The following is a 72,089-nucleotide window of genomic DNA, read 5'->3' as shown; positions in this document are numbered from 1 at the left end:
AAATTTTTGGAGTAAGAATTGAAATTCTCTTAAGATTTTTCTAACTTTGTTCTAAAACTATCATTATAAGAAGATAATGTAGATTAATATGAGTTAACACAATGAAATTTTATCCTGTCGCCCACTTTACATTGGTCTAGAACTCTATAAAAGTCACTGCCACTAGATACATTTTGCCCGTTCACAGATGGAATTTGATATCACCTAATAAGAGTCTTCCATAATACACACTTCATCAGCTCCACTGAATCGATGGAATGGTTTTAGTCCCTCCAGAACACACTTCATCGGCTCCACTGAATGATGTAACTTTTGACTCAAAGAATTTCTAAAAGAAAATCCAATTTTCTCAAAAAAGAAAAAAAAAAGATTTACTGCTTAGAACGAGCACCCCACTAACCCCAAATTAATATTTAACTAAACATTTCAATTCAATTCAATCAACGAGCACCCCACTAACCCCCAAATTAATATCCACAGCTTTGGCAAACTGTGTAGGAAGGTGTCTTAAGATTATTCTAAGTTTCAGCACATGATAATTTATTACAACATAATACAGAGATTAAAAATTAAATCAAAAGCAAATATCATCAAATATACGCAGAAGCAAATTAAGTTAATATTATACTCAATCTATCAATCAACAATATTTAAAAAGAAATGAAGAAAAGGCCTCAAAAATTTTGGTAAGAAACCATCATCAAATAGGTGAAAATCTATCAAGAGTAGCAAATATTTTGATACATTATTTGATTTTTTTTTTCTTATATATGCATATATATACATATATAAATTAAATTAAAAATTAAACAAAAAATGTAGAGATGAGATTAAGAATAGTTATGATAAAAGGTGAGAAGTAACTGGTTGGAATATCATAATAGAAAATTAATCATTGGGAATCCGAGTGATTTTTTTATTAATCCAACATTCATTCTTTGATCTACTTGGACCCTGGCAAAATAGTGTGAATAAGTTGGGAGAGAAGCTCCAGGCATGGTAATCGCTGGCATTGTCGTTACCTCTTTTGGTATTGTTTGCACTTTTTGCACTTTTCTCTTGATGCATAATTATTGTTAGTGCAACCTATTGATCCATTTGCCATACAAATCCAACCCAGAAAATGCAGCCAGGAAGCCCAAGTACACGCATTACGCACACCAACCAGTCCATCCCAACCAAAACACAATATAAAAAATATAAACATAAACCACTCAAGCTAATTGATAGCGAGTTTCTAAACTCAACAACAAATATCATAAACGTACACTACACATTCAAACAACTCACAAAAGACAAATGTAAATAGAGTTTAATTGAATTGATTTTATCACCTTGTTACAACAACATATCTGCCTAAAACCAAGAAGAGCATGCTCACAAGTCTGTTTGTCCTTAGAGATACTAGTTTCAAAACTACCAATAGTGAAATCAATGATGATAACAACACAACCAACCAAAAAGCTCCAAAAATGTTTTTTTAGTTTTATTTGTAAACAAAAAAATATTGTATCGCACCTTGGCTTTTGAAATCGACCGGCCAACACCTTCACTTGCTCCCGGACATTGACAGAACAAGTTTGGAGCAGCCCTTTTGAAGATCTCCCATGGTCATTGCAGTATGAAGAACTCATTTTGATCTTGTGAATGAGAACCTCGGTCCGTCTTGTCTGTCAACGGTAGAAATAGTTTCGTCGGAACTAGTAGCGGTCGTACGAGGGACTAGATCGGTTACTGGAGCTAGCAAAGATTAGTCACCGGAGAGAGAAGAAAATGAGAGAGGCAGCCGACTAAAGAGAAAGAAGTTGAAATAATTAGGGCTGAATACACAAACTTAGAATATGGAATTTGAAAATTAAATTTACAAAAAAGTGGCAAATAAAATACCATAAAAAACATTAACTTTGAACAAATGCCATATAAGGGTGGTAATGTTTAAAATGCCATATTTATGAAACTTTTGTATGGAATCCCATATTTGGTGTAATTTTCACATTTTTATATTTATTTAGGTACAATATGTGAAGGCCCAACCTAAGCCCACTAATTATTGCATTGTTGAAACTTGAAACTTTTTTTATATATTTATTTTCAAGTCTTATGGTATTTTTTGCAAGTGTTGCTCAAACTTTGTTGTATTTGTGATAGTTTAATTATTTAATGGTAGTCCAAACCGCATAACCCACACTGCACCGCACTATTTTTTGCGGTGCGATTTTTGCAGTTTTTTAGTTTCGCGGTGCGAGTGCGGTTTGAGAAATTGAAAAAACCGCATGTGCGGGTTTGTTTGAAAAAAATAGTCAAAAAAACCGCACCACCCACACTGCAAACACTCCTAGTTAATTTTCCTTATTCTTGTTGAGATGAAGATGATTATGATTTCTACTTCACAACTATTGCATTTAATTTTTCTGTCATTGTTTTAAAAAGAAAACAGATGAGCTTAAAAAGTAGAGAGAGAAAGAGGTTATGAGGAGATGAAATAGAGATGAGATCATATTTATAGAAATTTTTTTACATGAGTTAATTTGGGATGTTAATTAGAAAAATTTGAAAGATCAGAAATTGAAAAGACAAAAATTATTTAACGTTGGGAATTAATTGGATATATACGTTTAAATAATTATACAAAAATAGATTAAAGAAGTCGTATAAATTGACATACATAGTCAGTATACGTTAATATATTCATTAATGTCATTAATGACATATGTTATTTAAAATACATAATAAATCACAAAAATTAAGAAAAATTAGGAAAAAAAAAGATTAGAAAAGAATCTCAATTAGGCTGCCACATGGAAGGTTTGAAACATTTCTTTTTATATAAATATATATATATATTGATATTGATATTTATTATTATAGATGAATTATGGAAATTTAAGTTGATAATTGTTGGTACTTTTCTTCAAAAATCAATGTCTAAAAATCATGATTTAAACATTGATTATAACTATATTATTATATTGATTTAATTTTTAGGAAAACATAAGTATCTTATTTTAATTTAAATTTAAAATAACCTAAAAGTAACAAATAAAAATGTGTAGATTAATTACTAATAGTTACAAATTTAATTATGAATTTAGTTTTTTTTTTTTTTTTTGTGAGGATTATAAATTTAAACTTAATATGTGATAATTGGAATAGTTATTTTTTAAGACATTAATAGTCGTTTAAGAATTTTCTTTGTTTAATAATACTTAAAAGTACATGAGTGTTGTGAAAATTTCAAAAAAAAAAAAAAGTACATGAGTGTTTAAGAATAAAATTATTATTATATTTGTAGATGAACAATAAAAATTTATGTTGTAAAAAATCATTATTAGTCCATGAGTGTTTTAAAAGAACTTTATTATTATTATTATTATTATTATTATTATTATTATTATTAGGGTGCCATGTGAAATTCTTTGGGCATTCCTTTATATTGATATATTGATATTGATTATAATTATTATTATTATTATGGATAAAACTGTTGGAGTTGTTCCTAAAAAAATAAACAAAAAACTGATAATTTAATTACTTAATGAAGACATAATTCTAACACTAATATATCAATACTATTTCTAGAGAAACATAGATATACATCTTTTATTCTGAAATTAAAGTTAAAAAAAAAAAATTGGTGGAATTCTTTTTTCTCAAAAAATAAAAAGTCAAAGATATTATGGAGAAGTGCAACATCAACAAATAAAAGATGTTATCAAATGCAATAATAGCCAATAAGTTTTTAAAGATTATGACACAAATGGTTGTTTTATAAAATTTGATAAACAACTAAACATAATTTACATTTTCATATCTCCTTAAATTAATAACTTTATCAAATTATATGTCCAAAAATCTAACAACAGTTTACAACAGTTTTAAGAGACTTATTAATAGCAAACTAATTTTTCACTCTTTCACCCAAAATTTTCAAAGGTCTCTGCATATATGGTATAGTATTTTCTGCAGTATTTCCAAGGCCAAACATTGGAAAGGAATAGCATAACTAAATTAATCAAACACTTGGCATACATGAATAATTATAAATTAGTACTCACATTATATCTTTGTTGAGGCACCTCAACATTGTCTCTTGAAGATGCAGAAGAAGATCCCAATACAAAGTTACATAAACTTTTATATCTGTATTTAATATACCCAAAAAAATGTATTAAATTTAAAGAATAGAATAGAATAAAATCCAACTTATGATAATACAATTGCTTATAATTATCTATATATATATATATATATATGTTGAGTGTTATAATGTAGCATATTTTGAAAATCCAAAGAAAATAATTTTCTCAGAATAAAAAAAAAATACATTTTTTAAACAAATGATCGTTATATATAAATTAGGATTAGGATATATATATATATATATATATAAAAAAAATAAAAAGAAAAAAAAATCAACTTATACAAAAGTCAAATATTACAATTGCTTATAATTATATATATACATATATATATTGAGTGTTGTAATGTAGCATATTTTAAAGATCCAAAGAAAATAATAACATTTTTTTAAACAAATGATCTTTATGTATAAATTAAGATTAGGATATATATATAAAATAATAAAAGCAAAATTTAATGAAATGCAAATAGTTTAATAGTTTTCTAAAAGTGCATAGCAAACTAACCATTTCACCCTTTATAAAATGCTTCTTTCTCTAAGATTTGTATTTTATATTCACAACAAAAATAGAAAAAGAGAAAAAGAAAGGGTATTCATATATATATATATATATATATATATATATATATATACAGTAGAACCTCTATTTAAGAATACTCTATTCAAGAATAACCTCTAATATGTTATTAAAAAATCAAGTCCCGATTTGGGCCAATTATAAATAAGAATAACCTCTAAAATGTAATTAGTTATACATTTTCTAAGTCCCGTATTAACAAAGTATACCTCTATATAAGAATAATTACATCTTAATAAAATATATACATGTATTTTGTAAATTTATTTATGTGAAATTAATAATTTTATTTTAAATTATAATACATGTATGAAATTATATTTACTCTAAAATATTTCTATTATGATATAGTATTAATTATTATTTATTGTTATTTCTGTTACATTGATATTTTTTTGTTTTTTAATTTTTTTTTTCTAGTGTAACTCTATTTAGTTATAACCTCCTAATTAGAATATAATTTACTTGGTCCCAAGTGTATTCTTGGATAGAGGTTCTACTGTATATATATTGAGTGTAATATATTAACACTTTTGAAATTAGAAACATAATACATCCACACATTACCTAAGCTAACTAATTCAACTTAAAATTCCTTGAGAAATTAATAATTTTTCTTGTCCTTACATAATAATAATATATCTGAAAAAAAAAATTAAACAAACAAAATCAGCCCCAAATTATCTAGGCTGATGATGGGTCAAAGAGGAGGGGATTAATTTCTATGACTATAATTATACATAATAGAAAGACGAAAAGAGAGAAGAAAAAACAAAGCATACCGCAAACATCAGCCCAAATATTGTGAGTCTTCTGAGAAGAGTAATGCCCTCTTCCTTCACCAATCATACTTTAATACCAAATCATCCTCAAAGCCGAAACTGAAGAAGAAGAAAGCGATTCTTAGATCTCTCAACTCATATCAAACTTCTCAAATTTCCTCTCAACTCAGATCAAACTTCACCTCTCTCTCTCTCTCTCTCTCTCTCTCTCTCTCTCTCTCTCTCTCTCTCTCTCTCTCTCTCTCTCTCTCTCTCTCTCTCTCTCTCTCTCTCTCTTTCTGTTCTCTCTTCTGAAACTCTAAGAAAAGAATGAAATTCTCTCTCTGTTTTCCTTCGTTGAGGAAAAGAATGAAACCTTAAAAAAATGAAGAAAATGAAATTGTAATAATAAATGCCCATTAAAAACAATCAATATATAGAAATTTAAAAATGTATATAATGACATTGTAATGGGTCCATTAATGAATGTATATATGGAAAGTGAAAAATATAAATAAAGAAATTAAGATTATATCAAAAAAATTAGAAGTAGAGAAATTAGGAGATAATGAGAATTAGGGTGCCATGTGGAATCCTTTGGGCATTCCTTTATATATATATATACATTGATTATACATTCAAACATGAATCAAACCTTAATTATATAAAAAATAATAATTAAATAAAATAAGAAATAATAACAATAGATTTTTGAACAAAAAGACCATAAATAGCATATAACTGTGATCTCACTCCTAATTATACATAGCCAGCCATGCAAAACCCAACAAACGAAATGTGGCCAAGATTGAGTTTTCTCATCAAACACGTTTCCTTCTACTTTTAATTAATTTCATTCTTTCTTTCTCTTTCCTTCCTTCCAAACACTCAAAAAGGAAAATATCAGTAAAGCTTCTCTCTCAAACACAAACGCAATCATGATCACCGGCAAGGACTTCTACCAAGTGTTATCAGCACTAGTACCCCTTTACGCAGCCATGACATTAGCCTACGCCTCAGTCCTATGGTGGAAGATCTTCACGCCGGAGCAGTGCGCCGGTGTAAACCGTTTCGTGGCCCTCATAGCCATACCATTTCTCTCATTCCAGCTCATTGCCTTCAACAACCCATACGACATGAACTTCAAGCTTATCTTAGCTGACACTCTCCAAAAGATTGTCGTTTTACTTGCTCTGTTTTGCTGGAAAATGATAAGTAAACACGGAAGCCTTGAGTGGACCATAACACTCAACTCTTCCCAACACTCTTGTCATGGGAATCCCACTTCTCAAAGCAATGTACGGTGAGTTTTCCTCAAGCTTAATGGTTCAGATCGTCGTTTTCCAAGGAGTTATATGGAACACTCTGCTTTTGATTATGTTCGAGTACAGAGCAGCTAAGGTTTTCATAAATAATAATTTCCCAGCCAATGCTGGCTCCATTGCTTCTCTTAAGACTGAGCCTGATGTTATGTCGTTTGCTGGAGGTTGTGACTCTTTACACGCCGAGGCTGAAATTGACACTTCTGGGAAGCTTCATGTCATGGTGAGGAGATCATCTTACTCTTCTAATTCCTCTATTTTGTCGTTTAGAAAAATCCATATGGGTTCATCTGCTAAGTCTGGTACTCCACGTGCCTCGAACTTAACAGGAGTTGAGATTTATTCAACGACATCATCTGTGGATCAATATAGTGTTAGTGTTACTACTCCCAGAAACTCATCAGTAAGCTTTGGCCAATCAGAGCTTGGTAAAGAAATTACTAGAACAGGATGTCGTGGTGGTGATGCCAATGCCATTCAACTTCACATGTCTTTTTGGAACTCGTCAAGTGCTGCATCAAGTTATAACAACAGATCATTCTTGGCAGCAACAGATCTCCCTGGAAACAATTTTGGTACTTCTATGGATGTAATCAGTAAAAATGGAGCATCTCCTTTGAATGGTAATTGTTTGTAGATTATGCTTGCTTTTAATTATTAAACTTCTTATCTTTTACACAGAAAATTATATAGGTATAGAATATTTGCGATTTTCTTCTATATTATTATGCAATAAGGCTAATGAACATGTTTATTATATTTTTGTTATGATCAAGGGAGAAATAATTTTCAAAGGGACCTAAAAAAAATAAGGGATCAACACATGCAGTTTTTGAAAAAATTAAAGATAATATTTAAATAACACAATATAATTTTATTTATTCATTCCAAAATTAAGTATTTTTTCACTGTGTTGCTCTTTTGTATGAATTTGGCTTTTTCTGTACGAGTTTGGTTGCTTTCTTTTTTTTTTTCTTTTTACTTTTTTGACACATTTACAAAAAGAGATGATGCTTTTGAATAGATTATGGGTCAAAGGATGGTATTGGATTTAGTGAGAATATTGAAGAAGAAGAGGAAGAAAACAAGAAGTTAGAGATGCCTCCAGCAAGTGTCATGACAAAGCTCATACTTACCATGGTTTGGAGGAAACTCATAAGAAACCCAAACACCTATTCTAGTGTTATTGGCCTTGTGTGGTCTCTAATAGCATTCAGGTATTATTATTATTAGCACAACTTTCACAGAAAATAATCTAATTCACTTTTTTAATACATCTCAATTCGGTCATTTTGTAGGGTTCACATCACTATGCCAATAATGATTGAAGGGATCGTAACCATATTATCAAACACAGGCCTGGGAATGTCAATGTTCAGTCTAGGTATACTATTCTCTAAATATAATTACTATGTTGCTTAAAGCACAAAAAATAGTATATTTTGATGCAAAAAGATTGGATATCCAAACAGGTCTATTCATGGCTTTACAGCCGAAGATAATAGCTTGTGGCAAATCTCTGGCTGCACTTTCACTGGCTATACGGTTTCTTGTTGGGCCAGCAGTGATGGCTGCAACCTCTGCTGCTATTGGCATTAAAGGGGTTCTCCTTCAAGTTGCAATCGTTCAGGTATTTTAATATTACCATCTACAACTTAAAGCTAAACCCTTTTCAATTTGATCCAATCATACAATGTCAGGCCAAAAACTTAATGATATACTCACAATTTAGGTGGTCATTGTTTGTATTATATTTATAGTTGAAGTGGCTATTCCTGCTGGTATCAACTAATGCTAATACTCTTATTGTAGGCTGCTCTTCCCCAAGCCATAGTTTCCTTTGTGTTTGCCAAGGAATATAATGTACATCCTCAAATACTGAGCACTTCGTAAGTTATATGCACTGATTTTTTTTCTTTTTCTTTTTCTTTTCATAAGCTCTGATTCATTAAAAAATAACTCGTATATAACACTATCAATCTGATATTGGAAAATTTTCTCAGGGTTACTATTGGGATGGTGATTGCCTTGCCTGTAACAATAATCTACTATGTGCTTCTAGGGCTTTGACTTTATATTGGAATAGAAGAAAACAAAATAGACCAGGGTAAAAGTATTTTCTTTAATATTTTTATCTATACACAAAATAGTGTATATAACTTTACATGAGTCTCTATATAAGGAACAAAATAAATAATAATACAATGAGATTATGCTTATAACTACTTCCTAAAATAGTGATATGGCACCTATAAGAATATTTCCATAATAAATACACTATTTTCCTAAACTCCCTGATCTAAAAATGTCATTTATAGTAAGCTTGCTATTCAGGAATTCAAACTGTTACTTGGATAGTCATTTTGTGATGATATATGCTACTTGCTCCCTTGTAGGAACTGAAGACATGCACATTAGTTCATTTTTTATTTTTCCTTTGATTAAATGTTTATCAACTTCAACATATTTAGTACAGTCATGTACAACTGGATTATGAGCAACTACAAATGTCATATTGTTATCACAATAAAGTTCATATACAGTTGTATACTGTGAGCCATAGCTCTGAATTCAGCTTCAACACTACTTCTAGCCACCAAATTTTGCTTCTTGTTGCGCCATGTAACTAAGTTACCACCTACAAACATCTAGTAACCTGAGGTAGGTTCCCAGCCAAATCAGCACCAGTATAGGTTTCAATCTTCAAATTTCCTTGAACTTTAAACAAGAGACCTTTCCCAAGTGAACTTTTTAGGTAGCTTAGGATTCTATATCTAGACCTGGTGAATGCATAAACTTAATCACCATACTCACTAAAAACGCAATATCAGGGTGTGTATGAGAGGGTTAAATAAGTCTTCCAACTAATCTTTGATATCGCTCCTGATCTTTACCATGGACCAAATCTGTAGGTTTTAGCTTGACATTGGATTCAGTAGGAGTTTCAACAAGTTTACAACCCAACATACATGTTTCACTCAACAAATCTAGCACATTCGTTGACTCGCAAAAATACCTGCTTTGGATCTTGCAAATTCCACCCCAAGAAAATATTTAAGAACTCCTAGGTTTTAATTTCGAATTCTTCACCAAGCTTAACTTTCATCTATTCAAATTCACAAACATCATCACCAGTTAGCACAATATTATCTACATACACGATTAGAATAACTACCTTTCCATCCTTCGAATGTTTGCAGAACATAGTGTCATCAGTATGACTTTGAATGTATCCTTGAAGTTTCAACACCGTACCAAACCTTTCAAACCATGCTTTAGGGGACTGCTTAAGGCCACACAAGGAATTCGGTAGTTTGCAAATGTTCCCAAATCCAAAGTGTTTTTCAAACCTCAATGGAGGACTCATGTACACTTCTTCTTCAAGATCTCCATTGAAGAATGTATTCTCCCCATCTAGTTGGTATAAAGGCCAATTAGAATTGACTGCTAAAGACAACAATAGCCGAATAGAGTTGATTTTTGCTATAGGAAGAAATGTTTCTTTATAGTCTATCCCATATGTTTGAGTGAAACCTCTTGCCACAAGCCTAGCTTTGTATCTTTCAATACTTCCATTAGTTTTGCTTTTTATTGTAAACACTCATTTACAACCAATTATTTTTATCCCTTTCAGTAATTTAACAATCTCCCAAGTTTCATTTTTCCTTAAAGCATTCATTTCCTCAAACAATGCTTGGTTCCAACTTGGTTCACCCAGTGCTTCCTGTATGTTGTTAAGCCCGAAAAGTTCTGAAATATTAGTAGTAAATGCTTTAAATGTTTTAGATAGATGGTTGTATGACATGTGTTTGGCGATAGGATACCTTGTACAAGCATGGGTTCCTTTTCTAAGAGCAATAGGAAGATCATTTGAGTCATATACAACTGGGATTGATTCAGCAATGGCTTTAGTGTGAACAACTCTAGGATTTAAATTAGATTGAGAAGAAGGCAAATTGTGCGATGCTTTGGGGCAAGATCGCAATTTCCAACTTAGCAATCTCCGCTTTGAAAAACCGTACCAGAGACACTCTTTTCAGAGGGGAAGAACGTCTTTTTTAGGCACTCGCGCCGAACAAGCAAGTCAGTATACCACTCTTTGACCGCGACCCTTGCCTGAAATCACTCGAGAAGTATAGTCCGTCAGTAGTGCTAATAGGAGATGAATTCGTAGTAGGAATAGAAAGAGAATTACCCGGAGCAATTGTTGAACCATCATTTAGGGCTTACGATTGGTCCTGTGCAAGGATCATTTGGTGATCTTTATTTTTCTCAAAGGTATTTTTTCTTGAATAAACCACAGGCTCAAGGTTATTACAATTTATAATCAATCGTAGTATTTTTCTTTCTAACAAACCAGGCTCAAATTCAAAATCAGCAGGCTGGGGCTGAGTTTTCTCTATCGAAACATCAAGAATAGTGTCTTGTAAAGGCTCACTAATTTCCCAAAAATTTGGTTCTACTATATTCTCCCCCTAAATTATTTTTTTTGCAGAAATATGGGGTATTCTCCAAGAAGGTAACATCCATAGTAGTTTAAACATATTTAGTGACAGGATTAAAATATTTATAACCTTGTTTATGAGGAGGATAACCCCCCCAAAAAAATACATTTCTCAAACATAGGATCTAACTTGGACATAGATCTTTTTGGTAGGTGAATATAAGCAGTACAACCAAATATTTTAAACATTAAGTCTTGATTTAGAATTTTTCCTTGTTTTTTTTAAACATGCCAATGGAGTAAGATATTGTAACACTTTAGTAGGCATCCTATTAATCTAATAAGATGCAGTAAGAACAACATCCCCCTATAAATATTTTGGAATATTCATATAAAACATCATAGCATGAGCATCTTCAAGTAAGTGTTTATTTTTCTGTTCAGCTACCCCATTTTGTTCGAGAGTATCGAGACAAGTTGATTGATGCACAATTCTTTTTTCCTTCAAGAAATTTCTCAAAGTATGATTAAAATACACTCTGCCATTATTATTTCTCAAAATACTTATTTTTGTTCGAAATTGATTTTCTACCATTTTGCAAAAATCTATATAAAAAAAAAAAGTTGTACAACATCAAATTTTTCCTTCATTAAATAAACCCAACAAAGACGAGTGTGATCGTATATTAAAGTAGCAAACCACTTCTTTCCAGAATTAGTGGTAACTCGTGAAGGCCTCCAAACATCACTATGAAAATGATAAAAAAGTTTTGAGGTCTGAGAAGAAGTTTAAAAATAATTGGTCGATAAACAACTCTTACATTGGAAAGATAAGGGTTTCAATTGCTTAAATAACGTTGGAAATAAATATTTTAGATAAGAAAAAATCGAATGACCTAGTTTGTAATGTCAAACCATTATTTAATCATAAATTAAAAGAGAATCGATACTATTAAGCCCTTGAGCAATTTTATTACTAGAAAATTCACCTTCAAAATAATAAAGACCATTAATCATCCTAGCACTACCAATCGTCTTTCCTGAACTCTGGTCTTGAAAAAGACAATGAGATTCATAAAAAATCACACAACAATTAAAATCTCTAGATAATTTGCTGACAGATAAGAGATTACAGGTGTTGGAAATTATTTTACCAGGATCTTAGATCTACTCACAAGTATGTTTATTAACATCCTAAATATGAACTTTCTAAAACGATAAATTAAACACAAATAAAGTTTAAGAAACCTTACATTGGGTGCAGCGGAATATAATGACTCCTTCCGTTCAGATCTCTAACCCTTGATTCCTTTCTGTAGCAGAGTATTATCAAGATCTGAACCTGGATCTTCTTCTCTGAATCCTTGATGCTGAATCTCCTTTGCTGATGATCTTTCTTCACGATCTTCCTCACTATGATTGAGGTATTGCTTGATGTGTGTGGGCACTACTCTAATCACTAAGAGAATTTCGAAATTTAAAGGAAGAAGGTAGAGAGAGAGTGGCGGCTAGAGAAGAGAGAGTGAAGGCTCAGGTTTTTCTGATTCAGAAAGTGTAATTTTCTTGAAGCCTTCACTATCTATTTATAGCATTCCACTAGGGTTAGATTTGAATTATATGGTATTAAAATAATGAAAAAATCATTTAAAAAAGATAACATAGGTGGCCGGCCCTGGCTAGGTGGACTGGGCCTTGATTTTTGCAATTTTGCAATTTTACCACCTTTTGTATCTGATTTTCTCAAAAATGCCAATTTCCTAATTCAATCATTTAAATGCCAATTCTAACTATTTAATAACTATAAATAATTATTAAATAATATTGTCATTTATCATATTTATTAATTGAACCATACAAAGTATCATAATTAACAAATATGCCCCTGTTAACTCTTTCTTTACAATTTCGACCTTACTTAGTGAAAATTTCACAAATAGACATAGTCTAATTCGTGAATTATAATTGATTAATCAAAACCAATTACATGAGTCTTACAAGCAATATTATCTCAACTAGTGGGGGGACCATGGGTCTATATAACCGAGCTTCCAATAAGTAGATCAAGAATTTAGTACTAAAATTCACTAACTTATTAATTCTTCGTTGAATCCACGCATAGAACTTAGAATTGCTCTCTCAGTATATAGAATGCTCTATATGTTCCACCATATAGACACATCATTAGTTATCCATTGTTATAATCCTAATTTGATCAATGATCCTCTATATGAATGATCTACACAGTAAAGGGATTAAATTACCGTAACACCCTACTATGTATTTTATCCTTAAAACACTTGACCCCGTATAAATGATATTTCAGCTTATGTGAAATGAGATCTCCACCATTTATTTTCGTTTGGTCAAGCTCGAAGGAAATCATCCTTTGCTTACTATTTGCCAGATAGAAGCTATAGATTCCATGTTTATGCTAGCGCTCCCACTCAATTGCACTACTGTGTTCCCAAAATGTACGTATCACCCTGACCTAAAAGTAGGCTTAACTAACAAATCAAAGAACACAAATAGCCTTTCAAGATTGAGCCTAATCATAACAGGATTAAGATCATTTGATCTAGGATCAACTTGGCGATATTGACTTGAATAGATTTTACGGTAAGTTTAATTAAATCTAAGTCAAAGTTCAATATCGGTCCCTTCCAATGCATACTCCATGCATCCAACCTGAGCTTTACTTTAACCAATGTTCTGGAAAGAACATAGTATTTCTCCAAATACAAGTAAACTCTTGTTGTAGATTATCATATCAGTAAAACCCTGTGTCTGATAAATCTAGGAAACTTTATTCACATAGTCATGTTTACTTTCCAATGTGATGACAGCACAATAAACATGATCAAGTATGTGAAAAGGGTTTAAGATGAATTTATAAATCAATTAGACAAGCAATTGATAAAGTGAGCCAAAACATACACAAATGAATGAAAAATACTTCTGTTTCTTTATTGATGTTGAATAAAATAGATTACATTGAAATGGAGTTTTATTTAGGGCATAAAACCTAACAAACTCCCACTTGCACTAATATAAAACTAATTAGTACATATCAATTAATCCTAAATTCTGACGGTGCTTTTCAAAGGCTATCACGGCCAAGACTTTGGTAAATGGATCAGCTAGGTTGTCCTCTGTGTCAACTTTCTCAACTAGTACGTCCCCTCTTGCCACGTATTCTCTGATAATGTGATACTTCCTTTCAATGTGTTTGCTTCTCTTGTGGCTTCGAGGTTCTTTACTGTTTGCTATTGCTCCATTGTTATCACAGAGTAGTACCAGAGGCTTTTCCATTCCAGGAACAACTCCTATGCTGGTGAAGAACTTTCTTAGCCAGACAAGTTCTTTAGCAGCTTCTGCTGCTGCTATGTATTCAGCTTCCATAGTTGAGTCCGATATTGCGGTTTGTTTAGCACTTCTCCAAACCACTGCTCCACCCCCAAGAGTAAACACCATCCCAGATGTTGATTTCCTGTCTTCAAGACTTGCCTGGAAATCTGAATCAGTGTAGCCTATGGGATTTAAAGCACCACCCTTGTAGACTAACACAAGATTCCTTGTACTCTTTAAGTATTTCAGAATATACTTAACTGCATTCCAATGTTCTTGTCCTGGATTAGACTGATACCTGCTCACGATTCCAACAGCATAACAGATGTCAGGTCTAGTGCATAACATTGCATACATTAGACTTCCAACTGCAGAGGCATAGGGAATTTTCGCCATGTCCTCTATCTGCGAGGATCAGTCGGAGACTGTTCCTTAGATAGACGAATACCATATCTAGAAGGCATGTTTTCCCCATTGGTGTTGCTCATGGAGAATCTCTCTAAGACTTTGTCTATGTAGGTCGTTTGAGAGAGAGCAAGAGATCTGTTCTTCCAGTTTCTTATAATCTGAATACCAAGAACATAGGCTGCTTCACCCAAATCTTTCATATCGAATTGAGTGTTGAGCCATTCCTTAATGTGAGTCATTTTCTTGACATTGTTTCCAATGATCAAAATGTCATCAACATAAAGGACCAGGAATACTACTATTTGGTCTTCTTTGAGTTGGTAAACACAAGGTTCATCTTCATTCTGAAGAAAGCCGTAGGTTTTGATGATTTCATCAAACCTCTTGTTCCATGAGCGAGAAGCTTGCTTAAGTCCATAGATAGACCTGTTTAACTTGCAAACTTTCTTTTCTTGCCCAGGAAGAACATAACCTTCTGGTTGCTCCATATAGATGGTTTCTTCAAGTACCCCATTAAGGAAGGCAGTCTTGACATCCATTTGCCAGATTTCATAATCGAAAGCAGCAGCTATGGAGAGAAGAATTCGGATGGATTTGAGCATGGAAACAGGACTAAAAGTTTCCTCATAGTCCACGCCTTCTCTTTGGGTATAACCCTTGGCTACAAGTCTAGCTTTGAAAGTTTCGACTTCGCCTCCAGCTCCTCTTTTCTTCTTGTAAACCCACTTGCATCCTATCGGATGATAGTCTTCAGGTGCGTCTACATATTGCCAGACTTTGTTCTTTTTCATGGAATCCATTTCTGAATCCATTCCGGCTGACCATCGTTTCCGTTGCGGACTAGCCATTGCCTGTTTATAGGTTAATGGATCGTCATCAATACCGTCACCTACGACCATATTGATTTCACCATCCAAGCCATAACGAGCAGGTTTTGTTGAAACCCTCCCACTACGACGAGGTACGGTTGTCTTCTGAACAGAAACTTTAGTAGTAGATTTCTCAGTTTGTTCAACTGAGGGAGTGGGATCGTCTTCTTCACGAGTGGAAGAGGACGGAACATTGGAAGGACTTATATCTGATAGCAATTCTTCTAAAACAACTTTACTTTTCGGTTTGTAGTCTTTAATATAGTTCTCTTCAAGGAAAGTAGCATTTGTAGAAACAAACACTTTATTATCCTTGTGACTATAAAATAGTCCACCCCTAGTCTCTTTAGAATTTCCGACAAACATGCATACTTCGGTACGTGATTCAAGTTTGCCTTCTTTCTTTCTTAAGACATGAGCAGGGCACCCCCAAATTCTGTAATGGCGTAAACTAGGTGTTCGACCATTCCAAAGTTCGACAGGTGTCTTAGGGACTGCTTTAGATGGAACAACATTTAGAATGTCATTTGCCATCTGTATAGCATATCCCCAGAAGGACGTAGACAGAGTTGAATAACTCAGCATAGACCTAACCATTTCCAAAAGAGTGTGATTTCTTCTTTCTGCAACTCCATTTTGTTGTGGAGTAGCTGGGGCAGTGTATTGGGATTCAATTCCAAGTTCAATTAAATGATCTTTGAACTGCATATCCATATATTCTCCACCCCTATCAGTTCGCAAGATCTTTAATGATTTACCTAATTGGTTTTGGGCCAAAGCATGAAATTCTTGAAACTTTTGAAACGTTTCATATTTCTTTTGCATTAGGTAAAGAAAACTATATCTAGAGAAATCGTCAATGAAAGTGACAAAATACTCATAACCACCTCGGGCTTTGACATTCAAAGGTCCGCAGACATCGGAATGCACTAACCCTAGAGGGATTTTGGCACGCTCTCCCTTTGCAGAGAAAGAACATTTAGTCATTTTTCCTTCTAGGCAGGACTCGCATACTGGCAGTTCACCTAGGACGACATTTTTCAATGGACCGTTTTTGGTGAGCCTATTGAGTCTATCAAAGCCTATATGACCTAAACGTAAATGCCATAGATAAGTTTGATCATCATTATCAATCTCTTTTCTTTTTAGGTTTCTAGGTCTAGCTACACTGAAAAGTTCACTATTTAGTGAGATTTGAGTACTCGGTCTTAAAACATAAAGCCCTTGTTCCATTATAGCAACACATATTTGAAATCCATTACGAGAAATTGAACAATTTGTACTCGAAAAATTCAATATATAAGATTGTGTTTGCAAACATGAGACACTAATCAAGTTTCTACTAAAGTTTGGAATAAATAAAACATTTTCTAAAATTAAAAATCTTTGTTGAAACTTGATGCGGGCTTTTCCTCTAGCTTTGACCGATACTAGTTCGCCATTGCCAACTTTAAGCTGTAACTCTCCTGGAAGTAGATTTTCCCAAGTTTCAAGCAACTGCAGTGAGGAACATACATGGTTAGTAGACCCAGAATCAACAATCCAGATGGATTTGTCGTTCTCTAAAACACATGATTCAAAGACAAAAGCATTACATTCGTTTGAATTGTTTAGAAGCCTGGGACATCGTTCTTCAAGATGACCCTTTCCATTACAATTCGAACATAGAAGATTATGTCTGATAATTGTACTTGAAGAAGCAGTTTTGCTAGATCCTTCATACCTAGTCCTTTTCCTTCGATTATTGATTGCAAACCCAGGGGGACCCATTGCAATCAAGTTCCGTTCATGGGCTCGTAATTCTGTTTCGAGCTTGTCCATGTCGGAGGAGTTAGAATTGTTGATCATATAAGAGATAACAAATTCATTATACTCCGGAGGAAGACTATTAAGGATAAGTTGGACCCATTGTTCTCTTGATAAATCAATTCCTAGTAGATTTGCCTTTTGGAACTTCAGATTCATCATCAACAGGTGCGAGTTAATGCAACTACCAGGATGCATTTTCACACTATAGAGTTCTTTTGCTAAGATAGTAACTAAGAGAGGATCGGGGGGTGGGTTATTCATAATGACACTACAACACATCAATAAAACAGAAGTAAGGTTTTGGCTCATAAATTCATACACAATTTAGAAAATAACAAGTAATGACATATGTTATAGAAATACTAAATTTAACATAGTTTATTTTCCAAGGTATTTCAACAAACTGATACAGTGTCCCGTTTAGGCGAGAGTCAAAGCATCATCCATTGAATAGAGTTGTCAGCTCATCTAAAATGATAACATTCTAGCAACCTTTTATTCGATCAAGATTGGAATTCAGCGTTGTCCCGTTTAGGCGAGAGTCAAGGCAATTCTATCTTATGAGCTTCCACCATTGTTTCATAACTTGCAAGTCAAGTATGGTCGCCACCATTAGGGTGATCTATACCATACAAAACACTTACAAACTACTTATCATGCGAGGTTAAACGGTGCGAAATTGCTAATGAACGTTCCTCCATTAGGGAGGATTACTCACTAAAACAAATGCGGTGTAAAACCCACAATGGAGATCGAATGTCTCTTGATTAAAAGCTCATTATTTAGAAAATAATATATGTATTTTGTATAATCATATAAATTCGATATTATAATAATGAAAAATTACAAACTAAAGTTGGTTTAAATAAAATCAACTTTAATTAATTTTCAATTATTATTTAAATTTGAAAAATAAATTCAAATAAATATCGAATAAGTTCCATAATATAATAATGAAAAATTAAAAATCAAAATTGATTTAAATAAAAAATCAACTTTAATTAATTTTCAATTATTAATTAAATTCAAAAAAAATTTGAATTTTAAATGGAACAAATTTGAAAATATCTTGTTTAAGTTGTTTTAGAAAGAATCTAAAAAATCAACTTAAATATCTTTCAAATTAAATTTAATTAAATTTAAAATTAAGTTGTAACCACTTAATTTAGTAGATATTTTAAGTTAATATTCAAAAAGATATTAACCTAAAAATATCTAAGATATTCCATTTTAAGTTAATATTTGAAAAATATCAACTTAAAAAATATCTTAAGAATCTTAATAACCAATTCCTAAAATTCCTCAACTTAATTTTGAAATTTTGAATTCAAAAGATATTTAGATTTAAGTTGGTTAGTTATGGATAACTAAATATCAACTTAAATAAGAATATTTAATAATAAGTTCCAGAAAGAATCTAGATGGTTATAATTCTATATTTAATTAAATACAAGAAAATACATATAGTTTAGCTTAGAATATTAAATTCTTTAAACTATGATTTTTCTAAATTAATTTCAAAAAAAAAATGAAATTAATTATGTTGCTAATTCAATTTTTAATTAGGTTAAACTAGTGTAATTAACCTAGTACAGTCATTCAAATCAGGCAAATGAGCCTTCACAATTGGGGTAGTTTGTGTGAGGAGGTGCTGGGTTCAGTATGTCGTACCCACTTCTATGGCTCCCAACTCTCACACAAGGCCCAAAAGAGAGGAATTTAACCTTAATAAGAACAACTGTTATTAATTGAATAGGCCCAAAAACTAAATGGGCCTAAATAAATCCTATCAAGAACTATGATAAATTATTTTAGCAACATTAACCTATATGCATCTATAATAAAATTAAACACATAGGCTCACACAGGCACACTTTGGATGGGTCCTATCATGTTGCTAGGTCATACACAGATGAAAGAAGATTGTAAATTATACCTGTTACAAATTATTATCTTGACCAAGGGAGCCATCAGATCATTAGATCTGGCAAAAGGTAACCATGGCTATTTGCAATCAAGTAATAATAGGTTTTGAAAACTTACACATAAGTTAAAACACATACTCCTGCAACAGGGTTAGCTGGATAGTTGGAAGTAGGATTTATTTAATTTTAAATAAATAATTTCGAATAAATAAATAATTAAATTAAAAAAAAATTAATATTCGAAAAATAAAAAAAAAATTTAATTAATTTCGGAATTTAAAATTAAATTTCGAAAATAAATTTTTTTTTTTTAAAAAAAATTAAACCTACTTTTTATCTTATATCTATTTAAAATTACATGATTATAAATATCTATTTTAAATTTAAATAAGGTCAAAATATCTTAAAAAGATTTTAAAAAAAATCTTAAAAGATAAGATATTTTTAAATATCTTAAAAGATAAGATATTTTAAAATATCTTAAAAGATTTTATAAATATCTTAAAAGATATTTTTAAAATATCTTAAATATCTTAAAAGATATTATAAATATCTTAAAAAATCTGACCTTAAATTTAAAAAAAATATAATCAAATTTAAAAATAAGATAGATTTTTAAGCAAAAAGATAAATACTAATTCTATTCGAATTCAAATTACACTAATATCTTTAATTAATTAAAAAAAAATTAAATTAATTCAAAATGATAATTAGAATTGAATTAGGAATAGTAATAGTATATATGCAAAACCATACAAAAATTTGGAAGTTAATTCCATGAAAAGGTATGAAAAATTGAAGAAAAAGGAAAAAAACCGAAACTGTACGGACAGTTCTGCGATCGCAGAAAAATTTCAGCACAGCCCCGATTTTGTCAAATCTTTAAAAAATCATAACTAATTCAAATAAAATCCAAATTGAGTTCTGTAAAAGGCTAACTTGCTTAATTTTTTCCATACTATCCAATAAAAATAATTCCAGAATCGAAATCACAATTATTTTTCACGAAAATTTCACAAACATCAATCATTCATCAAATAACACTCAATACAACATGATACCATCCAAAGAACATACAAACAATCGTTTTAAAGTCCAAATTTCATGTAAGTAAATCAATTACCATGGCTCTGAGGCCAGTTGTTGGAAATTATTTTACCAGGATCTTAGATCTACTCACAAGTATGTTTATTAACATCCTAAATATGAACTTTCTAAAACGATAAATTAAACACATATAAAGTTTAAGAAACCTTACATTGGGTGCAGCGGAATATAATGACTCCTTCCGTTCAGATCTCTAACCCTTGATTCCTTTCTGTAGCAGAGTATTATCAAGATCTGAACCTGGATCTTCTTCTCTGAATCCTTGATGCTGAATCTCCTTTGCTGATGATCTTTCTTCACGATCTTCCTCACTATGATTGAGGTATTGCTTGATGTGTGTGGGCACTACTCTAATCACTAAGAGAATTTCGAAATTCAAAGGAAGAAGGTAGAGAGAGAGTGGCGGCTAGAGAAGAGAGAGTGAAGGCTCAGGTTTTTCTGATTCAGAAAGTGTAATTTTCCTGAAGCCTTCACTATCTATTTATAGCATTCCACTAGGGTTAGATTTGAATTATATGGCATTAAAATAATGAAAAAATCATTTAAAAAAGATAACATAGGTGGCCGGCCCTGGCTAGGTGGACTGGGCCTTGATTTTTGCAATTTTGCAATTTTACCACCTTTTGTATCTGATTTTCTCAAAAATGCCAATTTCCTAATTCAATCATTTAAATGCCAATTCTAACTATTTAATAACTATAAATAATTATTAAATAATATTGTCATTTATCATATTTATTAATTGAACCATACAAAGTATCATAATTAACAAATATGCCCCTGTTAACTCTTTCTTTACAATTTCGACCTTACTTAGTGAAAATTTCACAAATAGACATAGTCTAATTCGTGAATTATAATTGATTAATCAAAACCAATTACATGAGTCTTACAAGCAATATTATCTCAACTAGTGGGGGGACCATGGGTCTATATAACCGAGCTTCCAATAAGTAGATCAAGAATTTAGTACTAAAATTCACTAACTTATTAATTCTTCGTTGAATCCACGCATAGAACTTAGAATTGCTCTCTCAGTATATAGAATGCTCTATATGTTCCACCATATAGACACATCATTAGTTATCCATTGTTATAATCCTAATTTGATCAATGATCCTCTATATGAATGATCTACATAGTAAAGGGATTAAATTACCGTAACACCCTACTATGTATTTTATCCTTAAAACACTTGACCCCGTATAATTGATATTTCAGCTTATGTGAAATGAGATCTCCACCATTTATTTTCGTTTGGTCAAGCTCGAAGGAAATCACCCTTTGCTTACTATTTGCCAGATAGAAGCTATAGATTCCATGTTTATGCTAGCGCTCCCACTCAATTGCACTACTGTGTTCCCAAAATGTACGTATCACCCTGACCTAAAAGTAGGCTTAACTAACAAATCAAAGAACACGAATAGCCTTTCAAGATTGAGCCTAATCATAACAGGATTAAGATCATTTGATCTAGGATCAACTTGGCGATATTGACTTGAATAGATTTTACGGTAAGTTTAATTAAATCTAAGTCAAAGTTCAATATCGGTCCCTTCCAATGCATACTCCATGCATCCAACCTGAGCTTTACTTTAACCAATGTTCTGGAAAGAACATAGTATTTCTCCAAATACAAGTAAACTCTTGTTGTAGATTATCATATCAGTAAAACCCTGTGTCTGATAAATCTAGGAAACTTTATTCACATAGTCATGTTTACTTTCCAATGTGATGACAGCACAATAAACATGATCAAGTATGTGAAAAGGGTTTAAGATGAATTTATAAATCAATTAGACAAGCAATTGATAAAGTGAGCCAAAACATACACAAATGAATGAAAAATACTTCTGTTTCTTTATTGATGTTGAATAAAATAGATTACATTGAAATGGAGTTTTATTTAGGGCATAAAACCTAACAACAGGTACGTTTAGGAACATAGAGAACATATTTAAAATCTATTATCTCATAAAGTTTAATTAAACCTTTGCCAGTAATAGATGAGAAATTACCATCAGCTATTCTAACTTTTTTGTCTCCTGAACAAGGTATATAAGAGTCAAAAAGGCTATAAGAATATGTCATATAGTCTGAAACTTTGAAATCTATTATCCACGGAGTATCTGATATTTGAAAACAATTTAAAGCATTTATCTCACTACATGTATGTGCAATAGAGTAATTAGGAATACGAGATGAGTTCAAATTAGCTTCAACAGTGCACGATTGATCTGCTCCTCATCTTGTTTTATCTCACCACGTTTGAAATTCAACTCAAATATATGGGATTGGCTCTCTAAATCAAAGTACATTTGAGTTACTTTTTCTCAAAGTTCATTTGTTGTAAAATAACACATATAGTAAGAACTAATCTCCTCCTCCAAGGAATTCACAAGCCACACTATCACTATTTGTTGGAAATTATTTTACCAGGATCTTAGATCTACTCACAAGTATGTTTATTAACATCCTAAATAAGAACTTTCTAAAACGATAAATTAAACACATATAAAGTTAAGAAAACCTTACATTGATGCAGCGTAATTAATGTCTCCTTCCACTCAGATCTCTAACCCTTGAATCCTTTCTGTAGCAGAGTATAATCAAGATCTGAGCCCGAATGTCCTTCTTCTTCAAGTTTGATCCTTCACAGTCTTTCAATCTATGATTGAGTTACTGCTTGCTGTGTGTGGGCACTTACTCTTTCACTAGGGTCACGAAATTGATTAAGAAGAAAAGAGAGAGGGTTTCGGCCAAGGTGTAGAAAGTGGGGAAGACTCAGTTTTCTGAAGAGAGAAATTTCTGTCAGAAAGATGATCTGAAAAAACTTATTCAAAGATGTGTATTTGACTGAGCCATCACTTTCTATTTATAGGCAACTACTAGGTTTAGGTTTAGAATTATTTGGCATTAAAATAATGAAAATATTAATTTGAAAAATCAACTTAAGTGGCCGGCCATGGTGTTGTAATGGGCCTCACTTAATTTTGCAATTTTATCAAATTTTATCTCTATTTTCTCAAAAACGCCAATTTTCCAATTCTAACCTTTTAAATGCCAAAACTAATTATTTAATAACTAAAATAGATTATTAAATAATATTGACATTTAATTTAATTATTAATTAGACATATAAAGTCCATTAATAAATAAATAAACCTAGAAAACTCTTTTCTTTACAATTTCACCCATGCTTAGTGAAAATTCATAAAATTAGACATAGTCTAACTTTAGAATTATAATTGATCAATCACGAATCAATTAATGAGTCTTACAAGCAGAATATTCTCAACTAGAATGGGGACCATGGATCTATATGCTGAGCTTCCAATAAGTGAACTAAATTTACCAAGTAAATTCCTACTTATTAATTCTTCGTTGAATCCACTCTTAGAACTTAGAATTGCACTCTCAGACTTATATAGAGCATATTGTATGTTCCACGATATCAATATACTATCTCATTTAACCATTGTTATAATCTTATTGTGATTTAAAGATCCTCTATATAGATGATTTACATCGAGATGGGATTTCTTTACCGTTCTCACCCCCCAATGTATTTTGTCCCTTAAAACACTTAGCTACCTGTAAATGGTGTTTAGTGATCTAATGATTAGTCAGTTAAACAAGAGCTCATCCATTTACTTCTATTTGCTAAGCTCGAAGGGAATCATCACTTGACTTCTATACACCAGTAGAAGCTATAGATTCCATATTTATGTTCAGCACTCCCACTCAATCATACTATCATGTTCCCAAAATATACGTATCACCCTGACCCAAAAGTAGGCTTAACTAATAAATCAAAGAACATGAATAGCACTCCTGAGTTGAGCCCAAGCATATAAGGATTTAGATTCTTTTAATCTTAAGATCAACTACTGATATTGACTTGGAAAGATATGTATAACGGTAAGTTTGTAATATCTTAACTTAGTTGCAATATCGGTCCAGTCCAATGTATACTCCATACATTCGAAACTAGTATACTTTACTAATGTCCTGGAAAGAACATAACACTTACTCCAAGTGTAAGTACACATCATCGCTGATTATCACATTAGTGTAAATCCAATAACACTGATGAGACAGGGACCAAAACTTTTGATTCATATGATCACAATCACATTCCACTGTGTTGACGATACTGTAATTGTGAATAAACATATGATCTGGATTTAACTGATTTTGTGTGTATGAATGTAATAAACATATTAAACATATTAAACCATTAGCATGTAAAATTCATGCAAACATCAATCACTTCAAATTTCCTATATTGATAACTAATCAGATTGTAAAGAGTTTTATTTAGGGCATAAAACCCAACACTATTGAATTCTCAACATCCCAGGTCTCGTAGGTCAGATCCTCCCCTGTTGGTTTCTTCTTCTCACTTGTCAAGTATCCCATTTTCCACGACCACACATGTACATTTGTATAGTTATGACCATATGAGGAAGTAATCACCATTCAACCGAATGGTTGTGATTTGGACAAAGTGAGAATCAAAAGGAATGGTTTTTGCAAGAATAATGATTGAAAAAGTGGTAGATGTGACTATAACAATAGTGGATTTGGATAGAATGTTTGTTGATTCATTTGAAGTGTCACACATGGTGAAGAAGGAGAAGAAAATGATTAGGTTCATGATTAAGAGGCAACTGGCTCTGATACCAAGTAGATTAGGGTAAAAATATTTTCTCTAATATTTTAATCTATACACAAAATAATGTATTTATAAATTTACATCAATCTCTATATAACAATGAGATTATGCTTATAACTACTTTTCAAGAATAGTGATATAACGACTATATAAGAATATTTTTTCCATAATAAAAACAATATTTTCCGAAAAAAAAAACAAAAGTATATAATAGTATGCATAAAACAGTAAAATTCTTTCATCTTACACCTTTTAGCTATGCAGATATTCAACATTTTTTTCAGGGCAATACAAAACATAATTTCAACTAGCACACTGAAACAAATTGTCTTAAAATATTGTTGTTCTTTTTTTACTTTTTATAATTATATTAATTTTGTGATTTGGTAAAATGTTGAGTGCCCATATGAAAAAAAAAAACTCACCCTACTTCTTCATACAAAAAGAAGATAAATAAAAATATTAGTATGTTTTACAACTAGAAGTCTCCACTTCATCCAAGCTCCAAGGACCCTTACTAGTGGGAAAAGTAGAAAGTTACCTGAAGAGGAAAAACAAAACAAATCAATATCTTCTCTAGTAAAAATTAGCATTGGACAAACTTTATCCCATTTCATATTATTTTCAACGTCATTAGATACATACAAGAGCTCAAGGAAACTCACTATCAAGTCAAGCCCTGATGAGTAAGTGTTTGTTGCAAATATGAATAAAATTAATTGACTATATTAAACTAGAAAATGGCCGAGAGTAAACTGCAGAAAACAATAACGAGTAAATGACAATACTACAGAGAATAACAGTAACTAAAGACCTGAGTAGCATTATATGATTAAACACTTACCAATGTTCGGCACCTTTAGGCATAAAGAAAGTCATCGTATATAGATATACGTGTGTGAAGGCTAGCGTTATTGCTAAACTATTTCCAAACAAAGACAATGGTTTGGAATGTCACTGCTGCCATGATGAGAATGGAGACTCCTTGCACTGGCCAAGACACTCTTGGAATGTCACTGCTTAAGATTTTTCTATTTGATGGTATCCATCATCTCATACTTCATGTACTAATTCTACATTCACGTTTTTATGAAAAATAAATAATAATAACTAGCTTCCCACCCAATTCTACAATACTTGGGGACCAGAAAGCTATAACAGTTGTTATTTAGGAACTCAGTGGAGGAGCAAAACCACATATCTAACTATTCGACGTACCCCTTTTGGATATTCCATATTCACCGTTAAATCTCACTTTATCCAACTTTTTAGCAGCCCTGAACAATGAAACAAAACCATTCTAGAAAACCCAATTCCATTTCCTGTCCTATAGATAGAATATCTCAAACACTATCTTATAACCAAACAATAAATAGTAACATCACTTAAATTGTTCTCAAGAGAATTGACAGATTTAAATCCTGATGATCAAGAAGAATAGAAGAACTTACCAGAAAGATATTACAGCAAGTAAAATCATCGTGTAGACAAGCTGTAATAGTTGCAGTACATTTTTGTACTTCCGATTGAACCTCTGAAAGTTGAGAATATTAGTGCACAAGCACTCCAGATACCCCGGAGACAAGAGGTTTGGAATCTGTCAATCTATTGAATGATTTCCTTGGACTACAGTAGATGGACATCTGGTTGAGTATTCTCAGCTCCAGCTTCAGTGCTTCATGGCTGAAATGAAACTTTGTAGTAGTAACACAGATAATCATAACGATCACATCGTAACCGTCTGGTATTTCTGGCTTGTTGTATGGTATAATGAAATGTTAGAAGAAGTAGTACTTTAACATCAATGCAAAAGAATAGAAGGATTTATTTAATTTCACTTTGCGCTTATTCTCTTGCTTGCTAGTACAGAAGCTACATCTATGCAAGCCTCCCAAACCTGCCAGCCAATAAACATTTTCGAAACTTGCCCTGTGTTTTTAACAAAAACAATAACAGCATACATAACATCAGCTAGCCAATATAACTCTGTTCTAAATCGTAGCCAGTGAAACCAATGAACTATGCACTCGTAGACAAGGAACAGGGTATCAAAAGAACATATTTTTATTATAAGGGATTCAAGCTAATACAGATGTTATATTAGGTTTGATCTAAGAACCCGTGAACATGAAGTAGGCCAAGAAAGCATTACTTGAAAACAAATTTGCAACATTATGATGTTTGAAAAACTCATCTATTTCAATAATTTAGACAGATAATTCATTAGGAGCAACCAAAATTCCATCAGTGTCTGCATACAGCCATTCCCCATCGCGGATCCTCGTCCCAGCAATGGTTATCGGAACATGTTTCTCTCCAGTCCTTTTCTTGTTAGCTTTCATTGGATGAGACGCTAGTGCTCTGACCCCAATATCACATCCGTTGATTTCATCAACGTCTCTTATACAGCCATTTACTACAATCCCCGCCCATCCATTGTTCTGAGCTTGAACTACAGGATTGCCACCCAATATTGCACACCGCAAGCTTCCACCACCATCAACAACAAGGACTCTGCCATTGCCTTTTTCCTCAAGCAACTCACGAATATAAACATTGTCTTCGAACACCTTAATGGTCACAATTTGTCCAGAAAAGACCTGTCGCCGGCCATAAATCTGAAAAATTGGCTGCAGCGCACGGAGGTCGCCACTCGCAATTAGTTGCGAGTTTGCATCACAAACTTCAGCAGTTGTAACCAAGGCCATCTATCTATTTTCATGATAAAATCATAGGACAAACGTTAGATGTATTAATTACACTACAAGCCAATTTTAAATCACCTATCACAGTAATTGTTATATAACATATTGATTAGAGATATTTAATGATCGAAAAGAAAATTCACACAACTAATTATGTCTTCATCTGGTGAAAAAGGCTGTGTCATGTTTCAATCAAAAGGATCACCATGTTTTCTATCTATAACAAAATCATGTAGGGATTAGACAGATCTCACACCTAAAGATCACAATTTACACACATGCTAGTACAGGAATCTGGGCCCATAAATGAAAAATAGAATTCCACAAAATCAGCATAACTCCAAGAAGAGAAAATACATTTGCCTTGTGTTATCTTCCTACCTAAAAGATGAAATTTGAAAAATAAAAAAGGAAAGAAAAATATATCTCCTATATATCATGGCAGCTATAAAGGAAAAACCACTTTCACAACTTTGGTAGTATGAGTGTATAGATCCGAAGACTTTTCACTAACACTTAGCAGAGATTAGGCATATCATAACTAAAACAGTTTTTCCTAGGGAAAAAAAAAAACTAAAACAGTAAAAGAATTAAAGGGTATTCCTATAATTATACAAATTAGTGGGGAAAAAAATCTAAAACTTTTTCAAAAATAACAAGAAGATATCTAAGCCAAAGAAAAAGAAAGGTAATTGGGTTCGTTTGATGCCTCGAAACTTTTAAGAGAAGTAGAAATAGATGAACTTCACAGAATGAAAAACAAAGAGTGAGATATTTTCACTTTCAGTTTTCTCGGGAAACAAACATAAACATGCAGTTAATGAAAATCAAGAAAGAAAAACAAAAAACTAAAGGGTGAGAAGTGATGATCCGACAGCTTAAAGTATTTCACCTGCGATCAACCTCGGCCACCGTTGAGCTCCACGATTCAAGAATATGCACAGCCTTAGGACGAAATCTCGTTGAGCTGTTTGTGAAACCTGCGATAATTAAATACTCGATCGAGAATGAGAGGATCTGTGAGTGTTTGCGTTACTAGCTAGCTGTAAAGCGCGTGTAATACCATTTCCATCACCCTCTAAGATTCTAATTTCTTTTACTTTTTCTTTTAATGAAAAAAATAAAAACCATGATTTTCTTTTTTCTTTTAATTATGCTTTTCACATGGTTAACAACTTTTCTTTTTAATTATGCATTATAATAAGAAAAGGAAACAAAGCTTCTATGTGAATAATCTTAATGCTAGAGAAAGGGATATAATCCTCAAGATCAACCGTGAATGATGTTGGATGGGTTTTGCCGTGTTTAAACTACATAAAAAAAAAAAAATTACTTTTGGTAGTTCGAACATAAATTTTTTGTGATTTTTAGACACATTAAAAAATTATTTGTGATTAAAATATAATATTTAGATATAATTTATCATTAATATAATTTTAATTACAATAATTATTGTAGATAAAAATATATTTAATCGCAATAAATTGTTATTTTTGTGATTAATACTTTTAGTCATGGATTTTTTAATCATAATATAAATAATTATTTATAATTAGTTATAATTTTTTTAATTTTACTTACAAGTTTTGTTGTAACTAAAAATAATTTTTTTCATAATTATGAGTAATTTAGTGGTTGTTTGAATAAAATTTCTAATTCTTTGTTCAAATAAAAAGAAAACAAAGCTTCTATGTCTATGGGTATTGGATAGATATATAGAAAGATTTAACCTTGAAAAGATAAAGATGGGATGGGACTATGCAAAAAAATGTGCAAACAATTGTTTTATTTATTTATTTTATTTTTTTTATGAACGAGTCTATTTCAATCAAATATTTAAAATTTTTGTTACTCTGAAAAATTGGTTCTTGAGTGCTTTACCATTTTTTTTTTAATTAAAGTGTCGAGTGTTTTACATTATTATTAGCAACTTTGTTAACATTAAGCATTATGCTAAATCCAAGTCATGATGATGAAATTATGATTTTGGGGCGTCTGTATTACACAAGGGTTGGAATGAGAGTAGGGTTGAGAAAAGTTAAATCAAATTATTGAGATGGGCAACTTTTGTTTTATTGATTTGTGGAGATCTTCATCAGAGGATGATGGCTTTTAATATGGCATCAAATGTGTGGCGGCAAGTGTCATCACTCATTTCACACGACACAATGCTCTTGTCACTAACTGATGTCAGAGAGCAACACAGGCAGCCTCCTACTCTATTGACTTTTCTCAATTTGATCTATACTTTCAGAGTGTTGAGAAAATTAAAGTGCTTCTAATACTATCTTCAGCTGAGTAAAACGACATAACAGAAAGTTCATTCTCCAAATTTAGCATAACCAAGACTCAATTCTTCATTGTGTAGAAACTTTAGTACTACATAAAAAAACACACATCCCATGTATGTTTTGGAATGTTACTCAAAACTTTAAAACATTGGTTGACATGTTTTTTTCTTTTTTGGGAAAATAGAAAACAAACAGACACTAAAGCAAATAACTAGAGGGTTTCAATTCAAGGCCTACTTATTTAAATCTGAGTAGATGTTTCATTGTTCAAACTTTATTGGATAGAAAGACAATTGCGCCACTAAATGACTACTAAGGCTATTAAGTCAACTTGTGAATGGTTTTCATATCAGCAACTTCCTTAAGTGTGCCTTTCTCAACATGGTCCCACCACTTGAACAAGAAATTATCCACAACCAGTCTGAACCAAGGGGATAGCTTCAAGCCTCCTTCCCCAGCATCTGCTTTCCTCAACAACTCTTTCAACTCGTCCCGGTTTACATACTTGATATCAGCTACTTCATCTGGGTTTGGATTGACACTAACATCCCGGACGATGAAGAGCAGGTAATCAACTGCCAAACAATGGAATAATAACCAAGAAGTTAGCATGACAAGTCAAAAAAACAGCGCTCCCTTAATCACTCTCTTAAACTTAACAAATTTCAACCTGGTGCCAAAAGCTCACAAATATCTGGATGCTATTTATTTATTTATTTATTTTGCATATGATGTATAATAAAGTAAGAATTATTACGTTCATGCTCGCCCCATTTGCCATCAGAAGGAGCTTTGTACAGCATCCTGCCTAGTGGGGTAAATTGATCAACTGGCACATCTTCAGCAGGAATACCCAGCTCATCTAAAAGCTTTCTCTGTGCTGCATTCCTTGCTCCTGGTAATTAAAAAATATAATGAGATTTTGAAGAGGTAAGCTTTCATTGGATAATCAAATATATATTCTGCAGAAATATATTACCAAGGGACTCCTCATCGATAAGCTCAGATTCACGGTAGAGCGGGTGGCTACAACAGGTGTTTGTCCACACAAGAGGGAATGTTACCTTTGTTGCAGAACGTTGCTGTACAGATGAACAGATAGAATATCATCTCTTGACACTTATGTTATCGAATAGATGTGCATAACAGAAACAAACTGGGCTTCAATATAACTAGAAACACACAACGAGTTTTAGTGAAAGAGAAGAAACATAGAAAACAAGAAAAGATGTAGACTTGGTCATGATGTATATGTTGATTAAAAGGACAAACAGAGACTAATGTGCTTAAGCAAATTATGGCCGATAAAAAAGAAAAACAACCCTGCATACAGAAAAATAGAACTATGACACACTTATTCAATTTATGCCCTCCTCATAGGATATAAAGGCTGCATAGGTAATATAGGCCGGATCTTGACTCTGTTCTTCAATTGACACTTATATTTGCTGTATAAGCACCTAGGAGGGTAGTTCGAAAAGTCAGGTCTGTAGTTTGCTTTGCTCCCGCAAGATCTAACGTTTGGATACTTAAATAGAAAAGCCTACAGTTTGATGATCCTCAAATATTGCAATCAATACCTGAAGAAGCAACTCATATTTTGAGTTGAACAAGAACACACTGAAAGCCCTGTGTAGCAAATTATCCTTTTCAATCTTTTCCATCAAGTGACCTACAAGATACAAAAGCTTTAGCAAACCACGGAGGTCTAGCTGATCCAACAGAATCAACATGATCTATTAATAAAATATATGGTGTCAGAGAGAGAGGGGGGAAAAATGTAGAATGCCCAAAACATGAATAAACAGTTGATTTCCATAACATAAAGGTATCCAAAATCAAAAGAGTGTATAAGATTTACTGATTTAGGAAGGATAGAAAGACTTGGAGTATGCAAAGTGCCATAAAACCGTGAAATAATACCCAAAAGGAAGTGTTGTGCAGATCAAATTTTACTTACAGTTATATTTTGTATCATGACCAACAACTCGGTCATTCTCATCCACTAGAATGCATCTGCAGAAAGTTCACACAAAGAAACCTAATCAACTCCAGACAAGCGAAAAATCTAGATAAACAGCCCAAACGATAAATATGTAGATCTAAAACCCAAATTTGCATTTGGATTTTCAATGTTTTCCAATTATAGAACCAAATATTTGGCTCAAAAAATATCTCAACTCATTTGATAATAGTTAATAATCTATTTAAGTCTCACCTCAGCCGCTGAACATTCATTTCTTACAAAAAAAACAAACAACAAAGAAATGAAATCCGAGGTTTAATTTTATCAACCTTTGAACTAGCAAACAGAGCAAGAGAAGGGAAAACAAAGCCAATAATTCACTTTGTTGTGTTCAAAAACAAATCAAGCATAATACATATCCGTCGATATAAGATTTGAAGTCAATATCTTCATGCTTTCCAACAACACCAATAGTTCAGTTCATTTGGTTGAAATGAAAAGGTATTGAAGGGGCGCTGTTAATAGAACCAAAGACAAAATTAAGCAAACAAAACATGAAATAAATCATGCTAATTACGCAAGATTTAGGAAGAAAAAAAAGTTATGCTCCTTCAACAATACACACATATAATATATATATACATATATATTTCGTTTCCTTAAAGAATCAAAAAGAGGGAGAACATCAACAAACAAAGTATAATGGTTGAAATATAACAATAAAGAACAAAATACAAACCAACCCATGAAATAAGCAACCCAAAAAATCAAGAAAAACAAAATCAACATTTGAATATATATATATTTCCTATTCAAAATCTAAGCAACCAAACAAAGCATATCAGAAGAGTAACAAAGAAGAAATGGAAGAAGGGTTATCAGATAAACAGAAACGCACTCATCATCAAACATAAGGCGTCTCTGGACAGCGTCCATTCCAGCGTCGGCAGAGTCTCCCATGGTGGAAGAAAGAGAGACCCTAGCGGTGAGAGGAGACAAGGGCTTAAGAAGGGAGGGGATTCGGAGAAAAGGGCTACGAGCAAAGGTAGAGGAAGAGGTAAAGGGAAGAGTTCTGGGGGCAATGTAGAGCTTGGCAGTGGTATTTAGAAGGAGGGTCATTGTCGCATGTGATCTCCGCCATTGTTGAATCGAGTAATATTATAATTATATATTAATATTTTAATGTAACTATTAAATATGTGCCTAATATTATTTAATTAAGTGGTCCTAATCGGATCCTCTTTTAATGAAAATCCTAATTTTTTTTTTAGTTTGAACAAATGAAATCCTAATTATTTAAGAGACAATTAATATACCCATTGAGATATTTTTATTTAATTTTTTTTTAAGAAAAGCATGTATTAAATTAAATAAAATCAGTTGTTACATGAGCATTAATAAATCTAGAACAAACATCAGTCTACGAATGAACTCCTAACGAACTAGTAACAGATTTTGCTAGTGCATGGACCACACCATTCGTAACACGCGAAATGGCACAACAAGAACCACCACCAACAACAGCTAAAAGATAATTAATCTCCTCAACAATTGGTTTAAACATAATAATAGAATCAGGATAATTTATCCAAGAGCTAACAACAGAGGAATCCATCTCAACCCGCACCAACTTCAACCCCAATCTGGCAGCCCACAACAAATCCGTACGCATAGCAAGGAGCTCCGCCACCACAACCTGAAAAATCCCCAACACCACCCACTGCCCAGGCCACCCACACTACAACCCCACCCCCACGAATAATCCCACCAAACCCAACGAACCCCCTACCCGGCGTGACCGCAGCGTCAACCGTCAGCAGCTAGATATTTTTTATTGTTAAAAAAATAATGAGATTTTTTGGGTTTATCAATTTTTATTTATGTATGTAAGTGTCAAGTTTTAATATCTCTTAAAAAAAAATGTTTTTTTAAAAAAAAATCTCTAAAAATAATAGTTTTAATATTTACTCTATATATAATTTATTTTTGGGGGAATTACCCCATATAGTGTTTTTCTAAAAAAAAAATTCAAATTTATGATTTGGGTGTTTAAAGTAGTTGCAGCGCTAGTTGCAATAGGAGTTTCTATACGATTTTTTGTTGCAATTAAGGTTGCAGCGCTACTTGCAATAAAGATTTCTATGTAGAATTCCGTAAAAATGTTTTTAAAAAAAAAAAAAAAACTGTTTTGAAGTGTAAAAATGAAAAAATCCCTTATTTTTTGAACATACAATTTTAACAAAAATTAAACATTTCGTTCTACATATAATTTTTTTCTTTCTATGAATTTATTTTTTTTTTAATTTTATTTATTTTAATTTGTTATTCGAGACATAAAATAATAATAATTTATTTTATTTTGTTATTAGTAATGTGAAAAAAAAATAGTTTTTTTTTTTGAGGGAAAAAAAATAGTTTTTGATAAACACTAATTTAATATTAAAAAGTAATTAATTCAAAATAAGCGATCTTATCCGTACTTTTGCAAATTGAGTTGGATTAAATTTTAACTATGATGTAGATTGGATTGGATCCAAAATATGAAATTCCCACTATCTGATGCACTATAAAAAAAAAATATAATACGGATTAAATTGAATGAACAAACAAATTTAAGCTTTATGATCATGTTTATTTTTTTTAATAAATAAATAATAATGATAAAATCTAAAATATTTTAGCAAGCCATATCTCATCATAGAGTTTTAATAATGAAATAAACATTATGCTTAGTGTGAATTAAAAAAAAAAAATCTAAAAAAAAAAATCTAAAATATATTTTTTTAACTCATATCTTTTAAATTATAACTTTTATTAAATTTAGATATAAATATTTTATTTTTGTGAACGCAAAAATTTGGACATAAATATTACTACATGCACAAAATCAGGCTCATATTATTTGATTAAATAATTTATGATTTTTTTTTTGTATATAATATACATATTTTTAGAGTTTATTGCAGTTGCATATGATTTTGTTTAAAAGTTTAATATAATCCATTATATTGAACATCGAAATTAAAGTTTTTGTTAACCTATATTATATATGGGTCAAGGTTGTGAAGTCACACATTGCAGTTGCATAATGTTGACTAAATCACATTGGTATATCTTAAGGACAAAATAAATAATCACATTGGTATAATATAAAAGTCATAAATCAACAATATTACTAAACAAATATATTATTGGTCCATTTTGCTCGATAGTGTTATTGTTAATAGAGTATTGACTTGACTATCATATTCAATAATTTTTAAGAGGGCTGAACATTTTGAGTGGGTTTGACCCGAACCCGAGCAACCCGCCCGAATCCGAACTGGTGAACCCGCAAATTTTTTTTTTAAAAAAAGTTTCGGGCGGGTTGGGTTCAACCCGGTACCCTTCGGGTGGGTTGGCGGGTTGAGATTTTAGGGGTACCGGGTTTCGGGTTGAACCCGCGAACCCGCCCGCCAACCCGGTTTATAAATATATTTTATATATATTTTTTTTATTACTATTTTTATATATATAATATGGATTTTAGATTTTTATGGACTATGGATATTGGATATGGATGTATTTTGAAATATTTTAGTTTTCACTTTTATCATGATTCATGAACATGAATATGAAGTTTGATTTGAATCTTTGATAAATAAGTTGTTTGTTTGTTGGTTGGATTGATTAATGCATTTTTTCTTCAATAGTAAATACTATGAACAAATTGTTATATTATATATGCTTAATTTAATAAATAAAAAAATAATAAAAAAAAATAATTATTTCAATAAAAAATTAATTTTTTTAAAGAGTTGACCGAGTTGACTGAGTTGACCGGGTCAACCCGCCAACCCGCTAAACCCAACCAACCGAAACCCGCCAACCCGTGACCCGCCAACCCGCCAACCCGCCAACCCGTGCCCTATTCGGGTCCGGGTTCGGTTTCAATTTTTCGAACCCGAAACCCGTGAACCCGAAACCCGCCAACCCGAAACCCGATAAACCCGCCCGATGTTCAGCCCTATAAGGGTGCCTTCCCTAATAATTTTTAATCAATTTTTTATTTTTTTTAATTAAAAAAGTAAGATATTTTCAGAACATATTCGGTAAAGTTGTTTTTACATTATAATTTTAAAATAAGAATCAAAATTTCTAATTTTTTTTTTTAAAAAAAAAATCACTTTCAAACAAATTTTACATATATTTTTTTAATTATAGTTTATTTATATTTAATATTTTAGACTCGAACTCTGACAAAAACCTAAATTCAGGCTTGAACACAAGACCCCAAACCCAAACTCAGACCTGAACCTCAACTTAGACCCGGACCTCAAACCCTAGCCCTATATCTGGACTGGGACTTGAACTTAGACCCAGACCCTAACCAAAACTAGGATCCGGACCCGAACCGTACTTTGACTTAAACAAAAACACAAATAGAAAATAAAATTTACAGGACATGCTTTTATTTTTTGTTTTGAAAATTAGAAAGCAAAAGTAATTACAAAATACATTTTTGTTTTTCTAATACAAAAAATGAAAAACAAAAGTTCTACTTTCACTTTTGTGATTTAAAAATTTTAAAAATAAAAATATTACCAAATACCACCAAAATAAACTAAGTCTTTGTTTTCTCACTTTGACTTGTCCTTTGTCTAACCATCACTTTCCCATGCATGCCATTCTTGTTGCTACATATTATCATCAACGCGTGAAGCGCTAACTATTGAGGTGTCGAAGGTAGTCAATAAGAGAGATGCCAAGGTGAAGGTAGCCAGGAAAGGAGAAGAGGACTAACAAAAGAAGTTAAGAGAGTATAAGAAGATTGTTGATCAAAATTATGGACTAAATCTCTTTTTAGGGTTGTTATGTGAATCTCTTGAATTCTTTTACGGATTAATATAGTTTCCAATTTCTTCATCGTTTTATTTCAATTCCATGTAGTCTATTTAATTTTTGAAATAATTTATTGGCCATCGATAATTATAATCTATGATTTCGAATCAAAATTCTAAGAAGTGAGATTTGAATATGCTTTGATTATTTTGGATGCTAGATTTAGAACGATAGTATCTTTGTTGATGCAGACATCTAGACACACCCGCTAGCTGGATTGGCGAGAATATATAGAGTTAAGTATAAATAAGAGAGACACAAGTTCACTCCCTGTATCACGACAGTAATGTAGATACATGTACTTCGAGTTTTATTTCTCACGAGAAGGATTACAGAAAAATAGGTAAGTCTGGATACTCTAATTTCTAGAGAGAGAAACTAGAGATGCATGCTCTGACCTTATGAGTACTTTTCTGAACATGAGAAATGAGCTACTAGAGCTCTCTTTTTATAGGGAATGAGGTCTTATTAAAATAATAATAAGCTATTCCAAAAAAATATAGAAAAATATATTTAGGCTATTTTTGACCGTAGATGATGATCCAACGGTGAAATTGACTGCTAAGGTCGGTCGCCAATTTTCGGAGCTTGAGTCGTGTTTGTGGGACCCACTTCGGGTAAGTGTTGGAAATTATTTTACTACGATCTAGATTTACTAACATGTATGTTGATTATAATTCTATAATCTAACATCCTAAATATGAAATTCCTAAAAATGATAAATATACACATAAGAAATCCTTACAGTGATGGCAACAGAATAATATGACTCATTTCATTCAGATCTCTAACCCTTGATTCATGTTTGTAGAAGAGTATTATCAAGATCTAAACCTGGATCTTCTCCTCCTTCGATTGTGTTCATCACACTCTTCCACAAAGGCCTGAGTTGTTGGGTTTTGTGCCCTAAATAAAACACATTTCAATATAATCAGATTTACTTATTAATAAAGATCAGAAATAACATTTTATGTTGCATGGTTCACATGATTTATTTCATGATTATAGATATAATGTATAAATTCTATTTAAGTCCAGAACTTATGAATTTGTTAATCATTATAGTGTTGTCAGCACAGTAGAATATAATCTTGATTATATGTTCGAAAGTTTATTCCCTGATTTGTCAGTTCACTGGATTTAGACTACATGATAATCAGCGATATGTATTCTTACACCTTGGATAAGTGGTATGTCCTTTCCAGGGCATTGGCAAAGTTTACCAGCATCAGATGTATGGAGTATACATTGGAAGGGACCGATATTGAACTTTGATCAGATATGTTAAAATTTATTGTAATATCTATTCAATTCAATATCACCTGTTGATCCTAGATCAAATGATCTTAATCCTGATATGGTTTGGTTCAATCTCAATAGTATTATACATGTTCTTTGATTTGTTAGTTAAGCCTACTTTTGGGTCAGGGTGATACGTACATTTTGGGAACATGATAGTATAATTGAGTGGGAGCGCTAACATAAATATAGAATCTATAACTTCTATGGGAATTTAGAAGTGAAACGATGATATCCTTTGAGCTTGACTAAACAGGGATAAATGGTTGAGATCTCATTTCACTTCGCTGAAATATCATTTATACGGAGCCAAGTGTTTTAAGGATAAAATACATTGAAGGTGTAACGGTAATTTAGTCCCTATTCAATGTAGATCATCTATTAGAGGGTCATTGATCAAATTAGGATTATAACAATGGATAATTAATAGCGTATCTATATCGTGGAACATATAGAGTGTTCTATATAATTGAGAGTGCAATTCCAAGTTCTAGAGTGGATTCAATAAGGAATTAATAAGTTAGGGAATTTACTTGGTAAATTCGGTTCAGCTTATTGGAAGCTCGGTTATATAGGCCCATGATCCCCATACTAGTTGAGACCATACTGCTTGTAAGACTCAGTTAATTAATTTTAATTAATAAATTATAATTCTAAAGTTAGACTATGTCTACTTTATGAATTTTCACTAAGCAAGGGCAAAATTGTAAGAAAAGATATTCTAGGTTTTATTTGTTAATTAAGAGACTTTATATGTCTAATTAATAAAGATATTAAATGACAATATTATTTAATAATATTTTTAGTTATTAAATAATTAGAATTGGCATTTAAAAGGTTGAATTTGAAAATTGGTATTTTTGAGAAAATGAGATGCAGAAATGATAAAACAGCAAAATTGCATAAGTGAGGCCCAATATCCAAAGCCCAGGCCGGCCACTAGTGTATTTATCATTTATTTTTTCATTATTTTAATTCCAAATAATTCTAATCTGAAACCTAGGTGGTTACCTATAAATAGATAGTGATGGCTCTCATTCACACTTAACTTTGTCAGATGAAAATTGAGCCTCCTATTCTATACCATAGTCGCCACCCTCTTCTTCTCTTTTCTTCTCTAAACTTTTGAACCTTGAGTGAATGAGCGAGTGCCCACACACATCAAGTGGTATCTCAATCATAGTGTGGAAGATTGTGAAGAATCTAATCAACAAGAAGGAGAATCAGCATCAAGGAAGTAGAGAAAGAGATCCATGTTCAGATCTTGGTGATGCTCTACTACAGAAAGGAATCAAGGGCTAGAGATCTGAATGGAAGGAGTCATTATATTCCACTACAACCAATGTAAGGTTTTCTTAAACCCTTATGTGTTTATTTCATTGTTTTAGAATTCATATTAGGATATTAATGAAACATACATGGTAGTAAATCTAGATCCTGGTAAAATATTTCCAACAACTGGCCTCAGAGCCATGGTAATGATTTACTTTCATGAAATATGAATTAAAACGATGATATGTGTTTATTTGGATGGTTTCATGTTGATCTGTGTGTTATATGATGATTGATTGATGCTTATGAAATTTTATGAAAAATAATTGAATTTTCGTTTCTAGAATTATTTTTATTGGAAAGTTTGGAAAAAAAAATTAAGCAATTTACTTTTTTATAGAACTTAATTTCAATTTTATTTGAATTAGTTATGATTTTTTAAAGATTTGAAAAAAGATAGGGGTGGTGACACACCCTCACGCGTGCGGACACCGAGTTTCACTCGGTCAGACGCGTGTTCGGACAGCCCATGTCCAAGGAAACACGCTCGGGTTGTCCTGATACCCCTCATCCGCGCGCGGAATGGCTGCTTGCAGCCTCCAGCGCCGAGGAAACTCGGCCCACCTCCCTATTGTGCGCGCGCGGATGGTATGCTGTGCATACCATCCATACAGCTCACAATTTTTTTTCGTTTTTCTTCGATTTTTCATACTATTTCATGGAATTAACTTCCGATTTTTTGTATAGTTTTGTATTTAGATATTTACTATTCCTATTTCAATTCTAATTATCATAATTAAATTAATTGGATTTTTTAAAAAATTATTTTATGATATTAGTGTTATTTGAACTTGAAAATAGGTAAATAACTAATTTTTTGCTTAATTATCTATCTTATTTTTAAATTTTATTATTTTATCTTATTTTTAAATTTAAGGTCAGATTTTAAATTTTTTTTATTAATCTATTTTTAAAATTATTTGACCTTATTTAAATTTAAAATAAGATAACTATAATCATGATATTTTGAATAGATATAAGATCTTTTGCTAACTTTTAAATTTTGTTATTTTTTATTTAAATTAAATTATAAAATCAGAAAAAAGATATTTATTATCATTCTATTTTATTGAATATTTAATTTATAAAATGACATGAAAATTTAAAAGATGGTTAGCAAATTTTTGAAATGATATTTAGGTTAGTTAAAACCTAATTTTTCAAAATTGTAGATTTTAATTTTAAAATTTTTTCTATTCAAAATTTATTTTTAAAAACCGAAAATATATTTTTTTATTATTTATTATCATTTTCGAAATTTGTTAAATTAATTAATTTAAAATTAAATAAATCCTACATCCAACTATCCAATTCAACTTGTTGTAGGAGTATGTGTTTTAGCTTATTTGTAAGTTTTATAAAACCTATTATTGCTTGATCTAAATTGCCATGGTTAACTTGTTGACAGATCCAATGATCTGATTTTAACCCATGGTTCAATTGTCAATAGGTCAAGTAAATAATATGTAACAGGTAAATTTTACATTCTTCTTTCATCTGTGTATGACCTAGTAACATGATAGGATCCATCCAAATCTGTGTGTCTGTGTGAGCCTATAGGTTTACTTTATGTTTAGATGCATATAGGTTGTTGCTAAATAAAATGTCACACCATGATAGATTTTCTTTAGGCACATTTAGTTTTTGGGCCTATTCAATTAATAACAGTTGTTCATTTTAAGGTTAAATTCCTCTCTTTTGGGCCTTGTGTGAAAGTTGGGGGCCAATAGAAGTGGGTACGATATACTGAACCCAGCTCCCCCTCACATGAACTACATCAATTGTGAAGGCCCATTTGCCTGATTTGGACAACTGTACTAGGTTAATTAAATTAGTTTAACCTAATAAAAATTGATTAGCAACATAATTAACTTTTAAAATATATGAAATTTATTTTTCATTTTAATATTTTAAAGTTAATTGTTAGAAAAACACTCTTAGTTTAATGAAATTATTTCTAGATAAACTATCTGTATTTTTCTTGTATTTAATTAAATAAAGAATTATAACTAACTAGATCATTTTTGAAGCTTATATTATTTCATTAAATATTCCTATTTAAGTTGTAAATTAGTTATTTCTAACTAATTTTATTTATCAACTTAAATTTGAATATCTTTTGAATTTCAAAATTAAGTTGAGGAATTCTAGGAATTGGTTATTGAAGATTCTTAAGATATTTTTTAAGTTGATATTTTTTAAAATATACATCAACTTAAAATGGAATATTTTTCAAATTAGGTGGTGACAACTTAATTTTGATATTTAATTAAATTTTATTTGAAAAGTATTTAAGTTGAATATTTTAGATTTTTTCTAAAACAACTTGAATTAGATACTTTTTCAAATTTAGAAAAACACTTAGTTATAGAAATATATTCTAGATAGTTATTTCTAGAACTAGTTATTTTCTAATATTAAATTAAGAGAATATTTTAGATTGTAAAATTAATTGTTTAATAATTAATTTTGGTACAATCTAAGTTAATATATTTTCCTAGTATTAAACTAGAATTAATAATTAAGTCTCCTCTATAATTAATTATTTATTTCTTGAATTTAGCACATTTAATTAAATTGAAAATTTAAATATCTAAGTTGATTTTCATCATGATACTTAAATATTATTATTTTCATGTTATTTAATTAAAATAGAGAATTATTTTAAGTTGGAAATTTTCTTTAAAATTTCATAACAGCTTAAATTTGAATAATTTCAAAATATATTTTTTATTAATCAATTTTCGAAATTGCATTTAATTATGCAAGATATTTTTGAGTTTATCTTGAAAAATAGATTAAAGTTGTAAATTAATTATTTATTTTAATTAATTTTTGAACCAACTTGAATCTATGATTTTTTTCATTTATTGATTAATGAACTAAAATATATTATAAGTAGAAAATGAATTAATTACTCAATGAAAGACTAGATAGATATTATTTTTGCTTGAAGTATTTTTCTAGTAATGTTTAATTTATTTTTATTTTATTTTAAAGCTTTTTTCGAAAATTGTATTCTTATATACTTTAATGCAATATATATTTATTGAAAATTAAATTTGAGTTGTAAATTAATTTAAATTAATTTTGAAACAACTTAAATTGAATAATTTTCTAAATATTTATTGGAAATTATTACTAAGATGGAAATAATTTATTTTATTTTCATATCCATCTAAGTATAATTTTGTAAATATTAAATTAAAATTTATATTTAGAATTTTTCATTCTAAATTAGAAATTTTAATTAAATAAATATATATTTAAAATAAATTGATTAAAATAAATATTAGAAGAAAATACAACTCTTTAAAATAATGAGCTTTTAGTTATAAGGATATTCGATCTCCATTGTTGGTCTTACAATAGTTAAATGTTTTCAATATAACCTCGAGACGCTAGACTTCGTCCCCCTTATGGATGGTTATTCGTTGAACGCATTTAACACCGTAAGATCTCATTTGATAAGTGTTTTGTAAGTTTTCGTCTCTATTAGACTCTCCCCTACGGTGACTACTTAGAGATAAACTTATAAAACATGAAACAATGGTGGAAGCTCATAAAATGAGAATAGTCTTGACTCTCGCCTACCGGGACAACGTTGGATTCTTATTTTGATCTAATAAAAGGTTGCTAGAATGGTATGCATTTTAGATGAGCTGACAACTCTATTCAATGAATGATACTTTGACTCTCGCCTACCAGGACACTGTATCAGTTTGTTGGAAACCTTGGAAATTATTTAGATGTGCCTGTTTTGTATTTTCACATGTCTTTGTTATTTGCTAAATGCTTGATAATTTCTGAATTGTGTATGAATTTATATTGAACCATGTTATTTTCTGTTATTAAGTTGTAGTTTAATTTCGAATCTTAATTGTTGGTCTAACTTGGTTTGTTGTTCTAATGGAACAAATCCCTAAAGGATTGTCAACCATTAGACAAACATAATAGTGTTAGATCTCGATAGATAAATATTGTAAATGCAACATCTAGCTGTTCATCAATTGATGACACCTTAGACTAGTATTTACAACATGAAACAAGAAGAATATATAAATAAGAATAACTTTGACTCTCGCTAATCGGAGCATAGTTGGATTCTTATTTAAATTCGAAATTATCCTTATTCCTCTTAGCTTATTCATTTCAAATTAGCTTAAATATATATCATTGGATGAATGGTTTATAAATCATTCGATGTCATTCTATATTTTCCCTTAAGGAATTGAATGACGTATTTGATTATATTCCCAAAATTCTATACCAAATTGATATAAATCCTCAATCTTAGAAATCTCCTACTTGTATAGGCAAATGAGACTTAGAGTTAAATTAGTAGTGGTGGTCCAAGAAAGAATTACTCATTATATTTGGTATAAATTTAAGTCTTTGACTTTAAATTTTAGATCCCGAATATAAATTTCTTATATTTCTATTTCCAAAATACCATTTTTCTATCAATGGTTTTAATAACCATTTTTCTATCAATGGTTTTAATAACCATTTTTCTATCAATGGTTTTAAACTGTATGTTAGTATGGAATATGAATTTAGTATTCTGTGACCAGGATCCACTTGCACTATTCCAAGAACTCTTTATTGTAACTAAACCTAAGTCATCAAAAGACACAACCATATTTTATAAATCTATGGCATTTGTATCTTATTCATAGTGGTTTTGACAAGATCATTCTCTGCAAAGAGTCATTATGCCTATATCCACTGAAAGTAAGTTCATCTCATTCGCAGATGGATGTACATTCAGGGGTGGATATGAGTTTTCGTTATATTCTTAAGACGATCACTCTAGATTTTACCTTATGCAAAAGAAATTTGAAATGTTTGAAAAATTTCATGAATTTCTAGCAATGGTGAAAAACCATTAAGGTAAGTGGTTCAAGATCTTGCGAACTGATAGGGGTGGAGAAATATTTGGTACATATGCAGTTTAAAGATTATTAAATTGATTTTTGAATCATATCCAAACTTACCTCCCCAGAAATTCGATTTGCATATTGATGATTAGTTACTAATTGTTGCCTAAGTCCTTCTAGGGATATACCCTAGTGATAAGAAAATTTCAGAATGATGGAATGGTTGTGTACTTAGTATTAAGCATTACTAGATTCATGGATGACCTAATCGAAATCTTAAGAAAGGCTAGAAATGTTAACTGAGGTTTGCATGTTTGTTAGCTATTCTAAGTGATTAGGGGTGGACCATCCCATAGTCATTAGATAAGAAAGTTTTTGTTTAAACAAATACTACTTTTTCTAAGAAAATGACTAAGTCTGAAAACATAGTAGCAAATAAAGGAGATATTTTTTTCTCTTGATTCCAAAAAGTGTTCTATCATCTTATTCTTTACAAGATGGTCCCACTGCCTCTATTGTCTTTACACAACCGAAGAGGTCAATACCATTTAATTTTGTTAGACATAATTCACGGTACCTTGTCGTAGTGGGAGGGTTTCTTGGAACTCACCTTCTTATGATTTGGAAGACACTAGTGATTAAAATCCATTGTGAGTTTAAACAAGTAATGGATTGTCAAAATAAGAAACTAAGAAGAAAAGCCAAGAGAACTATGATTTAATCCATTCACATGGAACAACCAAAAGTTTTTTATTACAAGGACAAGAAAGGAAATTTTCGTTTGTAAGTCTATTCAATGGACCTAACAAAACTTCCTGTTCCTAGTATTATAGTTTTGAGTTTATCTAAACCTATGGCCTATGGTATATTTGGTAATTACTTACTCTAATGCAAGCAACTTACTTTAGTAAGATGCCGAAGCATTTTCTTTTCTAATGGCAATCTATAGAACCTTCTCGACTTCTAGACATAGATTTTATTTATCTAAGGAAAAGTCTCAACTATTCCAGAAAAGATAAAGCCATGAAAGAATTCCTTGAATCAACAGTGAGAGGTCTCAGATATGCTTTAGTATGCCTTAGACCAGACACCTGCTGTTGAGTGGGAGTAATGAGTAGGTATCAGATTAATCTAGGAAAGGAACATTAGAAGACAATCAAGTTAATCTTAAGATCAAGAAGAGGAACTATATGTTAGTCGATAAGGGCCTATTTAATACTCTTAGACTACACCAAATCAGATTTCTAGACTTGCCTTAGTGCTAGAAAGTCTGCTGATGTAACGCCCTAATGCTAAGGCACGCTACAGTGCTTTTTCAATTACAGTGCAATCTTCGCTAATCGAAGAGTTTTCTTGAAAAACGTGTCAATTTAAAACTTTTATATTAATTAATAAACTTAATAATATATTAAAATATTTACAAGTGCCGGGATCCCGTTTTCAAACTTTTTAAAAGTAATATTTCAAAATACACACTTTCCAGGTCGCACAACGACTATCAAAATACTATTCCCAGATGTCCCGAGACCGAACACTCCAGGTCGCGCTGCTTTGACATGTACAATCCCATCCGAGCTCAGGTTCACTCCAGTTCAGTTATCGCCTTTCCTTTACCTACACATGAAAGTAGAACTGTGAGTCAACAGACTCAGTAAGAAAAGCATATAACATATCATACAACTTTCGACTTGTAACTAGGCGCCCATACACCTATTTACAAGGCTTATCAACTGATTAAGAACGTTCTTAATGGTTGGTGCTATTGACCATGATATCACCCACTACCAGCACTATGAACGCACTGCGGGACCGGCACTATGTTCGTACCGCCATGATAGCATCAATGGCACCCAAGAGTACAATTGGCCATAATATCACTCTTAACCAGTACTGTACCTGTACTGCCGAACCGACACAATTGTTGTGCCGCTATGATAGCGCCAATTAATACTCTCTGGGGTAAATATTGTTGGGTTTTATGCCCTAAATAAAACTCATTACAATCTGATTAGTTATCAATTTAGAAGTGAATTATGATTACATGTATGTTACATGTTTATGGTTTAATACATATACTTGATATATGCACAAAATTAGTTAAATCCAGAACATATAGTTATTCACAATTACAGTATCGTCAATACAGTGGAATGTGATTGTGATTATATGATTCAAAAGATTTGGTCCCTGTTCATCAGTGTTTTGGATTTACACTGATGTGATAATCAGCGATAAAGTATACTTACACTTGGAGTAAGTGTTATGTTCTTTCCAGAACATTGGCAAAGTATACTGGTTTCGAATACATGGAGTATGCATTGGACTGGACCGATATTGAACTTGGTTAAAGATATTGTAAACTTACCGTTGTATCTTTCCAAGTCAATGTCAGAAGTTGATCTTAGATTAAGAGAATCTAAATCCTGATATGCTTAGGCTCAATCTCAGGAGTGCTATTCTTGTTCTTTGATTTATTAGTTAAAGCCTGCTTTGAGTCAGGATAATACATATATTTTGGGAACATGATAGCATAACTGAATAGGGAGTGCTAAACATAAATATGGAAATCTATAGCTTCTACTGGTGTATAGAAGTAAAGTGATGATTCCTTTTGAGCTTAGTTAAATAGAAGTAAATGGATGAGCTCTTGTTTCAGTGACTATATATTAGATCACTAAAACATCATTTACAGGTAACTAAGTGTTCAAATGGGCAAAATACATTGAGGGGTGTAAACGGTAAATTGGTCCCGTCTCGATGTAAATCATCTATATAGAGGATCTCTAAATCACATTAAGATTATAACAATGGTTAAATGAGATAGCATATTGATATCGTGAAACATATGATATGCTCTATATAAGTCTGAGAGTGCAATTCCAAGTTCTAAGAGTGGATTCAACGAGGAATTAATAAGTTAGGGATTTACTTGGTAAATCGGTTCAACTTATTGGAAGCTCAGAATATAGATCCATGGTCCCCATTCTAGTTGAGACTATACTGTTTGTAGGACTCTATAATTGATTTATGATTAATCAATTATAATTCTAAAAGTTAGACTATGTTTAATTTGTGAATTCTCACAGTTTAGGGATGAAATTGTAAATAAGAGGGTTTCTAGGTTTAATTATTAATTATGAGACTTTGCATGTCTGAATTAATAATTAATTTTAAATGGCAATATTATTTAATAATCTATTTTAGTTATTAAATAATTGGTTTTGGCATTTAAATGATTAGAATTGGAAAAATGGCATTTTTGGAGAAATAGAAATAAAATTGAGGAAACTGCAAAATCCATGTGAGGCCCATTCACACCATGGCCGGCCACATCATTGCTTTTTCCCAATTATTATTTTTCAATTTAATTTGTCATTTAATTGCTAATCAAAGCCTAGCCTAAATAGGAAAGTGGTGAATCACACTAAATAAGGCAGTTATTCAATTACACAGTAAAAGAGGAAAACTGTTTATTTGGAAAGTTGTGATCTTCCCTTTTCCTATTTATAGCAGCCCCTCTCCTCTCTTTGTATGCATGTGTTTTGCTTGAGAAAACTTTGCTTTGCAAAGTGTGTCACACGAAATTAAGAGAGAAAAACAAGAGAGAAATTTCGAAATCCCTAGTGAGAGAGAAGTGCCCACTCACATCATTCAGTATCTCATCATAGTTTGGAAGACTGTGAAGGATCACATCCAACTGAAGAACTTTCGGGCTCAGATCTTGATTATACTCTGCTACAGACAGGAATCAAGGGTTAGAGATCTGAGTGGAAGGAGACATTAATTCCGCTGCAATCACTGTAAGTTATTCTTAACTTTTATGTGTTTAGTTCATCGTTTTAGAAGTTCAATATTAGGTTGTTAAATCAACATACTTGCAAATAGATCTAAGATCCTGGATAATTAAATACCAACAACTGGTATCAGAGCCATGGTAATTGATTTGCTTGCAAGAAATTTGGACTTAAAACGATTTGCTTGTGATTTGGATGGTTTCATGTTGTGTCATATTGATGTTTGATTGATGTTTGTGATTTCTTGGAAAAATAATTGATTGTCTGTATCTGGAATTATTTTTATTGGATAGTTTGGAAAATTCTAAGCAATTTACTTTTTTACAGAACTCGATTTCGATTTAATTTGAATTAGTTATGAATTTTTTAAAATCGGGAAAAACCTAGGTGGTGAGCACCTCTCCTACGCGCGCGAAAATCATGCGCAGGGGTGCTTGCGCCCAGATTTCTGGGCTGTATCTCCCCTCCCACGCGCGCGGACAGCATGCTTTGCATGCTGTACGTACCACCTGCTATTTTCTTCGTTTTCTTCGATTTTTCATGCTATTTCATGGAATTAAATTCCGATTTTTTGTGTAGTTTTGTATGTTGATTTTTGTTTTTCAAATTTCAAATCTAATTATCAGAAATAAATTAATTTTAATTTTAAAATTAATTTTAGATATTAGTGTAATTTGATTTTGAAAATAGGAAAAAATCAAGTTTTGCTTACCCTTTTCTTATTTCCTTTAAAATTTGATTATTTTATTTTTTTTAAGGTCAGATATTTTTTTTGGGTAACTTGACCTTAATTAAAATAAGATCATAATAATCATGATAATTTTAAAAGAGGAAATAAGGTATTTTTGTTAACTTTTAAATTTTGTTATTTTTCAATTAAATTAAATAGTAAAATAAGAAAAGGGTATGTATTTACCATTTTCTATTTTATTATTTAATTTATTAAATAACATGAAATTTAAAAGGAAAGTTAGCAATTTAATTTTGAAATGCATTTAGGTTACCCAAAACCTAATTTTTCAAAATGGTAGGTTTAATTTTAATATTATTTTTCGAAATATAGATTTAAAATTAAATAAATCCTACATCCAACTATCCAAATCTAACCTTGTTACAGGAGTATGTGTTTTAGATTGTTTGTAAGTTTTTTCTAAAACCTATTATTACTTGATCTAAATTGCCAGGGTTAACTTGTTGACATATCAAATGATCTGATTTTAACCCACGGTTCAATTGATGATAGATCAAGTAGATAATTTGTAACAGGTAGATTTTACAAACTTCTTTTATCTGTGTATGACCTAGTAACATGATAGGATCCATCCAAATCTGTGTGCCTGTGTGAGCCTATATGTTTAATTTCTATTATAGATACATATAGGTTGTTGTTGCTAAATAAAATGTCATAACCTGATAGATTTTATTTAGGCTCATTTAGTTAATGGGCCTATTCAATTAATAACAGTTGTTCATTTTAAGGTTAAATTCCTCTCTTTTGGGCCTTGTGTGAGAGTTGGGAGCCTTAGAAGTGGGTGCGACACACTGGACCCAGCCCCCCCTCACATGAACAACCCCAATTGTGAAGGCCCATTTGCCTGATTTGGATAACTGTGCTAGGTTAATTATATTAGTTTGACCTAATAAAATTGAATAGCAACATAATTAATTTCTTCGAAATTAATTTAAGAAAAACATAGTTTAATGAATTTCATTTCTAGATAAACTATTTGTATTTTTCTTGTATTTAATTAAATAAAGAATTTTAACTAACTAGATTCTTTCTGAAACTTACTTTTATTATTTCATTAAATATTCTTATTTAAGTTATGAATTAGTAATTACTAATTTTATAATAACTTAAATTTGAATATATTTTGATAATAATATTAAGCTGAGGAATTCTAGGAATTAGTTATTGAAGATTCTTAGAAGATATTATTTTAAGTTGGTTTTAAACTTAAAAAGGGAATATCTTTAAATTAGGTAGTTACCACCTAATTTTGATATTTAATTAAATGATGTTTGGAAAATTTTAAGTTAGTAAATTATAGATACTTTCTATAATAACTAAAATCAGATATTTTCCAGATCTTGAAAAGATACTTAGTAGAATTGAGATATTTTCTAGATAGTTATTTCCATACTAATTATTATTTCTAATCTAGGAAAATATCATTGATTGTGAAATTAATTGGTTAATAATTAATTTTGGTACAATTCAATTAAGGATATTTTTCCTTGTATTAAGTTGGAAATTAATGATTAAGCCTTCTCTATACTTAATTATTTATTTCCTGAATTTAATACATTTAATTAAATTGAAAATTAAATGTCTAAGTTGATTTTCATAATGATACTTAGATATTGTTATTTTCATGATATTTAATTAAATAAGAAAATTATTTTAAGTTGGGTATTTCCATAACAACTTAAATTTGAATAATTTTCATAATATATTCTATTTATTTTATTAATCATTTTTCAAAATAGCATTTAATTATGCAAGATGATTTTGAATTTATCTTGAAAGATAGATTGAAGTTGTAAATTAATTATTTTAATTAATTTTGAATCAACTTAAATCAATGATCTTTTCATTTAATGATTAATTTAAAATAAAGGAACTGAAATATATTATTAGAAATTGGATTAATTAGTCAAGAAAATCTAGATAGATAATATTTTTGCTTGAGGTATTTTTTCTAAGTAAGGTTTGATTTATTTTAAATGTATTTCAAAAAAAATTGTGTATTTTTGGAAATACTATATATATATATATATTTGTAGAAAATTTTAATTTGAGTTGCAAATTAATTTAAATTAATACAACTTAAATTAAGTAATTTTCTTAATATTTGTTGGAAAATTAACACTAAGATGGAAATAATTCATTTTCTTAACCATCTAAGTTTAATTTTACAAATATTAAATTAAATTTTATTTAGATTCTATTCTAAATTTAAAATTTAATAAATATATATATAGATTTAAAATAAATAAATAATAGAAGAAAATACAATTTAAATAATGAGCTTTATTATTTTTGAGATATTCGATCTCCATTGTTGGTTTTACATAGCTATTGTTTTAGTGAGTAATCCTCCCTAATGGAGGAACGTTCATTAACAAGTTAGCACCGTTTAATCTCGAAAGATAAGTATGTTTGTAAGTGTTTTATATTGGTATTAACCACCCTAATGGTGGGTACTGTATAAGACTTACAAACATATGAAACAATGGTAGAAGCTCATGAAATAAGAATGACCTTGACTCTCGCCTAAACGGGACAACGTCAGATTCTCTTTTCGATCGAATAAAAGGTTGCTAGAATGTTTGCTATTCTAGATGAGCTGACAACTCTATTCAATGAATGATAGCTTTGACTCTCGCCTAAATGGGACAACCGATATCGCCTTGTTGAAAACCTTGGAAATTATTTAGGTTTGAATTTTTTTTTGTATTTTCTCTAGTCATTCCTACTTGCTGTATGCTGATAATTTCTAAATGAGATTTTGTGATAAACCATAACTGATATCTATATATTATCTTGTAGTATCCTGAATTGAAATGTCAAATCCCATGTTGTCACTCTTAACTGAAAATAAGCTAAATGGGTCTAACTTCCCAAAGTGGAGAGAGAACATTCATATTGCTCTCATAGGTGAAAGTGCCTCGTTTGTGTTGACTGAGCCGTCCCCTGAGCAGCCAAGTGACAATGCAACCAAAGCTGTAAAAGAGAAGTTCGAGCGTTGGCATAATGCTAACAATAAAGCTCGTTACTTCATGCTTTCCAAGATGGTTGACACCTTGAAAACAAGGTTTGCAAACACCGTCACGGCCGCGAAATCATGACGCAGTTAACTGAGCTATTCGGTATGGCATCTATTCAGTCTCGTTTCGACGCGACTAAGAAATTCATCAACGCACGGATGGAACCCCATCAGAATGTGCGTGATCACCTTCTCCAGATGGCTAGTTATTTCCAAAGAAGCCCAGAATCATGGTGCTGAAATGGATCAGACTACTCAAGTGAGTCTCATCTTGAATAGCCTGACTCCAGATTTTCTGCCCTACACATCAAATTATGTCATGAATAAGAAGGAACAAGACTTTCATACTTTAGTGAATGACCTTCAGACATATGAAAATTTGATTGGAGGTCCCAAGAAAAGAGGGAATAAACCTCAGAATTCTGGAAATGGTAATAAGACAAGTAATCCTGAAGCACTTGTTGCTTCTACTTCCAAATCCCATCATAAGAAGAAGTGGAAAAATGCCAAGAAGCGAGCTCAAGCTGCGAATGCAGCTAGGAACAAAAATGCTGGAGCTTCTGGCAATACACAAAAAGGAAAATGTTTCTACTGCAATGAGAAAGGCCATTGGAAATACCAATGTCCTAAGTATCTCGCAAAGAAACAAGGTATTTTCTTTATAAACTGATGTGTTTTTAGTGAATTATTATCCTTTTGGATTAATAATTCTGGACTACTAACCTTGTTTATTATTCTTCTTATAGCTAAAGCTTCTTAAACTCGGGTGCTGTCTTAACGAGTTGGATTAGAAAGCTGGATGGTGGATGGAGATTGTCTACAATAAAGAAGAAGCTCTTTCATTTGAATTAATTGTTTAGTTTTTCAAACAATTTGGATTTCAAGTTTGGGATCTTACTTCCCTGTTTGGTTCTCATAAATATTGCAAACAATTTTTTTTTGGTTTATAATAAAATATCTTTTTCAATTATATTGCAATTTATGAGTTGAGCTTCAGTTCTTTATTTTATCTATTACCGATTATTATATTTATTATGTTTGAATGTGTATGTGTTTTTTATTATTGATGCAAATTCAAAAAGTATTTAAGCTCTTTACAGAGTTATTACTACATAAACACTAGAAGTTTTTCTATGTTTATGAATAATTGTTAGTTCCAAAAATAATTATTTGAGAATTTGTTTAATAAAAAGATCTTTTGATCTGATAGGGGTGGAGAAAAGTTAAGAATAATATGCAGTTCAAACGATTTTTTATATCTAATGAACTCTGGATTATATTCAACTCCACAGACTCACTCTCTATCACACTTAGAGATTTACAACCTTTAGGGGTGGACCATAATCTCTATAAACTTAGGGGTGGATTTTATTCTACAGTACCCTTTGTGACACATAATTTTAAACATGGAAATAATATAATAAATTAGCTATTATCAGAATAAATTCTTGATCTTGATTATATGTTCCAGTTTAGATTTACTGTTGTAATAATTATTGATACCATTAAAGTTCTTTGATAATGTTTCACATTACCTTGGTTGAGTGGGAGAATATTAAAATTCTTTACCCATCTTCTTTTGGTTGATAATTGTGATAGGAACTTAAGAACACCTCTGATAAAAACAAGTCTAACCATTCACATGGATAGAAATAACTTATCAGAATTATGAGAGTAAGATAGAAGAATTCTTGCATAGTCTATTCGAAAGACTGATTCAAGATGTCTATTTCTCATAATATTTTATGGTATCTTGATTTGATTGCTTAAATCTCTAGCAAGTATTTATCACTTCAAATACTAGACTGCTATGTTGTTGACCTAATCTTAAAGAAACTTACAGTTTCAGCTTAAGATAATAAGTCACAATAAGATGTTCCCAGAAACAATAGTAAAAGGTTAAAAGTTTCTAACCAGACATCTGCTATTGAGTGGGAGCCATCTGAGATGTAATCAAATGGGGAACATTAAGGGACAATCAAGAAAGATTTACAAAAGTGACGTATATGTTATTAAGGAACTATGCATTGGTGATCCTGATATGCACACCGACTCATTGTGAGATGGTGGTTACTCTGGGGGTGGAAGAATCATTATAGAAGAGTGTTAAAACCCATCTATAATAATTCAAGCTTCATCAGAGAAGATATAACTTTGTAAATTCAAAATTACTAGAAAGTTATTTTACTGAAGAAAATTCTACACTGCATTATCTCAATTCCAAATTTTAAAATTTGAGAGATATGTCTTCTGGTTGTTCAGATGTACTTAATGGGCAGTAAGGATTTCAGTATCCCTTGATGAGTAAAGCATAAGTTAGGAAAGTTTCATGTGTCTCATGAACCTGATTCCAGATATATGGGTGGATTCAAAGATACTACACTTGATCAGAGGATCAAGACAAAAGATTGATTGTAATGCACTACTTGTTTTATGTTAGTGCAAGTGGGAGTTTGTTGGGTTTTATGCCCTAAATAAAACTTATTACAATCTGATTAGTTATCAATTTAGAAGTGAATTATGATTACATGTATGTTACATGTTTATGGTTTAATACATATACTTGATATATGCACAAAATCAGTTAAATCCAGAACATATAGTTATTCACAATTACAGTATCGTCAATACAGTGGAATGTGATTGTGATTATATGATTCAAAAGATTTGGTCCCTGTTCATCAGTGTTTTGGATTTACACTGATGTGATAATCAGCGATAAAGTATACTTACACTTGGAGTAAGTGTTATGTTCTTTCCAGAACATTGGCAAAGTATACTGGTTTCGAATGCATGGAGTATGCATTGGACTGGACCGATATTGAACTTGGTTAAAGATATTGTAAACTTACCGTTGTATCTTTCCAAGTCAATGTCAGAAGTTGATCTTAGATTAAGAGAATCTAAATCCTGATATGCTTAGGCTCAATCTCAGGAGTGCTATTCTTGTTCTTTGATTTATTAGTTAAAGCCTGCTTTGAGTCAGGATAATACATATATTTTGGGAACATGATAGCATAACTGAATAGGGAGTGCTAAACATAAATATGGAAATCTATAGCTTCTACTGGTGTATAGAAGTAAAGTGATGATTCCTTTTGAGCTTAGTTAAATAGAAGTAAATGGATGAGCTCTTGTTTCAGTGACTATATATTAGATCACTAAAACATCATTTACAGGTAACTAAGTGTTCAAATGGGCAAAATACATTGAGGGGTGTAAACGGTAAATTGGTCCCGTCTCGATGTAAATCATCTATATAGAGGATCTCTAAATCACATTAAGATTATAACAATGGTTAAATGAGATAGCATATTGATATCGTGAAACATATGATATGCTCTATATAAGTCTGAGAGTGCAATTCCAAGTTCTAAGAGTGGATTCAACGAGGAATTAATAAGTTAGGGATTTACTTGGTAAATCGGTTCAACTTATTGGAAGCTCAGAATATAGATCCATGGTCCCCATTCTAGTTGAGACTATACTGTTTGTAGGACTCTATAATTGATTTATGATTAATCAATTATAATTCTAAAAGTTAGACTATGTCTAATTTGTGAATTCTCACAGTTTAGGGATGAAATTGTAAATAAGAGGGTTTCTAGGTTTAATTATTAATTATGAGACTTTGCATGTCTAAATTAATAATTAATTTTAAATGACAATATTATTTAATAATCTATTTTAGTTATTAAATAATTGGTTTTGGCATTTAAATGATTAGAATTGGAAAAATGGCATTTTTGGAGAAATAGAAATAAAATTGAGGAAACTGCAAAATCCATGTGAGGCCCATTCACACCATGGCCGGCCACATCATTGCTTTTTCCCAATTATTATTTTTCAATTTAATTTGTCATTTAATTGCTAATCAAAGCCTAGCCTAAATAGGAAAGTGGTGAATCACACTAAATAAGGCAGTTATTCAATTACACAGTAAAAGAGGAAACTGTTTATTTGGAAAGTTGTGATCTTCCCTTTTCCTATTTATAGCAACCCCTCTCCTCTCTTTGTATGCATGTGTTTTTCTTGAGAAAACTTTGCTTTGCAAAGTGTGTCACACGAAATCAAGAGAGAAAAACAAGAGAGAAATTTCGAAATCCCTAGTGAGAGAGAAGTGCCCACTCACATCATTCAGTATCTCATCATAGTTTGGAAGACTGTGAAGGATCACATCCAACTGAAGAACTTTCGGGCTCAGATCTTGATTATACTCGCTACGGACAGAATCAAGGGTTAGAGATCTGAGTGGAAGGAGACATTAATTCCGCTGCAATCACTGTAAGTTATTCTTAACTTTTATGTGTTTAGTTCATCGTTTTAGAAGTTCAATATTAGGTTGTTAAATCAACATACTTGCAAATAGATCTAAGATCCTGGATAATTAAATACCAACAAATATCACTCTTAACCAGTACGATGCTTGTACTGCCGAACCGACACAATTGTTGTGCCGCTATGATATCACCCAAAACATACACAATCATACATACGTCATGCATATATCTCATTTAACACGCTATATACAGTTCTTACCTGTTTTCCGAATTCAAGTGTGTTGGCCGACCTGAACGGAAATGCTCGCGCTAGATGGATGCCGTAATCACATTAAGTGCAACACTGATGAATGACTCACTAAATCACTTTCCAGGGACTTAGACTTGAAACTAAAAGTTCCCAATCAATATACAACATGGCAATACCCTAAATATCTCAAAATTGGGAAAAACTAGGGTTCAAAAAATTCTCCCAACCGGCAGACCGGTTTCAACCGAAAGTCCAAAAACTGGACACCAACCGGTCGACCGGTTGGTACAGGTCCCCCAGAACCGGTCGACCGGTTCTGTGCTGGGAACACAAAAACCAACCCCCTCACTCAATTCAACCCCAAACTTAACCAAACTCTCCAGGGTACCTATACAATGCATTTACAACATTTTCCAACCAACAAAACCAAGAAATAACCACTAAGTTAAATTATGCCATTAAAGACCTAAGTTAAGGTTTTTTATACTCAAATTAACACAACACCTAAATTAACCAACCAAACCAGCTGCTATAACCCTTAATTACCCCAAACTAAACCTAGAATTTGATCCCTAAGCATTTCAAATCAAAACAGTCACCAATACTCAAAAACACAAGCTCAAACTAAGAAGAAAACTTTTAAAAACATGTTCTAGGATTCTAGGGCTTTACCTCTTGATGAATTCTCCTTGAATTCTAGCTAAATCACAGAAAATTGGAAGGGAAAAGTCTGATCTTTGCCCTTGCTTGCCCCAGCCGAAAGAAAGAGAGAGAAGGAGAGAGTTCTATCTTGATTTTCCTTTGTTTTCTTTTCTAAATTAATTCAAAATGAAAAATAGTTAATTGTAGTAATCCTTTGCTGAAAACTAATGCCATGTGTCATCAAATTAGGCAGCCACCAATCAACTTAATAGCAAATGACTAAAATGCCCCTTAACTTAAAACTAGGGTATTTCTAAAACTAGGGGTAAAATGGTCAAATCCCATAACCCCGATCAATCCCGATAATTTAATTTCTCTAAAATATTCCCCGCTAAGAAATAAAATTCTAAACTTACCCATGTGATCAATCTAGCCATCCATCGCATTTTCCGTTGTCGCCGGGCAAAAATTACAAAAATTGCATATTTCACATATTAATCAAACAATACCCCTAGAGTTTAATAAAATCTCCGAAATTGAGAAATTACAACTCTAATATTTATTTTTAAATATTGGGGTCCAAAATAATTAAATTCATAAATAATAATAAAATAATAGAAATTAGTGCTAATTGCCTTTTCTAATCCAATTTATTAAGACGGTCGTTACAGCTGATGAGATGGTGATTACTCTGGGGGTGGAGTAGTGATTTTGGAGAAGTGTAAAAACCTATCTGAAGTCTCTAAGTCTACCGGAGAGAGACTGAACGTTAAAGTTGCAGGAAAGGTACTTATTCAGTCTAAGGAAAGTTCTATACATTTTTGCACCGTTCCAACATTTCTTAACTACTAGTGTTACTTCATGATTAACCAAAAAGTAGTTTCCGAAAGTATAGAATCCAGTATCCCAAGAGAGTAGACATATAGAGAGGAATTTCACATTATCAAAGTTTTTTTTGTGATTAAGGAAATGTAATGGTGGAGAAAAGGTTGTGTTTAATTCAACCTGTCAGATCCTATTACGAGGAGTATACTATTACTACACTTGATTTGTAGATCAAGGTGTTGAGATTATTTGAAATGCACTTTTTTGTTTTATATTAGTGCAACTGGGAGTTTGTTGGGTTTTGTGCCCTAAATAAAACCCATTTCAATATAATCAGATTTACTCACAAGTATGTTGGAATTTATTTTACCAGGATCTTAGATCTACTCACAAGTATGTTGTTTAACACTCTAAATATAAACTTTCTAAAACGATAATTGATGAGTCCATATTTATCTTATAAATATGATTAATTTATTTATTAATATTCTTAAATTGATTCTTTAAATTATTGATTAGTGTGATTTTAATTTATTAGGTTATTTTAAATACTATTCATCCATTTAGAGTCTTTTGGAGGTATTTTAACATATTTTGGTGGAAAATAATGGAAGTCGACGAGCTCGATTGTACAAGGCAGAACTTAATTGCAAATTTGGACGAACTTAAAAGCAGAATTGGACTTGGAGCTCAACATGAAAGTGTTAGATCTCGTTCTTAGCTTTCCAGAACATCTTGAAACGTCCAATTCTGAGTAATATTGAGAGAGTTATGACCAAAATACTATTAGTCGTCGCAGTAGAAAATTTTTGAAAAAAAAGATAACGAAAAAATAGATAAATTTTCAAGAAGAGTTACGATTTTCTTATCTTTTGTTTAAAAGATGAGTTATCTTTATCTTTTATCCTAGATATTTCCTAATACTATTATAAATAGAATCCTAATTCTAAGAGGATTTATCTATCCACTATAAATAGAATCCTAATTCTAATAGGATTCAACTAACTTTCTCATTACTATAAATAAGACCTCTTAGGCTACAAATGGAAGAGAATCCAAAAAACTACAAATTAAATACTATGATTTTTATTAATGTCTAGTTCTGAGTAGTTTTCTTTTAGTTAAGGGTTATATCAAAACCCGAAACATGAATTCTTAATTTCATTATTGAATGTTAATTTTTAGTTTCCATTATATCAAATTGCTTCTATTCTTCTATGTTCAATGCTATGATTATTGTTTTAATCTTGTTTAGACGGCCGCTAAATTAGGTTTTACTTTAATCTACTGTCATCTTAGGATTACTATTCACCTAATAGTCTAGGATTCTAAGTGTTTGTGACAAATTACAATTTGTGATGAAGTATAGAACCTAGGTTAAATGAATTAAATGCTTCATTGATTTGTTGCCTAGATTAGTCTATCTCCATAAATCTCAATGCTTTATCTAAGTTAAATAAATTGCATGCTTCATGGATTTACTGCTTTAGGTAAAAGAGTTAATTATTGAGCGCTTCGCCTTGATTACATACAATAGGGAGATTGGGATAATAGACTGCTTCAGCATTATCTGCGGGATGAATAGTTTGATTGGAAACTGAAAATTACATTCTTTAATAGGAATTAGGAATGATTGTTGAGGGTGGCGAATAACCTTTAACTAGTTTCTCATATCGTATTCTTTACTTTAAATTTGTTCTTTTCTTTAATTTTTATTCTAATCTTCAAAACTCCCCTTTTCCTAATTCTTGTTACTAATTTGTGAATAATTGAATAAACATAGTCCTCGTGGGATTGACCCTTACTTACGATTATACTAAAATAATTGGAAGTATTGGAATAAAAAAAATAGTAAATTTGTTGTGGCTTACGACACGCATCAAATTTTTGGCGCCGTTGTCGGGGACTATTATTTTATTTTATTATTCATATTTAGTTTTTAGTATTTCTATTTTTTTTTTTAAAAAAAGAAAATTAGAAGAATAAATTATTAGATTTTTTTTTTAATAAAAATCAAAATAAAAGATAGATATTTAAAGAAAAATTTATTAGAATTTTTTTTTCTTTTTTTTTCTTTTTAATTTTTTTTACTAACTTGTGCTTCTAGTTGTGGTTTTAATTTTCAGATCTTCCTTTAGAAACATGGCGATGTACAATCCACAATACTATGATCCTTATTATACCTCGCCACAAGAGTATCAATATAATCCCTACTATGACACTTACACATACAATCAGCAATGGGGAGATTATTCTAGCACTTCGTACAATGAAATTAATCAATATGTTCAACCAACTTCTTACTATCCTCCTGTACTATCACCAGATCTAGAACGTGCTCTTATTGATATGAGCAACTCTTTGAAGGCTGCTACTTTGGAGATTAAACAAAATATGATACAGTGTCAGCAAAACTTTCAGAAAAATATGCAGATCTTTCAACAATCTCTACAAAAGTTAGAAAATCCTGCGAAGTCAAGGGAAACATCTACAAGTGAATATGAAATTCAATGTTCAAACATTATGCCTTCACAAGTAGAGAGTGATCCAATAGAGAATGTCAGTGGCATCACTGTCCAAAGTGGTATACAACTTGAATCACCACACCAAGAAGTTAATGATTTGATTCCAAGTCATGAAGTCAGAAATTCATCCCTTGAAGAGTCATCTCCACCGAAGGTTGAATCTCCTACTTTAGTTGGTCCACCATCACTGAAAAAGTCATACAAACCAATTGTACCAACTTATGTCCCTCCTCCACCTTTTCCAAGTAGATTGAAAAAATCAAAGAAAGAGGAGCCCATTAAGGAGATCCTTGAGACTCTTCCTAATATTGAGGTAAAAATTCCATGTCTTGAGGAAATCAAAGAAGAGACTCATTGTGCTAACATTCTTAAGGAGTTGTGTCCAAATGAGAAAAAGTTGAATGGATGTGAGAAAGTAAGTGTGGGGGAGAATGAGAATGTTGGTGTTCATCAAAGAAAGTTGTTGCGTGAGACAAGTACAATTCCATGCACAATTAGTAAAACCAGGTTTGATCATTGCATGATAGATTTAGGAGAAATTATTAATAATAAGTCTTATTTTAATTTTGCTTTTTTAAATCTTGGTCCATCAAGAAAAACTCAGGTTCTTATTCAATTGACTGATCAAACTAATGCTTATCCTTTAAGGATAGTTAAAGATGTTTTTGTGCAGGCTTATGGACTTGTCATTCCAGGTGATTCCTACATAATTGAGATGGAAGATGAGGGTGATCCCAATCCTACATCAACTCTATTTGGGAGACCCTTCTTACTCACTGCGAGTGAGAAGTTGGATACAAAAGCATGGATACTTAGAATGGAATTTGATGGTGAAACACTCAAATTCAATGTGTTAGATTCCATTCATAAATACATAAAGAATGTGTCTTTGTTAGAAGACCCAACGTGAAGATCATATGAGCACAACATGCAGTTGAGCTAACGACGTTAAACAAAGCAACCTTATGGGAGTTTTTCTTATCCTTTTATTTTTATTTTGCATTGATTTTATTTGATTGAGCCTTGAGGACAATGCTTATATTAAGTGTGGGGGGAGATTAATTGTTGTGTCTATCCAATATTTTTTTTATTTGTTTATCGTTTTTATAGTTTATATGATTTTCTTGCTTTAATTTTAGTAAGTGTGGATTGAATGAAATTCTGTTGACAATGATTGCTCATGTTTGATATGTGTTTTTACTTTGATGTCTTATGCATGGTCTCAGGAAAAATAATTTTGTTGATGATGAAATTCTAGTTATAATTTTAGGAAAAATGATAGATTCTCATGATTTGTGTGCTTAACTCATGATTAATTACTGCTCAAACTTGATTTTTTTAAAACTTTTGCACATCAATTGAATTATCATATTTGCTAATGTTTGGAAAGATGAATGCATGTTTGACTTTTCTTTTAAAGTCTCAACCACTCTAGAACTTGTTTGATAATCATTTGAGGCGAAATTGATAAATTACACATGATTTTGAGATATGATATAGGCATTTTTTTTTTGGATCGATTGAGCTTTTTAAGCCTACCCTATTTGTTAAATCCCTAGTTTTACCCAATTTGAGCCTAAATGTTGACATCTTTGTTTTTTCTTTTTAACCATATACAATAACCTTTAAGCCTAAAGAAAATCCTTATTCATCCTTTTTCACACTAGAGTATATTGATGTTTTATGTAAAGGTGTGAGAGTTTTGTTGATGAGAAAATATTCATGGTTCTGTATATGTGACGATGAAAAAAAATTATTATTCCCTTATAATTAATGTTTGCAAGTTGTAAGTATTTCAAAAAAAAAAAAATGAATACTTGCAACAATTTAAGTGTGGAGGAATAGTAAGTTTTATGGAAAAAAAAAGATACAAGATTGAATTGTTGAGGAGAGTGATTGGGGAATACAAATAGAAATTATTTGAGAGAATGTTGTATACATATGCTATGGTGTGATTTGAGCCCAAATTAACCTTTTTTATCTACCTTTCACCCTAGCCTTACATTATAACCCCCTAAAGTCCTATTGATCTTTAAATTATGTGTGATTACATTAGTGGAGAATGGTTTGATAATTAAGCTTATGGAGTGAATTTTCGTTGAAATACACATTTATTTTGAGAAAAATATTGATTGTTGACATGCATGAATTAATTTGAATGTTAGTAGTATGATGATTTGATTGCACACACACACACAAAAATTGGGTTTGAAAAGTAATTTATCTTGAGTTGAAATTCTAATGATTGAAGAGTTTGAATTTTCTTGGACTTATAAGTGGATGTACAATTTTTGAAACTAAAATTATTTTTCATAAAGACCGATTTGTTTAAGTATCATTCATTAAGTTACTCGAGGACGAGCAAGAGTCAAGTGTGGGGGAATTTGATGAGTCAATATTTATCTTTATAATATGATTAATTTATTTATTAATATTCTTAAATTGATTCTTTAAATTATTGATTAGTGTGATTTTAATTTATTAGGTTATTTTAAATACTATTCGTCAATTTCGAGTCTTTTGGAGGGATTTTAACATATTTTGGTGGAAAATAATGGAAGTCGACGAGCTCGATTGTACAAGGCAGAACTTAATTGCAAATTTGGACGAACTTAAATGCAGAATTGGACTTAGAGCTCAACATAAAAGTTTTAGATCTCTTTCTTAGCTTTCCAGAACATCTTGAAACGTCCAATTCTGAGTAATATTGAGAGAGTTATAGCCAAAATACTATCAATCGTCGCAGTAGAAAATTTCTGAAAAAAAAGATAACGAAAAAATAGATAAATTTTCAAGAAGAGTTACGATTTTATTATCTTTTGTTTAAAAGATAAGTTATCTTTATCTTTTATCCTAGATATTTCCTAATACTATTATAAATAGAATCCTAATTCTAAGAGGATTTATCTATCCACTATAAATAGAATCCTAATTCTAATAGGATTCAACTAACTTTCTCATTACTATAAATAAGACCTCTTAGGCTACAAATGGAAGAGAATCCAAAAAACTACAAATTAAATACTATGATTTTTATTAATGTCTAGTTCTGAGTAGTTTTCTTTTAGTTAAGGGTTATATCAAAACCCGAAACATGAATTCTTAATTTCATTATTGAATGTTAATTTTTAGTTTCCATTATATCAAATTGCTTCTATTCTTCTATGTTCAATGTTATGATTATTGTTTTAATCTTGTTTAGATGGCCGCTAAATTAGGTTTTACTTTAATCTACCGTCATCTTAGGATTACTATTCACCTAATAGTCTATGATTCTAAGTGTTTGTGACAAATTACAATTTGTGATGAAGTATAGAACCTAGGTTAAATGAATTATATGCTTCATTGATTTGTTGCCTAGATTAGTCTATCTCCATAAATCTCAATGCTTTATCTAAGCTAAATAAATTTGCATGCTTCATGGATTTACTGCTTTAGGTAAAAGAGTTAATTATTGAGCGCTTCGCCTTGATTACATACAATGGGGAGATTGGGATAATAGACTGCTTCAGCGTTATCTGCGGGACTAATAGTTTGATTGGAAACTGAAAATTACATTCTTTAATAGGAATTAGGAATGATTGTTGAGGGTGGCGAATAACCTTTAACTAGTTTCTCATATCGTATTCTTTACTTTAAATTTGTTCTTTTCTTTAATTTTTATTCTAATCTTCAAAACTCTCCTTTTCCTAATTCTTGTTACTAATTTGTGAATAATTGAATAAACATAGTCCTCGTGGGATCGACCCTTACTTACGATTATACTAAAATAATTGGAAGTATTGGAATAAAAAAAATAGTAAATTTGTTGCGGCTTACGACACGCATCAATAATTAAACACATATAAAGTTAAGAAAACCTTACATTGATATCAGCGGAATAATGTCTCCTTCCACTCAGATCTCTAACCCTTGTATCCTTTCTGTCGCAGAGTATTATCAAAGATCTGAGCCCGAATGTCCTTCTCTTTGTGTATGATCCTTCACAGTCTTCCAATCTATGATTGAGGTACCACTTGCTGGGTGTGGGAACTACTCTATCCCTAAGTGTAATGCCCTAATGCTAAGGCACGCTACAGTGCTTTTTCAATTATTGTGCAATCTTTGCTAATCAAAGAAATTTCTCGAAAAACGTGTCAAAATAAAATTTTTGCTTTAAACATTAAACTTTGTAAAATAATATAATATTTACAAATCCTGGGATCCCGTTCTTTTAAACTTTGTAAAATTTACTTTTCAAACTATACATTCAAAATACACAAGTTCTAGGTCGCACAGCGACTTTCAAAATACAACTCCCAGATGTCCCGAGACCGAACACTCCAGGTCGCGCCGCTTGACATGTACAATCTCACCCGAGCTCAGGTTCATTCCTGTTCAGCCTTCGCCTTTCCTTTACCTACACATGGAAGCAGAAACTGTGAGTCAACAGACTCAGTAAGAAGTGCATATAACATACCATATAATAGGCGCCCATACACCTATTTACAGAGCTTAACAGATGAGTATGAACGTTCATTACCAGGGTACAACCACTATACCACATACACATCGTACCTCACTGTACGAGTGTTGGTAGGGTTTATCCCGATCACTGAGTAACACTGAGTGATGTACCACACACCTAAGCATTTTTCCATGCTTGTGTTGGTGTCACTGTATCGTACTCATAATCACAACAATCACTGTACCAATGCACTCTATAACTTATTCATACAAGTGTTGGTAGTGTTTAACATAATTCAAGCATGCATATATAAACACATATACACACATTCAGATAATCACATCATACACTATACACAGTTCTTACCTGTTTTCAGAATTCAAGTTTGCTGGCCGACCTGAACGGAATTCACATGCTAGATGGATGCCCTAATCACAATAATAGTAATACAGATGAGTGACTCGCTAAATCACTTTCCAGGACTTTAAACTTGAAACTAAAAGTTTTTCTATCGATAAACCTCAAGGCAATACCCTAAATATCTCAAAATTGGCCAAAACTAGGGTTCTGGAAATTCCCCCAACAGGCAGACCGGTTCCCAACTGGCATCCCGGTTCTGGGTCACCAACCGGTCGACCGGTTGGTACAGACCACCCAGAACCGGAATTCCGGTTCTACTGCTGGGAACCAAAAATCATCCCCCTTGATTCAATTCAATCCCAAACTTTACCAAACTCTCCAGTATACATATACAATGCATAAACATCCATTTCCAACCAACAAATCACAGAACAAACCAATAATTCAAATTATGCCATTAAAGCTCAAAGCTTGAGTTTCAAAACTCAAGCTTGCTTAAAACCAACATCAAGCAATAAAATCAGCTACTAGGGACTTCAATCAACTTAAACCAACCCTAGAATTCGAACCCTAGGTACTTCAAACCTTAACAGCCCCTAATTAACAATATCACTAATTCAACCTAACTTTAAAACTTGAAAACTAAGAAAGGTTTCTTTAGGGCTTACCTCAACTTGAATCTTCCAAGCTTCCTTTGCTGGAAACTCCAAGAATCAACAGCCCTTCCCCCCTTGATCAAGCCCCAGCCGAAAGAGAAAAGAGAGAAAGAGAAAGAGTTCTCTAGATTTTGATTTTTCTTTGATTTTTCCCTCAAAAGAAATGGTTTTCCTTAATTAATTCATGGCTGAAAAGTCATGTACTAGGTGTCAACTAGAGGGACAGCCACCTAATCCACTATTAACAAAATGTCTAAAATGCCCTTTTGACTTAAACTAGGGTATTTCTTTGAAACTAGGGGTAAAATGGTCAATTTCCATAACCCCGCTCAATCCCGATAATTTATTTTCTCTAAAATATTCCCCACTAAGAAATAGGGTTCTAAACTTACCCATGTGATCAATCTAGCCATCCATCGCATTTTCCGTTGTCGCCGAGCAAAAATTACAAAATTAACATATTTCACATATAAACTAAATAATACCCCTAGAGTTTAATAAAATCTCCGGAATTGAGAAATTATAACTCTAATATTTATTTCTAAATATTGGGGTCCACAAATAAATTAATTCACAAATAATAATAAAATAATAAAAATTAGTGCTAATTGCCTTTTCTAATCCACATTACTAGAGCGGTCATTACACTAAGGGTTCGAAATTGAGAAGAGGAAAAGAGAGAGAGGTAGGGTCGGCTATAGAGAGAGAAGTGGAAGGCTCAGTTTTTCTGAAAAAGGCAATCTCTGATTTTCAGACCAAAAGGCATATGATGAACTGAGCCACCACTCTCTATTTATAGGCAACTACTAGGTTTAGGTTAGCAATTATTTGGCATTAAAATAATAAAAATATCAATTGGAAATATCTGCTTAAGTGGCCGGCCACAGGTGTTATTGGGCCTCACTTGGATTTTGCAGTTTTCACAATTTTTATTTCTATTATCTCAAAAACGCCAATTTTCCAATTCTAACCTTTTAAATGCCAAAACTAATTATTTAATAACTAAAATAGATTATTAAATAATATTGTCATTTAATTTAATTATTAATGCCAAAACAATTTCACCCTTGCTTAGTGAAAATTCACAAATTAGACATAGTCTAACTTTAGAATTATAATTGATTAATCACAAATCAATTATTGGGTCTTACAAGCAGTATAGTCTCAACTAGAATGGGGACCATGGATCTATATGCTGAGCTTCCAATAAGTGAACCAAATTTACTAAATAAATCCCTACTTATTAATTCCTCGTTGAATCCACTCTTAGAACTTAGAATTGCACTCTCAGACTTATAGAGCATATTATATGTTCCACGATATAGATATGCTATCTCATTTAACCATTGTTATAATCTTATTGTGATCAAAGATCCTCTATATAGATGATTTACATCGAGATGGGATAATTTTACCGTTTACACCCTTCAACGTATTTTTCCCCTTAAAACACTTAGCTACCTGTAAATGATGTTTAGTGATCTAAGAATTAGTCACTTAAACAAGAGCTCATCCATTTACTTCTATTTAGCTAAGCTCGAAGGGAATCATCACTTGACTTCTATACACCAATAGAAGCTATAGATTCCATATTTATGTTCAGCACTCCCACTCAATTATACTATCATGTTCCCAAAATATACGTATCACCCTGACCCAAAAGTAGGCTTAACTAATAAATCAAAGAACATGAATAGCACTCCTGAGTTGAGCCTAAGCATATCAGAATTTAGATTCTTTTAATCTTAAGATCAACTACTGATATTGACTTGGAAAGATACAACGGTAAGTTTATAATATCTTAACTAAGTTCAATATCGGTCCAGTCCAATGTATACTCCATACATTCGAAACTAGTATACTTTACCAATGTCGTGGAAAGAACATAACACTTACTCCAAGTGTAAGTACACATCATCGCTGATTATCACACCAGTGTAAATCCAAAACACTGATGAAACAGGGACTCAGTCTTTTGAATCATATAATCACAATCATATTCCACTGTGTTGACAATACTGTAATTGTGAATAAACATACGATCTGGACTTAACAGATTTTGTGTATAAACATAATAAACATATTAAACCATAAGCATGTGCAATTCATGCAAACATAAATCACTTCAAATTTCTTATATTGATAACTAATGAGATTGTAAAGGGTTTTATTTAGGGCACAAAATCCAACAAAACCTACTTTTGGGTCAGGGTGATACGTACATTTTGGGAACATGATAGTATAATTGAGTGGGAGCGCTAACATAAATATGGAATCTATAACTTCTATGGGAATTTAGAAGTGAAACGATGATATCCTTCGAGATTGGCTAAACAGAGATAAATGGTTGAGATCTCATTTCACTTCCCTGAAATATCATTTATACGGAGCCAAGTGTTTTAAGGATAAAATACATTAAAGGTGTAACGGTAATTTAGTCCTATTCAATGTAGATCATCTATTAGAGGGTCATTGATTAAATTAGGATTATAACAATTGATAAATAATAGCGTATCTATATCGTAGAACATATAGAGCGTTCTATATAACGAAGAGTGAAATTCCAAGTTCTAAGAGTGGATTAAATAAGGAATTAATAAGTTAGGGACTTTACTTGGTAAATTCGGTTCAGCTTATTGGAAGCTCGGTTATATAGGCCCATGGTCCCCATACTAGTTGAGACCATACTGCTTGTAAGACTCATTTAATTGATTTTAATTAATCAATTATAATTCTAAAGTTAGACTATGTCTAGTTTATGAATTTTCACTACGCAAGGGCAAAATTGTAAGAAAAGAGATTCTATGTTTTATTTGTTAATTAAGAGACTTTATATGTCTAATTAATAAATATATTAAATTACATATTATTTAATAATATTTTCAGTTATTAAATAATTGGAATTGGCATTTAAATGGTTGAATTTGAAAATTGGCGTTTTTGAGAAAATGAGATGCAGAAATGATAAAACAGCAAAATTGCATAAGTGAGGCCCAATATCCAAAGCCCAGGCCGGCCACTAGTGTAGGCTTTTATCATTTATTTTTTCATTATTTTAATGCCAAATCATTCTAATCTAAAACCTAGGTGGTTACCTATAAATAGATAGTGATAACTCTCATGCACACTTAACTTTGTCAGATGAAAATTGAGCCTCCTATTCTATACCATAGCCGCCACCCTCTTCTTCTCTTTTCTTCTTTAAATTTTCGAACCTTGAGTGAATGAGTGAGTGCCCACACACATCAAGTGGTATCTCAATCATAGTCTGGAAGATTGTGAAGAATCCAATCAACAAGAAGGAGAATCAGCATCAAGGAAGGAGAGAAAGAGATCCAGTTTCCAATCTTGGTGATGCTCTGCTACAGAAAGGAATCAAGGGCTAGAGATCTGAACGGAAGGAGTCATTATATTCCGCTGCAACCAATGTAAGGTTTTCTTAAACCCTTAAGTGTTTATTTCATTGTTTTAGAATTCATATTAGGATGTTAATGAAACATACATGGTAGTAAATCTAGATCCTGGTAAAATATTTCCAACATGAGTATCACCTTGAATAGTGTGAGATGATACTCAAACATATTTGTATAACAATATTTTTTAGAGAGAAACTTAGTAATTTTTGAAAAGAGTAATTTGCGGCATAAATACCTAAATTTATCTTCTAGATATAATTTAATACCTAAGTTAAAATTTTGGCGGCATAAATACCTTCCGTTACATTTCTAGACATTCTATAGGTACCTTGCTGTAATCTTGCACACTGGACACCAGATGGCATGACACATCATTTAAAAGTTGTAATTTAAATAATTAGAAGAGATAAGTGGTAAAATAGGAAAAAAACACATTGTTTCATTTAAATGAATAAAAATGGCAAAAATCTAACTCTAAAGCCCAATAAGCAATTCAGCCCTAGAGTGTTATATTTCAATCCAAGTCTCTTTTTTAAGCTCAATCTCATCTAACCTAGCCCTAAGTAAGCCTATATAAAGAAAGTGATGAGAAGAGAGAATTAACCTAAGTTTTCAATGTCAGATAACTCTCTTCTCTTCTTTCTTCATTATTTTCGAAAAGAGTAATTTGCGGCATAAATACCTAAGTTTATCTTCCAGTTGCAATTTAATACCTAAGTTAAAATTTTGGCAGCATAAATACCTTTCGTTACACTTTTAGACATTCTGTAGGTACCTTGCTATTATCCTGCACACTGGACACCAGATGGCATGACACACCATTTAAAATAATGACACGTCATATTATTAAATATCCACTTAATATTAACCATTCAAGTAAAAATTAATTTTGCTTTGAAAAAATATTGGGCTTTTTACATTTTTACATTTATAATTAGTTTTTTATTCATTTATACGGTCATATCAAATTTAATACAGAAATACATTAATTTTTTAGCAATTATACATCTACTTCTTTTCCTACGACCATAAGTCGAAGCACCCTGAAATCCAACCCAACCCAGTACTCGAACCCCCTCCCAAGAAAAATGGAGTTCTTCTGTTTCTTTTTTTCTCTTATTTTCTTTCTCACCATTTTCAGTTTACATTTCTCTAGGTCTTTCACAATCTTTCACAACAACTTTTTACCATTTTCACCATTTAGATTGGAGTAATTTGCGGCTAAACCCTCCCAACTATCGTTTCACTTGCACTTAACCATCCAACCTTAAATTTTGGTGGTAAAACCCTCCAAACTATCATTCTGTTTGTATTTTTAAGGTGTCCTCCAATAAATTCTGTTAGTTTATCATTTTTCCCATGTGGCTAGTGACACATCGCTATTAGGATCCAACATGGCTGCCAACATAGATTATACATGTGTACAAATATACACGTGTCACATTTAGATTGGTCTAATTAATTTATATTATCTAAAATTAAAAAATAAATTTAAAAAACATTTTAATTTTTTTTTATTAATTTTTATTAAAATGGCTCAATTATTAAATAAAACTAAAATAATAATAAAATAAATAAACTTAATTTATTTTTCTCTCTCTCTTCTTTATTACCTCATCACCATTACCCACCACCACCATACCAAACCACCATACCTACCACCACCCACCACCACCATACCAAACCACCATACCTACCACCACCCACCACCACCACCATACCTGCCACCATTCACCGCCACCACTGCTACACCTCTAACCACAAAACTAAACCCAAACAATGATCACAAACTCTTGTTTTTTCATCATTACTACCACCACACCACGAATCACAAAATCGAATCTTAATTCAAAATCAAACTCCAAAACAAAATAAAAATCAAAATATTTCACCATACTTAAATTTTTAACTAAAATCATATACAATAATTATTTTTTACCTAATTAGGGATTTTAAATTCCTAATCCCAAATCCCTAAATCTGACAAGTCTTGATCTTCGATGCGTTATCGATTGAAGCCACCCCATCAGTAATACCGGTGGTTCCCAAAACTGAAAGCCCCAAGATGTTCAACCTCATGAGTAGATCAACCTTCATTGTCCAAATCTAACCTTCATTATTCTTTGACAATGACTGCCGTAGACGAAGAAGAAGGAGAGAGTAAGTTGTTGTAAAAGAAGAAGAAAGAGGAGTAAGCTAGAGGCGCATAAACGTGTAGGGTCAGAACTTCAATCAATGGGATCCATGGCTCCATCCATGGCTTCTCTCTCTTTCTCTTTCTCTTTCTTTCTCAGTTTTCACCACCACATGCGACTAAAAACTTGCCCCATAGTACTGGGTATTCGAGAAAAAAATAAGAAAGTCACAAGCTTTTTCAATGTAGG

At 31.5% G+C, this 72,089-nt stretch overlaps 3 protein-coding genes, 1 non-coding gene and 1 pseudogene across 4 annotated transcripts; 2 read left to right on the top strand and 3 right to left on the bottom strand.

Moving 5' to 3' along the window:
- Positions 1 to 848: 848 nt before the first annotated feature.
- LOC115711821 (small nucleolar RNA R12) lies at positions 849 to 929 on the bottom strand. The gene has a single exon (XR_004010691.2). It is a non-coding gene; the product is annotated as a small nucleolar RNA R12 (small nucleolar RNA).
- A 5,043-nt stretch (positions 930 to 5,972) lies between these two features.
- Positions 5,973 to 9,550, top strand: LOC115695063 (auxin efflux carrier component 2-like; annotated as a pseudogene).
- Positions 9,551 to 27,429: 17,879 nt separating this feature from the next.
- On the bottom strand, positions 27,430 to 29,367 carry LOC115720627 (putative 4-hydroxy-4-methyl-2-oxoglutarate aldolase 2). The gene is made up of 2 exons (XM_061110534.1): positions 28,984 to 29,367; positions 27,430 to 28,098 (listed from the first exon to the last, which is right to left on the bottom strand). The coding sequence occupies exon 2, from the start codon at positions 28,092 to 28,094 to the stop codon at positions 27,594 to 27,596; it is 501 nt and encodes a 166-aa protein (XP_060966517.1). The 5' UTR covers positions 28,095 to 28,098; positions 28,984 to 29,367; the 3' UTR covers positions 27,430 to 27,593.
- A 1,056-nt stretch (positions 29,368 to 30,423) lies between these two features.
- On the bottom strand, positions 30,424 to 33,529 carry LOC133034960 (isopentenyl-diphosphate Delta-isomerase I). Its single transcript, XM_061110533.1, has 6 exons — positions 33,247 to 33,529; positions 32,343 to 32,398; positions 31,963 to 32,054; positions 31,362 to 31,464; positions 31,140 to 31,277; positions 30,424 to 30,957 (listed from the first exon to the last, which is right to left on the bottom strand). Exons 1-6 carry the CDS (start codon positions 33,465 to 33,467, stop codon positions 30,704 to 30,706), a joined length of 864 nt encoding a protein of 287 aa, XP_060966516.1. The 5' UTR covers positions 33,468 to 33,529; the 3' UTR covers positions 30,424 to 30,703.
- Positions 33,530 to 60,443: 26,914 nt separating this feature from the next.
- Positions 60,444 to 61,736, top strand: LOC115719847 (uncharacterized). The gene has a single exon (XM_030649033.2). It carries the CDS (start codon positions 60,444 to 60,446, stop codon positions 61,734 to 61,736), a length of 1,293 nt encoding a protein of 430 aa, XP_030504893.2.
- The last annotated feature ends 10,353 nt before the right edge of the window (positions 61,737 to 72,089 follow it).

This window comes from Cannabis sativa, chromosome 2 (assembly GCF_029168945.1).
Source record: "Cannabis sativa cultivar Pink pepper isolate KNU-18-1 chromosome 2, ASM2916894v1, whole genome shotgun sequence".
NCBI lineage: Eukaryota > Viridiplantae > Streptophyta > Magnoliopsida > Rosales > Cannabaceae > Cannabis > Cannabis sativa.
Note: the sequence above shows the minus strand (reverse complement) of the source record. Positions and strands in the feature narration are given on the sequence as shown.

Bases quoted from the DNA above. Each gene is read 5' to 3' on its own strand.
- LOC133034960 (XM_061110533.1), bottom strand. From the start codon at position 33,467: ATGACCCTCCTTCTAAATACCACTGCCAAGCTCTACATTGCCCCCAGA. The intron at 32,055-32,342 runs GTAAGTAAAATT...TGTATCTTGTAG, and splicing joins TCATGATACAAAATATAACT to GTCACTTGATGGAAAAGATT. The intron at 31,278-31,361 runs GTAATATATTTC...TTTAATTACCAG, and splicing joins TATCGATGAGGAGTCCCTTG to GAGCAAGGAATGCAGCACAG.
- LOC115719847 (XM_030649033.2), top strand. From the start codon at position 60,444: ATGGCGATGTACAATCCACAATACTATGATCCTTATTATACCTCGCCA.
- LOC115720627 (XM_061110534.1), bottom strand. From the start codon at position 28,094: ATGGCCTTGGTTACAACTGCTGAAGTTTGTGATGCAAACTCGCAACTA.